General features: G+C 40.3%; 1 protein-coding gene and 1 long non-coding RNA gene across 3 annotated transcripts; one reads left to right on the top strand and one right to left on the bottom strand.

The window, feature by feature from the left end:
• Positions 1-24526: 24526 nt before the first annotated feature.
• LOC139037740 (uncharacterized) lies at positions 24527-30294 on the bottom strand. Its single transcript, XR_011490625.1, has 2 exons — positions 30218-30294; positions 24527-29656 (listed from the first exon to the last, which is right to left on the bottom strand). It is a non-coding gene; the product is annotated as an uncharacterized lncRNA (long non-coding RNA).
• Positions 30295-31627: 1333 nt separating this feature from the next.
• RAB33B (RAB33B, member RAS oncogene family) lies at positions 31628-51512 on the top strand. 2 transcript variants are annotated; one of them, XM_070474841.1, is made up of 3 exons: positions 31628-31868; positions 32001-32268; positions 48761-51512. In XM_070474841.1, exons 2-3 carry the CDS (start codon positions 32020-32022, stop codon positions 49199-49201), a joined length of 690 nt encoding a protein of 229 aa, XP_070330942.1. In that variant the 5' UTR covers positions 31628-31868; positions 32001-32019; the 3' UTR covers positions 49202-51512. The 2 variants fall into 2 exon arrangements, with proteins under 2 accessions (XP_070330942.1, XP_020758646.2); XM_020902987.2 differs by having other exon boundaries at positions 31634-32268.
• Positions 51513-52947: the final 1435 nt, after the last annotated feature.

Below are 52947 nucleotides of genomic sequence, written 5' to 3'. Positions count from 1 at the left end.
GGGAAACTGCCAAGGAAACAGTATCTTTGAGAAAGAAGTCGAGGAAATAGAGTCTTCAAAAAAGGCTGTAAGGATACAGGTGAGTTTACTTATTGCAGAATAGGTTGCCAAGGCCCACGCCAAGGGAGGGTTTTGTGGGAATGGTGGAGATGAGGGGTCAAGAAGGCATGCAATCAGGTACACAGCAGTCAGGAGATAAGAAATGATAGGAAGCTGATGGATGGTGAGGAGGCTACCTTTTGAGCAGTGACCAGGAATGAAAAGTTGGGATGGAACTATAGTTTCTCAGCTTTTTATCCAGTTGTTTTGGACAAAACTGGTTAACTGAGGGCTCCAGGGAGTGTTTAGCCTTGTCTTTGTAGGAGTGTGGTGTGGTGGTGATTGCTGCTGCTTTGCAGGGGTTGCTCTGCAGAAAGTTAAGTATGGAAGTATTTGGCCTAGTCTCTGCTGGACTTCCTTGTGTTTTAAAACAAGCCACCATGGATTTGCCACACTCTGGCTGGCGTGCAGCACCCTATCTTCTAGAGGACAGGACCCCTGGACTTTTTCTATAGGACTGCACCCTCTTTAGTATAAGGATCAGTATCTGTGCTTTACATAATATGCAAATCCCTATTTTCCTGCTTTTGAAAAAGATTTCGTTCACCAGTCTTTTGGAGAGAGTATGATACAGTGGTGCCAACATCCGTTGGATCATAGAAAAACCAAGAGCTCCAGAAAAACATCTATTTCTGCTTCATTGTCTATGCCAAAGCCTTTGACTTTGTGGATCACAACAAACCTGTGGAAAATTCTTAAAGAAATAGAAATACCAGACCATCATCTTACCTGTCTCCTGAGAAACCTGTAGGCAGGTCAAGAAACAACAGTTAGAACCAGACATGGAGAAACTGACTGGTTCCAAATTGGGAAAGGAGTGCATCAAGGCTGTATATTGTTACCTTGTTTATTTAACTTATATGCAGAGTGCATCATGCAAAATGCCAGGCTGGGTGAAGTACAAACTGGAATCAAGATTGCTGGGAGAAATATCAATAACCTCAGATATGAAGATGACACCACCATTATGGCAGAAAGTGAAGAGGAACTGAAGAGCCTCTTGATGAAAGTGAAAGGGGAGAGTGAAAAAGCTGGCTTAAAATTTACCATTCAAAAAACTAAGATCATGGCATCCAGTCCCATTACTTCATGGAAAATAATTGGGGAAAACACTGGAAACAGTGACAGACTATTTTCTTGGGCTCTAAAATCACTACAGATAGTGACTGCAGCCACGAATTTGAAAGATGCTTGCTTCTTGGAAGAAAGGGTATGACCAACCTAGACAGCATATTAAAAAGCAGAGACATTACTTTGCCAACAAAGCTCTGTCTAGTCAAAGCTGTGGTCCAGTAGTCATGTATGGATGTGAGAGTTGAACCATAAAGTAAGCTGAGAGCCAAAGAATTGATGCTTTTGAACTGTGGTGTTGGAGAAGACTCGTGAGAGTCCCTTGGACTACAAGGAAATCAAACCAGTCAGTCCTAAAGGAAATCAGTCCTGAATATTCACTGGAAGGACTGATGCTGAAGCTGAAACTCCAATACTTTGGCCACCTGATGCAAAGAACTGACTCATTGGAAAAGACCCTGATGCTTGGCAAGATTGAAGGCAGGAGAAGGGGACAACAGAGGATGAAATGATTAGATGGCATCACTGACTCAATGTACATAAGTTTGGGTAAACTCTGGGAGTTGGTGATGGGCAGGGAAGCCTGGCATGCTGCAGTCCATGGGGTCACAAAGAGTTGGACACGACTGAATGACTGAACTGAATGGATGATACAGTGGAAAAAGCATGGACTCATACACACTTGGGTCTGAATCCTGAAAGCTTCTTAGCCAGTTTACTTAACACTTCTGAGTTATATATACATCTTGGAGATAATGGAACCTTGTATGTCAAGTGCCTTAAACACAAAAAGTACTTAATAAAATTTTTCCCAGGAGAGCCTTGAGCATGAGGTGGTCAGAGGAGACACAGTCACCTACCTACCTTATCCATAGTGGGGCAGCATAAGCCACATCGTGGTAGTCACATTCACACCCTTAGGAAGGAAATCTAATTGGTTGGGGCCTTCTGTATGTTTCTTAAGTAGCTATATGAAAGAGAAATTGAACACTGTCAAGAATGTTTCAGCAGTATACTCAGTATTCAACAGCTAGATGGCAATGTTGTCTTTGTGTCTTAAGTGAAGAAGTTGATGAAATTTTCTGTCAGTGAATGGCCTGGTTTTACATTATTGCATGAGGTAATAACTGGACTGTTTATTCCATTATTTACTTATATTCTGAATTTAAATATTCCCTAGCATTAATTCCCTAATAAAGTTGAGCATTTTCAGTCTATAGAAATAAATGTTGTAGACCATTGTACCTTATGCAAGGTATTTAATTATTTAATAGTTAATACTTAATCATTTAAGTGCCTTTGTCCTTTTTCTCATGATTATCTTATCTGGTCTGGAAATTAAAACACACACATACATAGATCTTATTAAAACATTACACTAACCATTTACTCAGATTTGATGTAGAATGGTATAAAAGATGAAGTTGATGGTCCTCAAAGGGAGGTGTATTTTTAAAAACAGTTTTATTGAAGTATAGTTTACATATTGTAAACTACTCATATTTAAAATGTACCACTGACACATGTGCACACCCATGAATCATCACCACAATGAACATACCCATTACCCCAGAAAGTTTCCTCAGGCCTGTCTGTAACCCTTCCCTCCCATCCGTCCCAGCTCCTAGCCTCAGCTTTCTGTGTCTGTAGGTCAGTCTGCATTTTCTAGAGTTTTATGTAAAAGATCATTATACAGTATTTACTTTTTAAAATCGGATTTCCTCCATTCATCATAATTATTTTGAGAATCATCTGTGTTTTTGCATGTATCAGTGGCTAATTCCTTTTTAGTGTTGAGTGATAATCCCCTAGAGGTGCTCTAGAAAAAACAATTTTGAGCTGTTAGATGAAGAAGTTACCATGAAGCACTGGGACTTCTGTTTTTCAGACATTTAAATGAAACTTTCTGATCAAAATGGTCTAATACTAATCTATATATTTTTGATTAATCTATTTTAATTGGAGGATAATTACTTTATATATTGTGATTTTTGCCTTCCATCGACATGAATCAACCATGGGTGCACATGAGCAACGATATGCCAATAAAATGATATTAATCTATATTAATATTGTGCCTCGTGTGCTCTTTCATTGTTGCTCATGAAAGTCTCAGGTTTAGCTTTACTCATCATGTGGTCAAGAGGACCACACTGGAGGCTTGTTAAAAATACTAACTTTGAAAGTTGAAAGAACAGGCCACTTCCATTGTTGTGCAGTGTCTTACCCAAGTGGAAATCAGCACATCATGATTAAAAAACTAGAAATCTGTTTTCTGTTAATGTATGAACAGATAAGTCAGCAAGTGGATTATTCACAGTTCTGCAAACATTCCCTGTGCTTTCCCACGTCGTCTTTTCATACTTCTCACTGAAATGTTCTTTCCTCAGTTACCAACTGAGCAAATTCTGCCTATCTTTTGCTCAGCCAAGTAGAATTTCTTCCCTATTCTTTCTTAGCACATATCATCTTTCTTTTATTCATCTTTATATATAGTGTTAAACTTTTTTGACTGTTTATCTTATTTTTATACTATTGTAAGCTCTTTAAGGGCAGAAATCACATTTATTCATCTTTAAATCCCCCAAAGTGTATACTAAATGCCTGGTTGGTACTCAGTATATTGCAATAGACAGGAAAGTCATAATTAGTTCCATTATTAACCTTCTTGAGGATTGTGCTAGGATTCCAAAGGGAGCATCCATTGGACACTTAAATACATTTGGAGCCATGTGAGCTTTTTACTAAGTCCCTCGCTGACATTAAAAACAGAGTATCATTGCCATCATACTGTATTCCACCATGTCCCAGGCTTGTGGTCTTAGCATTAGAATGGGTACTTTTGATACAACAGGGACATTTAAGATGAAATATATATATTATATATATAAGCGGAAAATTGACAGTTGCATACAACATCTGTCATTGGCAACAAACATAGTCTCGCTTCCTCTTACCTTTGCAATCTGATTTCCCACAACTCCCTTCCAGCCGAACTAACTCACACCAACCTTTAAAGCTAGAGCTTTTGCCCATTCCATTCTTCTGGCATGGAATTCACCATGCAATTCCTATTCCTTTCCAAGTATAGCATATGTCTCACTTTCTCTGTGATGTGTCCCTGACCATGTTAACCCACAGTGATGCTCCCCTCCTAGAAATTCAGCTTTGCTGTCCTTTCTGCTCACATCAGAATATCTAATGTTTGCGTCAGCTGAAACTGTTATTTAGTTCTTGATTATTTGATGTTTTTATTTATAAAGATTTTTTATTCCAATTGGATTGGGACCTGGGACCATGTATTTTACTTTCTTATGTCCCTCACTACACCAGCCATAAAGCCTTGCATATAGGAAATGCTCACTGAGTATTTACCAAGTGAATGAGTTTTATCTCACCTGCAAATGTAATAATTGTGAAGACATTATATATGCCCCTAATTTGACTAGCAAAAGAACAGTTTTCATCATCAAAATCTGTAAGAGACATAGACCAAAAAAAAAGAATGATTTCCACATGACCTGTATTGGTAATGAGTTTGCATATGACCAGCTAGTGGATTGCTTAATTAATGGTGTCTAATGGTAGACAGCAGGGTTGGGCCTAATAGGCAGCTAAGCACAGGTTCAGGAACTCAGTTTTAAAACTTTATCCACTGGTGAGGAAGGTCTGAGAGATCAGTTTACACAAACTGCTGAATAATTTGACTGCCAGGTTAAATATTAATTTGCCACGAGAAAGGTCACTATACAGGATGACCAATCCACTTCAAACAAGTTGTAGGTTAAAAGATGGCTCAGAATCAGAGGAAGAAGCCAAAAGCTGCTTGAAAGAGATTACTGGTCATTTTCCCCCTTGGATTTTGGGCTATAGGAACCTTACTGCTGGAACTTAACAGCTTTGATGTCTTAACAGTTCATGTGAGGTTAGAAATTAGATGAATTATAAAAGAAAAAGCTAATGCTTTTTAGCATTTGCCAAAAAACAAATATGTCATGCGTTGAAATTAAATCACCTGGTGGCTCAGGAGGTGAAGAATCTGCCTGCAGTGTGGGAACTTGGGATTGATCTTTGGGTCGGGAAGATCCCCTGGAGGAGGGCATGGCAACCCACTCCAGTATTCTTGCCTGGAGAATCCCCATGGACAGAAGAGCCTGGTGGGCTACTGTCCTTGGGGCCTCAAAGAGTCAGACACGACTGAGTGACTAAGCAAAGCACAGCACAGCAATGTAAGTACTAGTCTAAGCCCGGTATTTGGATGATAAGACTCCTGTTGGTAGTAGCTGTATGCCATGGGCTGCGGAGCATGCAACCTATTGGAAATCCAGTGCTTGCTAAGGACTAGTACCAGCAGGTGGTGTGTCTGTATTCTCCAAGGTACCCATTTCACTTTTCTTTTTTTTTTTAATGTAGTAGTTGTGAGAGATTCAGAGGCCGTAGCTGAGGTCCAGTGAAATTTTTCAAGCAAGTCATGGTTATAGGATCTTTCCAAAACATCTTTACAATTGTTTTCAAATCCTTGTAGACAATCCTAATTGTTCTGTTATGTAATAACCAATGCTTAGAAATGATCGAATTTGATAACTAAGTAAAACCTCAAGGGCCAAATGGATTACATAACAGGGTTCAGAAGAATTAATCCAGCATGATTACAGAACAACTCAAGTTCTATTTTGAGGAACTGTAAGAACAGGGGAGATTCAGCAAAGCCCTTAGGGACAAGCAGACTTACCAGACAGCTCTGAGAGTCCTTCTGAAGTTGTATTACACGTTCACAGTGGCATCAGTTAATATATCTCTAGGAGTTCTGAGGTGGCCATCTTTTATTTTGTGTGTCCCCTACCCTTCCCTTGTGGAAAGCGGTCCCTTCCCTGACTCTCTCGTCTAGTTCTAATGGAGGCTACCGACTCGAGTATCTTGTCTAGTTACACGTGATTGGCCTGTGAGTGGACGCCTGACCTAAGCCGGCTCAGAGCCCTCCCTTGGGATTTGCTGAACTAGCATAAGAAGGAAAAGTTAGTAACTTTCTAGGGATGGGGAGCATCAGATATGATGCTTGAGTCTATTTCTCGTCAGGAGAAGCCGACAAGCCAGCATGACTCCCAGCAGCAGGAGTCTCGTCCCAGCCACTCCACCCAGAGCCCTGGCTGCATTCTTGCCTTCCTCTGGTTTGGTTACATGAGCTACTCTGGCAGCTCCATTAGAGTCCCCTTGCCTCTAAACTATTGTGAATTGATAGTTCTGGCCAGAAGAGTTCTAGCTCAGACACGTTCTCTTAAGCCTGGGTACAAGGATGAAAAATAAATGATTGTATTGTTCCCAGGCTGGATTTGAGCCAGGTAAACAAGGGTCTTAGACTGAGGATATTTGTGAAAAGTTGGCTCGTGAAAAGCTGGGCCATGCACCTGAGCTGATAAAAGAAAAGCAGCAAAACAGGACTTTTAGCAAGAAGATTAATAAACTGAAGGAGTGTAAGATACTGACCTTTAGGATTTAAGAAGTAGAGCAGTTCCTGGTGAAAAAGCTAAGTATAGTCACAGAATAGACCAAGTGTAGTATGTTAAAGGTCAGATTGAGAGGATTCAAGGAAACAGAAGATAGGGCTGTCCAAATGGACAAACATTATCCCAGATGATGGTGGGACTCACATAGAAAAAAAGGCCATTAACTGTGGGAAAGAATAACTAGTTACTGAGTAGATGACATAAGCAGCAGGAATAGACAGGTAGATGTTTGAACAGTATAATTCTGAAATTGTATTTCCAAAGTTCTCCATGTTTAAGACAGATTAACGACCTCCACCCATGCTGGAAAGGAATAGTTTCCTAAAAGGAAACCAAGTTTCTGTTTAAGGCCAGGCTGTGGAAGGAGTACTTCTTTACAAGGATGAAAACATGGTGAGATTGCTTTGAATAGACGGGACGGGATGTTCCAGAGGACACAGGGCGAAGGACAAGAGCAGGAAAAGGAAAGGTTTGGGAGAATGGAGTGGAATGGGAGAGGACAGCTGCCTGGAGAGCCTTTTGTCTGACAGGTACTCAGTGTGATAGGGAAGTGAGGATTAACTGGCCTCACTTGAGTGTAGGAAATTCCTTTGAAAAGAGTGTTTCAGAACTGGTCTAAGCAAAACATAGGAGGCACAAATTTCTGAAGAAGGGGACATTTGGCAACCAGGTCTAGGGGTGCATTTTTTCCTACCCTATGTCAGTAGCAACATAAGCTATTCACAGTCTGTATTAAAGCCTCTTTGATTTACTCAAATATGTTGATTGAATGTCTCTTACGTGCCAGGCACTGTGCTAGATTCTGGGTTTGGGGTTACAATGGCAAGAGATTGAACAGCCTCTTTGCACAGGAAACATAATAGTCTGAGCTATAGGCCTGTTGAATGGTCTGAATGTTTGTGTTCCTCCAAAATGCATATGTTGAAATCCTGGCCCAAATCTGTACCAAGGTGATGGTATGAGGAAGTGGGACATTTGGGAGATGACCGGGTCATGAATGGTATTGGTGCCCTTGTAAAAGAGGCTTCAGAGAGAGTTTACTTACCCCTCCTATCATATGAGGATGCAGTGAGAAGTCTGTACCCTGCAAGGGGATACCCACCTGACCATGCTGGCACCCAGATACCAGACTTTCAGCCTGCAGAACTGCTAGCCACAAATTTTTATCATTTATAAGTTACTCAGTCTGTGATGTTTTGTTAGAGCAGCCTAAACAGGCTAAGACACCAGTAAATAGACAATTTTAATACTTTATATTACAATAGGGCAAGTAGAGGGTATAATAGGAATATGGACAATGGAGGTGGGACAAGTAACCCAGATTTAGGAAGATCAAGGACTGCTTCATGGAGGAAGTGCTGAATAAGCTGAGACCTTACATAGAGGTGTGAATTATGAGGAGAGGGGACAAAAAGCAAGAGAAGAGAAAGGGAGAGTATTGTGGGCAGAGAACAGCATGCTCAGAGTCCCAGAGGCAGAGTAAGGAAGACAGAGACATTGAAAGAAGCCCGCTTCTTATCTTGTAGGGCTGTTGTGAGGTTTAGCTCTTAGAACAGTGTCTGTCACAGAGTATTCCATAAATATAAGAAATTATTACTGGGCCTGGAGCATAGAATTAAGGGTGAGGATGAAAAGAGGTGAGAAATAAGGCTACACAAGTAAGCAGTAAACTATACATCCTGTACGAGGCATTTAGACTTAATCCAGAAGTCACTGGCAAACCCACTCAACAGATTGTCAATAGTGGAGTAAAATTCCTGCAATTTAGAAAGATGGGCTGAGACTAGCAGCCTGGAAACAAGGCAGAAGATTGTTGTATTCAGTCTGAACTAGATGTGGATAATGATAATGGGGAAATGTGGGTGGATTTCAAGATACTTGGAAGGTGGATATGTCAGTTTCCTGGGACTACCATAACAAATTACTACAAACTTGGGGAATAAAACAACAGAAATTCATTATTTGACAGCGAGAAGTCTGAAAGCAAGGTGTCAGCCGCAGGGTTGGTAATCCTTGCTGTTCCCTGGCTTGTAGCCTCACAACTCTGGTACCTCTCCATCTTCACTGGCCGTCTCCCCGTGCCTGCATCTCACATCTCCCTCTTCATTCTCCTCTCCTTTCTCACATAAGTAGCCCGGTCATTGGATTTAGGGCCCATCCAAAGTCCGGGATGCTCTCATCTTGAGACAGTTTTGATCGTATCCGCAAAGAGCCTGTTTCCAAATAAAGTCACATTCAAAGCACTGGGAGTTTAGAACATGGATATATGTTTTGGGGAGAGGGGGACACAATTTGACCCAACAGAGTAGAATTAGTAGAACCCTACTGATTGGCTGGATGGGGGTGAGGGGCTTGGAGGGGAAGGGGAAACCAGGGGTAACATCCATGAACAACTGGGTGGCGGATGGTGCCATTTACTAAGTAACAGTGGAGGAGAAACAGGTTTGGAGGAAGGTGATATCTTTATTTTGAGGTGCTTGTGGAGATCCAAGTGGGGTCAGGTAGCAGTTGGTCATGTAAATTGTGAGTCCAGTGGATGGAGATGAGGGCTGGGCATACAGTTTCGGGTGATAACTGAAACTGTGGACATGGGTAAGATTGCTAAGGGAGAATCTGTAGAATAAGAAGAACCCTGATCAGAATTCAGACACACCAAGAGTTTTGGGGAAGGACAAGAAGAGTAGCAGTCAGGGAAGCAGTAGAAAACATTAAGAGAGGAAAGTCTCGGAAAAGGTCAGAGAAGGAAATGATGACAGCAGGAGTGAGCCGTTTCTAAGGAGTTTAAGAGAAACCACAATGAAAGAGAGGTGAGACAGTGCGAAGAGCGTAAAGAAATACTGCAAAAAGTTTGGCTGTTAGGAGCAGGTGAGGTTGGCAGGTGATAGGAGATGCAGACAGAGGATTTTTTTCCCTTTTAATTTTTACTTAAGATGGGGTAGACTCGTGCCTGCTAGCAAGAAAGTCTGTAGGCAGGAGAGTTGAATGTAAAGGCCAAGTCAAAGTCATGGAGGAGGCAGGACATAGATGAGACATTAACCTCAGGTAAGAAGGGAAACGGGGAGTTCTTTGCCTGTCCACTTAGGACACTTCCACTGTAGGGGGCCTGGCTTTGAGCCCTGCTTTGGGAACCAAGATCCACATGCCCTGAGGCATGGTCAAAAAACAACAGGGAAGCAAACAAAGGAAAACCTCTCTTCTGCTTAGTGGAGGAAGAGGGGAAAGGATGCCTATAGAAGGAGGTAAGTTTGCTGATCTGATGGCAGGAGGCTACAAGTTTTTTCGTTTATTCATTCAACAAATATTTTTGAATTCCTGGCACATGCCAGGCACTGTTTAGATGCTAGCGATACAAAGAGAACAAAACAAGATCTCCATCTCCATAGAACTTAAGTTTCAGGCAAGTGGATAGAGAAATACATATGTATGTATTTTTCAAAGCCACAGTAGTTGATCAATGCTATGAGAAAACATAAAGAAGCTTGGGGAGAGAGACTTGAAAGGGTATCTGTTTAAATAGGGTGTCTAGGATCAGCCTCTTTGAGGTGGGAAATGAAAAGGCAAGGCATTAAAGATCTAGAAGGATTATTCCAAGCAGAGGAAACAACAGATACACAGGCCCTGAGGCAGGAGTATGTGCATCAGCATCAAAGAGTAATAGTAAGGAGGCTCCCTGAAACTAATATTGTAAGTCAGTTATACTTCAATTAAAAAAAAAAGTAAGGAGGTCAGTACAGCTGCAGTAGAAGAAGGCAGGAGAGAGGTATGAGAACAGTAGGCAAGGTTCTGGTCACAGAAGTCTTACAGTAGGCTTTGGTGGGGATTTTAGACCTTTAGTCTGAACGTGATGAGGACTCTTGGAAGGTTTTGAATAGAGAAGTGACCTGATATAATCTATGTACAAATAATCGGGCTGCATATGCAGAATAGATGGTAGAGAACAAGAATGAAAGTTGGGAGTTCAGTTAGGAAGTTACTACACTAGTCAGATGAGAGATGATGATGGCTTGCACCTGCATGGTGGTTGTGAAGGGGTAAAAAGTTAGTCCAATTGGGAATCTATTCTGAAAGTGATGTCCACAGGTCTTACTGAGAGACTGAAGATGGGATGTGAAATAAAAGAATAAGAGCCTCAAACACCTCAGATAGAACATTGGCTAACATAAGAATTGATTCCTTCAAAGAAGCCCTAGCCCAGGTATATGAAGAAGGTTGGATGAGATAAGTACATTACTCAGGGAAAAGGGAAGGAAATGTATTGGAAATATTTGCTAGACGCCTGTACTGTGTGATTTTTATGTGTCAACTTGTTGAATCCTGTCCACCACCTATGGTAATGTTGTTATTCTTAATTTTAGAGATAAAAATTGTAATTTAGATTAGATTTAATAGTTTACTCAAGTCACGTTATTTGTGAATTTTAATTTAACAACTAAGCTGTTGTCACTAACTTAGAAAATAACACTTATATAGCACTAGTACTAAGTTTAATCAAATTAAAATATTTATTTTGAAGCAAACTGGTACTTAAGAAAAGTCAGCTTTAATTAGATGATAATTCAAAGGTATGTATCATTTTGGGAGCAGTTCTGAAAGACTTTCTAGGTTTTCAAGGCTCTCAGAAGCTAATGGCACTAGTTATTTCACATTTCTAATCTCACTTTCTGAAGATTCATCCCTAGTACAATTTTTGCACTTATTAGGACATATGCCTTTTTTTTTTTTTTTATGCACAAGATAGATCCAGAGCTAGAGACTATTTCCTTTAAGAACCTGGGCAAGAGCTAGGAGAGCGGAAGAAGTTCATGAACAAGTGCATATTGTGATGGTAACTCTTCAGCTCTGGAGAATGAAAACTTAAGAGGGGGAACATTACCGTGGAGAAAGCTGGAGCAGGGGAACCCAGGGAAACCTATCTATAGTCCCAAGATTCCTTAGCATCTGGACTCCGGAACAATGTAAAGTAAGTCTGTTTCTATCTGGACAAGATTCTTACAAGCAGCTGGGGGCAGGGCTACTCTGTTCCTTTATATTGCTCTCCTTAATGTTTATACTCCTTTTAACCTGGAGGAATTTAACCCTGGACATATTTAAGAATTCCCACCAAAATCACTGAAGGAAGAGGCAGTGGGATATAATGGATAGGGCAGGGACAATTCAAAGACTAAGATGCCGCCTTAGTGGAGGCTCCGGAGAGGAATGTGGACCTCAGAATGCCTGCTCTGCCCCCAATGGGCAACCTCAAGTAGGTCATTTTCTCTGAGCCTTAGGATCCTCATTTGTTAAATAGGGATAAATGAGAGTAAAAAGAGGAACTACCTCATAGGTTCCTATAAGACTAAAATGAGTCAGTCTATAAAGTACTTAGCCAAAGGGCTGCACAAGAGTTTGTTACTATTAGTAAGTTTCACTATCAGTGTGACTCTAGACTGACAGCTTAAACATTTTTGCCTTTTATTTCCTCAGATGTAAAAGGATCGATAGAACTAAGTGATACTGCAGATTTCTTTACAACTTTATAATTATGATGTTTGTTATGTATGTTGTTTCTTAAGGTGATAGGAAAGAAGTAAGAAATCTTCCTATGGCAGCCACCAGGTGGCAGTACTGAGTTTTACAGACTTGCTGCTTTGGGGGAAACGTCCTAATTTTTCAGTATTAAAAAAAAAAGTTTAATCACTCATAATCTCTATTCCCAAGGAAATACCTTAAAAATTTTTGACTTATAACCTTCCATCCAGGTTATTTCTTCACATATACTTGTAAATTATTATGTTTCAATTTTTTATGAGAAATGGTGTTACATATGTTGTTTTGTAATCAGTTGTTTTTTTAAACACAAAATTATACGGTGAACATTTTCCGTAGCAATTGATGTAGTTCTACACATCATCATTCTTAAAAGTTCCATGGTATTCCACAGGTATTTGTTTAAACCATGATTTGTTTGAATTATCCTCTACTTAGCAAACACTGACTGGAAAAATTTCCAGAAGTGAAATGCCTGGTTTGTGCACCCCCTTTTTTCTCTATTTTTTGTTTTTGCATCTGATAGAGCAAGGTCACTTATTAGTGCCTTCCTTCAGAATCTATCTTCAGCCTTCCTTCAGACTATCTAAAGCCTTTATTCTTCGTGATGAAATTTTAAATCTTTTAATCAGATTCTGCGCCTCTGTCTCCCCTAAAAATTTCACTGGGATTTTGATTGATACTGTGTTAAATTTACAGATTAATCTGGGGGGGGTGGAGTCTGCATCATCAAATATTTTGTCTCTCCATCCAGCAGTATGGTATACTTCTCTAGTCATGCAATTCTGTCAGAAAAATTTCAGTGTTATTTAGTTTTCATTTAATTTGCTTCAGGATATTTTTGTTGTTGCTGCTGTTAATAAATACTATCTGTAAAAATATTTTTCTAATGGCTTTTGTTGGTATGTAGAAACTATTAATTTCAGGATTATTGGTTCTGTAGTTGGCCATGTTACTGAACTCACTTAACGGGTCTAATACTCTTATTTATCCTTTCACTCACTTTGTAAATATTCATGAGTGCTTACAGTGTGCAATGCAGTATTCTGAGTCTTGGAAATAAGCAGTTAAAAAAAAAATATCTGTTCTCAAGATCTTTACATTCTACTGAGAGGAAATACCAAACAAATATGACAGGAGGTGCTAAGTGCTAAGAAGGTCGGAAAGTGTAGTGAAAGGAGGGAAACTGACCACAAAAAACACGATTTTGGATAATGTGTTTAAATAAGCCCCCTCTGATCAGTTGAAGTTTGAGGAGAGACCTAAAATGATGTTGTTTTTCTTGGGTTTTCCCAGTAGATATTTATATCATCATATGTACCCCGCCCCACAGCAGGGTCTCCATGATCCTGGAGGATTGTCTGTCCTGTGACAATGACACCAAAGATTCAGTCTATAAAGGAGGCTTCCAGTGACCGGGTTCCGCACTGTCAGTGTTCATAAAGGAGGCTTCCAGTGACCGTGTTCCGCACTGTCAGTGTCCAAAGACTTAAATAATGGCTCCAGGAGTCTTTCCAGCCGCAACCCCAAGTGGATTTTAGCGGTTCACAGAGTTCAGTGTGCTCCTGGCAAGTCTGCTTTTCCCTTCCCCTCCCAAATCACAGGATCTACCTGCTTCACCTGTATAAACTGCCGAAGGGGACAGTCCCCAGAGACCATTATTACAGGCTAGAAGCTGTTTGAAAGAATAATCCAACCGGCTGTAATTTCCTTTCTAAAAAAATGAGAAATAATTCCATCATCTCACGCCCGTTTGCCTCTCTTAACAGGTCAAGTCCGTCACGCAGCGCTTTGAGCTCGTAGCTTTACCCTCTGGCGGCTGCGCTGGGCTCCGCCGCTGTGTGGGCTTCTCTCTGCTGGCGCCGACCAGCGGCTGCTCTCCAGGTGAGGGCTTCTCGCTGCGGGGGCTTCTGTGGGGCACGGGCTCTGGGGTCTGCTGGCTTCAGTAGTGGAGGCTCCCAGGCTCTAGAAAATAGGTTGTGGCACACAGGCTTTACTTGCTCCAAAGCATGCGAGATCTTCCTGGAAGAGGGATCAAACCCACATCTCCTGCCTTGGGAGGCGGATTTTCATCACTGATCCACCAGGGAAGGCCTGATGTATAGATCCTTAACCCCATAACTCTTAGTTTTAATCTAGCCCAACTTCTCACTTCTCTTAATCTGTTTTGATTCTTTCATTGTGCTTGTTATCTGTCAAATCCCCTATTATCCTTAACAACTTTTCTAAACATTCCCTTTATCTTCTTACTCTAACCCCAAACCTAGTCATCTCCTGTAATATTGTTTCAATTCTCTCAAGTTGTAGCTGTTTTGTTTTGCTTTAAATCCTTCAGGTCCCACTTGCTCCCAATTCCAAACATTTCCCCTTCCCTCGAAAATCCTAGTTCCTTTGAATGCATGCCATTACACTACAGCCTGAATCTACCCAGGTTGTGTCCGTGTGCTCAGTCACTTTAGTCGTGTCCGACTCTTTGCGACCCCATGGACTGTAGCCTGCCAGGCTCCTCCATCTATGGGATTCTCCAGGGAAGAATACTGGAGTGGGTTGCCATTCCCTTCTCGAGGGGATCTTCCTGCCCAGGGGTTGATCCCATTTCTCTTAGGTCTCCTGCATTGGCAGGTGGGTTCTTCACCACTAGCGATACCTGGGAAGCCTGCTAAAACAAAAAAGTAAACATTCTCAATAGAATTTAAGCAACACACAGAGTTTCCAAACAGAAGAATCAAAATGTCTAGGATACAATCTAAAATTACTAAGCATACAAGGAACAGGAAAATCTCAATTCACACGGGGAAAAAAGATGTCAGTGCTGAGAGAACACAGATAGTGGACTTACCTGACAGAGGCTCTGAAGCACTCATTTGTTGGAAGACAGCTCTCCAATGATCTCTTGTATTTCTGCGTGTCTTTCAGGCAAGGGCATTAAGAGCTTTTTCCTGATTTTTTCAGGGATGTTTGTGTAGCCAACATCTTTAGAAGACAGAGATAATGTCTTCCTCTGGGCCCAAGGGGAGATTGGTTTGCTGTCTAGAATAAAAAGATGAGTTTCTCTCCATTACTCAGTTGGATAGGTTTGCTAGTCCTTTATTACAAACTGGAGTTTCCCCATAAAGTTCCTCTCCTATCAGGAAACTCACTGCATAACACAGGTATCACCTGATCCTCCTGGCATTACTTGGTAGGAACTGGGATCCAGGAAACTGTCAGAAATCCTGATATTCTACTTCCCACTACTGCAGTGAGTGATAAATTGTCCTTTGTCTGTGGTTCACGAGACTCACACCTTCACCACTATGCATTAAACTGCAACAGCCTAACTTGTTAACTTCTAAGTAAAGTAAAATGCCAGACCTTTCAAAATTCCGAATTCTGTTATAAAAATCCTCTTAACAAGCAATAAAAAAAGCACTTTTGAAACCAGTGGAAAAATATAAAGTATCAGCAAGAAACAGAAAATATAAAGAAACAAATGTTTAGTTTAAAATTGATAAGTGTAATAGCCAAAATTAATTACAAAATTCACCACAAGTTCTCAGTAGCAGAGGAGATGACAGAGAAACGTGTCAGTGAAATTGAAAACATCAATACAAATTATCCAACCTGAACAATAGAGGGGGGGAGAATTGGATAAATAATGAATAGAATCTCAGGGACCTGTGGGATAATAGCAAAAGGTGTTGAAAAATGTTTTGAATATATAATGAATGAAAAGTCTCAAGTTTGGCAAAAGATATAAACCTATAGATTCAAGGAGCTCAACAAAGCCAAAACATAATGAACATAAATCTGTGTCCAGACACATCTTCATCAGAATGCTGAAAAAGACAAAGAAAAATCTTGAAAGCAGTCAGAGAAATGCAATGTATTACTACAGAGTAACATCAGTTTGAATTACTATAGATTTCTCATCAGGGACCATGCAGTCCAGAAGGAAGTAACACATTTTTAAAGTGCTGCAGTAGAAGAATGGTCAACACATAATAGTATATGCAGTAAAAATATGTTTCAGGTGAAATAAAGGCCTTCTCAGATGAAGAAAAACTAAAAGAACTCATTGCCAGTTGGTCTGTTCTAAATAATTGCTAAAAGAAGATCTTCAGACAGAAGAGAAATGACACTAGGAGAAAACCTGGAACATCAGGAATGAAGAAAGAGCATGAGAAATGGTAAATATTTGTATAAATATGGGAGATTATTCTTGAGTTTATAAAATTTAGTTGATGTTAAAAGCAAAAATTACACCTTTGTCTGAAGGGTTTTTTTTGACATGCGTGCTAAGTCGCTTCAATTGTGTCCGACTCTGCTACCCTATGGACCATAGACCACCGGGCTCCTCTGTCCGTGGTATTCTTTAGGCAAGAATACTGGAGTGGGTTGCCATGCCCTCCTCCAGGGGATCTTCCTGACCCTGGGATTGAACCTGTGTCTCTTACGTCTCCTGCATGGCAGGTGGATTCTTTACTACAGTGCTACCTGGGACGTATGCAGATGTAATTGATGACAGAACATAAAGGGGAGAAGATAAATGGGCCTATGTGGTGGTAAGGGTTCTGTATTTCACTTGGGAAAAAAAAAAAAACATTGATTCTATACAAATTTTAAAAGTTTTACTATTTGCCTTCCTCGAGCTTTGTTTTTGCTTCAGGGGCTTTGCAGTTGTTTTTCCCTGTGTCTGAAAAACCATTTCCTTATATATACCATCAGCCCTCCCTATCTGAGGGCTCTGCATTGGTGGAGTCAACCAACCTCAGATCAAAAATTTTTAGAAAGTTCCAAAGAGCAAAATTTGAATTTGCCACATGCTAACAAATACTTACATAGCATTAACATTCTGTTAGATATTATGTGTAATCTGGAGATGATTTAAAGTGTATGGGAGGATGTATGTATTAGGTTAAATACAAGTACAACTCCATTTTATATATGGGCACTGAGCATTTATGGATTTTGGTATCCTTAGGGGATCCTGGAAACAGTTCCCTGAAATTGAGTGTTTTTTATGTGGTATATAGCTAGATTTTTTTAAAATTTCAAAATAAATAATAAAAATTTCAGTCTCTATCTTTGGTAATTTTAATTTTTGTTGTTGTTGAGTCACTAAGTTGTGTCCGACTCTTTGCAACCCCGTGGACTGTAGCATGCCAGGCTTCTCTGTCCTTCACTATCTCCCAGACTTTGCTCAGATTCACTTCCATTGAGTCAGTGATACTGTGTAAACCATCTCATCCTCTGTTGCCCCCTTCTCCTTTTGCCTTCAGTCTTTCCCAGTATCAGAGTCTTTTCCAGTGAGTCAGCTCTTCGAGTCAGGTGGCCAAAGTACTGGAGCTTCAGCTATCGCAACAGTTCTTCCAGTGAATATTCAGGGTTGATTTCCTTTAGGATGGACTGGTTGGATCTCCTTGCAGTCCAAGGGACTCTCAAGAGTCTTCTCCAACACCACAGTTCCAAAGCATCAATTCTTTGGTGCTCAGCCTTCTTTATGGTCCAACTCTCACATCCATATATGACTACTGGAAAAACCACAGCTTTGACTATATGGATTTTTGTGGCAAAGTGATATCTCTGCTTTTGAATACATTGTCTAGATTTGTCATAGCTTTCCTTCCAAGGAGCAAGTGTCTTTTTTTTTTTTTTTTTTTCCCAAGGAGCAAGTGTCTTTTAAGTTCATGGTTGCAGTTACTCACTGTCCACAGTGATTTTTGGAGCCAAGAAATGAAATCTGTCACTACTTCCAATTTTTCTTCTTCTATTTGCCATGAAGTGATGGGACCAGATGCCATATTCTTAGTTTTTTGAATGTTGAGTTTCAAGCCAGCTTTTTCACTCTCCTCTTTCACCTTCATCAAGAAGCTCTTTAGTTCCTCTTCACTTTCTGCCATAAGAGTATTATCATCTGCGTATCTGAAGTTGTTGATATTTTCCCAGCAATCTTGACTGCAGCTTGTAATTCATTCAGCATGGCATTTTGCATGATGTATTCTCAGGGTGACAATATACAGCCTTGTCATACTCCTTTCCCAATCCTGAATGTCTGGTTCTGTTGCTTCTTGACCCATAATACAGCTTTCTCAGAAGATGGGTAAAGTGGCCTGGTATTTCCATCTCTTTAAGAATTTTCTGCAGCTTATTGGAATCCACATAGTCAAAGGCTTTACTGTAGTCAATGAAGCAGAAATAGATGTTTTTCTGAAACTCCCTTGCTTTTCCATGATCCAATGAATGTTGGCAATTTGATCTCTGGTTGCTCTGCCTTTTCTAAACTCAGCTTGTACGTCTGGAAGTTTTTGGTTCACATACTCCTGAAACCAGCAGAGCATAACCTTGCTAGCATGTGAAATGAGTGCAGTTGTACAGTAGTTTGAACATTCTCTGGTATTGCCTTTCTTTGGGATTGGAATGAAAGCAATTTTATATATTTATTTTGATTCTTGATGTATTTGAATTTATTTCTACATCCTTTTTGTTTATGTTTACCTTACTTTTTCTGAGCTGCTTTTTTGCCTTTTGTTGGAATTTTTTTTTTTTAGTTTTGTTCGGAGTTTTAAAATTCCATTTTTCTCTCTTTATTTGGAATGCGTACACTCTATATTTGTTCTTTTTAGATGTTTTCTTGTACCTCTAACTTAACAAAATGTAAACAGTATATTAACCCTTCTAAACAAAACAATGATCTTAGAATCATTTTAACTCCACTGACTACTCTTCTGACACCTACACGCTATTATTATTCAAGATGCTAGTTCTGTCCATTTTTTAAACCTCACAGATCACACATTTTTTAGACAGCGTTTAGCCTGCTGTGCTGCAGTCCAGGGGTCGCAGAGTGGACACGACTGAGCAACTGAACTGAACTAGGCTGACAAGTTTGTTTACCTTGGATTCACTATCACTTCTGTCTTGCATCTCAGACTATTCTAGGATAATTCCCTTGTAAAAAAATTTTTTAAAGTTCTCACTTTATGCCAGGCTTTGTTCTAATTGCTATTTTCTACTAACTCATTCAATTCTTAAAGCAAGTCCATGAGGTATGTACTGTTACTGGCAACATTTTACAAATGAGAAAACTGAAGCACAGAGGTGTTAACTCACTTGCCTAATGTCCCACAACTAGCAAATGGCTGAACAGGGCCTCACACCAGTCAGTGTCCAAAGTAAATATTCTTAACCTGTTTGAAACACTGCTTCCCTTGTATCATTTAGGATTCCTTTAATGCAGGTCTCTGAGGTAAACTCTCAGTTCTCATTTATCTTAAATATTTCTTTTTTACTCTTGTTCTTGAATGACAGTTTGGGTGAGTATACAATTCTAGCTGACCTATTTTCTTTCAGCACTTGAGAGCTATTATTCCGTTAATTTTTGCCTTCCATTAATACTGAGAAATCCATTGTCATTTTAATTGTTCTTCTGCTAGTGGTCTGTCCTTTGGCTGCTTTTAAGGTCTTAAGAGTTCTTCATTCGTTAACTGTGTCATTATGCATTTCTTTTTATTTATCCTGCTTCGGTTATGTTGTGATTCTTAAAGCAGCAGGTACCTGTTTTCATCCTTTCTGCAAAAGATAAATATGTATATATTTATTAAATACATATTATATTTCATATTGCATGATATTTTATATAAATATTTAATTAAGTTAATAAATATTAAATATTTACTAACTATTAAATTTTTAATCTCATTAGGACACTAGTAACCAGTGAAGATAGAGGGCAGGGGTTGACTGACAGGAGGCCTGAGGGAACTCTCTGGGTTGATGAATATGTTGTTTTTTGATATGATTTTGCATTATAGCTGTATACATGTGTGTGTGTGACTCGCCCAGTTGTGTCCGACTCTTTGTGACCCCATGGACTGTAGCCCTCCAGGCTCTTCTATCCATGGAATTCTCCAGGCAAGAATATTGGAGTGGGTTGCCATTTCCTCCTCCAAGTTATAACTGTATATGCACTTATAAAAACTCAGTGAGTGATGCATTTAAGATGTGTGCATTTTACTATATGTAAAATTTACCTAGGGGGAAAAAAAGAACTATAGAATAATATTGAACACTAGTTAACGGAAACACTGAAGTTTTTAGGCATGAGGTCTGCAACTTACTCTAAAATGCACCAGGGAAAAAACCAACCAAGCAAAAATGCACTGATGGATGGGGAAAAGAGTGAATGTGTGCGTGCATGCTCAGTCATGTCTGACTTTTTGCGACCGCATGGATTGTAGTCCACCAGACTCTTCTGTCCTTGGAATTTTCCAGGCAAGAATATTGGAGTGGGTTGCCATTTCCTACTCCAGGAGATCTTCCTGACCCAGGGGTCAAACTGGTGTCTCTTGCATCTCTTGCATTGGCAGGCAGATTCTTTAAATGATATAGCAAATGTAACAAAATATTAATTAGAATTTAGGTTGTATATATGAGTGTTCACTCCACAATTCTTTTAACTTTTCTGTATGTTTGAAAAGTTTTGTAAAATGTTAGGGGAGACTACAGCCTCTTCTTTATTCTACTCTATTTTTCTGACACTACTGTTATATGACTAACCCTTTCATCCTAGCCTCCATTTCTTAATTATCTCTTTCATATTTTTAGTTATTTTTATATTTTAATATTTTAGTGAAGTGTCATATTCTGGTTATTTTTAGTTGGGCAAGAATCCCTTAGAAGAGATGGAGCAGCCATCATAGTCAACAAAAAAGTCCAAAATGCAGTACTTAGATGCAATCTCAGAAATGACAGAATGATCTCTGTTCATTTCCAAGGCAAACCATTCAATATTACTGTAATCCAAGTTTATGCCCCGACTAGTAATGCTGAAGAAGCTGAAGTTAAATGGTTCTATCAAAACCTAAAGACCTTCTAGAACTAACACCCGCAAAATTTGTCCTTTTCATTATAGGGGACTGGAATGCAAAAGTAGGAAGTCAAGAAATACCTGGAGTAACAGGAAAATTTGGCCTTGGAGTACAGAATGAAGCAGGTCAAAGGCTAGTAGAGTATTGCCAAGAGAATGCACTGGTCATAGGAAACACCCTCTTTTTTTTTTTTTTTTTTTTGGAAACACCCTCTTTCAACAACACAAGAGAAGACTCTACACATGGATATCACCAGATGGTCAATACCGAAATCAGATTATGTCCTTTAAAAAAAAAAATAGTTGGAGGATAATTGCTTTACAATCTTGCGTTGGTTTCCGCAGTACAGCAACGTGAAGGTCCCTCACTTTTTTAAACACTTGGAACATAGATATTCTATACTTTATCAGTTCTACTACTATGGCCTTTGGAGTTATATGTCTATTAAATATTATCTCTGCATATACTCACTCGTAAAAGGTTGGCTTCTTGGTGCTTGTAGTTCTTTGATTGTAAGCTATTCTGTTTTTTTTTTTTTTTTTTTTTGCCATGCCACTTGGCTTTAGGATCTTGGTTCCTCAACCAGGGTTAGAATCTGGGGACTCGGTAGTAAGAGTGGAGTCTTAAACCACTGGACTGCCAGAAAGTCCCCTTCACCTCATTTCTTGACCTTAATTTTGGGAGTTCTCTTAACCTAAACTGGGGATGTTTTCTTTCAGTAAGTTTTGCTTCTTTTTCTGCTCATAGCCAGGGAGCAATACAGACTTGAAATGAATTCAGTTCCCTTAGAGAATCTTGTTTCAGTAGGGACTCTCATGCTTGGCTTTCCACCTGGCAACTGGGCCAGGGCAGTGTATCAGGATCGCAGCTGATATCAGCATAGGTCCTCATATCTACTTGCTGATTAGCCTGGGCTAAGCATGGGTGGTGGTAGAAGAGATTCCTTAGGACTTTCTTAACCTCTTGAGAATAATAGAGCATGTCTTAGGCAGATTATACCCATTCTACAGGAGGAGAATCCCTCTAAGAACCTCACCAGCCATGCTTCTAGAAGAAAATATTTGACATTCTTTGTTAGTAAAGGATGTATTCAAGTCCTAATTTATCAAAGATTTTTAAATTAAAAATGGGTTTAAAATTTAATATCAAATGCCTTTTCAGCATCTGTAGAGAAGATAGATAAGCTTTTTCTTCTTTAACTAGTAGTATTAAGAACTGTTTTATCTCCTAGATTCATTGCCTGTTCTAAAACTGGAACTATGCTCTTTAAATATTTTTCCTTTGCCAGTTGGCACAGTGTTAAGCTATGGCAGTAGAGAGTGCTGGAAAGGATTTTCCTTGTTAATTCTTGCTTGCTTTGTGGGTGGGCACTTGGACCACACATAGCTTCTCTTGCACCCTCCTCTTGCAGTGCCTGCAGCTTTTCCTTGCCTGGCTCCTGCAGTCTCGGGGGCTTCCTAGTGCCTGACTCCTGCAGGACAAGTGTGTCCCCCAGCACCAGGCTCCTGCAGTATGGGCAATTTCTCCAGCACTCATTAGCTCCCCCAGACCCCCCACCTTCAGACTATTTTGGAGCAGAGTGGCTCCCACAAGACTCCTACCCATGAACAACTTTCTCTGGTACCCCAGAGGGTACATTTTCCATAAATTCCGGGAGGTGGATTTCCAGTATGCCTTCCTGGTACAGAACCAAAGCAAATTGCTTGTCAGCTGACAAGCCGTGGCCTTGTTGTCCTCTATGGGTTTCCTGGTGGCTCAGTGGTAAAGAGTCTGCTTCTAGTGCAGGAGATCCGGGTTTGATCCCTGGTCAGAAAGATCCCCTGGAGAAGGACATGGCAGCCCACTCCAGGATCTTTGCCTGGGAAATCCCACAGACAGAGGAGACTGGTGGGCTACAGTCCATGCAGTCGCAAAAGAGTTTTTAGCAACTAAACAACTTAGTAACTAAACACCACCACAACAACTTGTCCTCTTGCAAGGTCTGGATCTCAGCCTGGAGTTGGGGCGTGGCCCAGGTGCACCATGGGGAATCTACCTTAGCCCTAAGGGTAGTAATTAATTCTTTTATCTGATATTCTATAATATTTAGGGCTCTCTTTACTTTCTACTAGCGAACCCGGTTATCCCAGTCTCATCATAGTTATAATTCTCTATATTAAACTTTGCATGGTCAAATTACTGTGGTTTCTGTTTCCTGATTGGACCTTGACTGATACTTTCAGTCATTTCTAAATTTACTGAAAACTTTAAAAAATATCTCCCAGTTTATGGTGTATCTTGGTGGAATGTTCTATATGCGTTTTAAAATAAATATGTACTCTGCCATTGTTTGATGTAGAATTCTATAAATATTAATTAGGTCAAAGTGGTTGATAAATTGAGTCTTCCATATCATTGCTGATTTTTTAAATCAACTTATCAAAAACTGTGAGGTGAATGTTGAAATGTGTTATAATTGTGGATTTGTCTGTTTCTCTTTTCTGTTGTCAGTTTTTAATTCATGTAATTTGAAGCTTTGTTACTATACCTTCTTGATGAATTGACTTTTATTATTATGAAACATCTGTCTTTATCCCCGGTCTTGAGGATAGGCCAAATTCTTTTTCCTAAAGTCTACTTTGTCTGACAATAATATAGGTATTCCAGCTTTATTCTATTTGCACATCTTTTATCATTTTACTTTGAACTTACCTGTGTCTTTATGTTGATGATGCCTTTTTTGTAAGAAGTACATCATATTTTGTAAACAGTACATAATTAGACCTTGCTTTTTTTATTTGGAGAGGTTTGTCTTTTTAATTGCATGGTTTAGAACACTTACAATGAATTCAATTATTGATATAGTTGATGTTTGTTTTCTATTTGTCCAATCTATATTTTAAATTTTCTTCTCTTTTCTTAGCTTCCTTTTTGAGTAATATGTAGAATATTCCATTTAATTACTCTATTGACTGCCTTAGCTGTGCTTCTTTCATCATTTCTGTTGTTGTTCTAAATTTTACAATATGCATCTTTAACTCATCATAGTCTACTTTTATTAGTCATACTATAATACATATTATTATTATATATGTATACTTGTTTTTCCCTCTCATTCTTTGTGATATTATCAGCATATAATTTTTTTTATATGTTATACTCCCCATAGTATACCGCTATTATTTTTGCTTTAAACAGTCAACTCTGAAAGAAATTTTAAAATTAGAAAGGAGTCTTTTAAAATTTATCCAGATATTTACCATTTCTGGTGCTTTTCATCCCTTTGTGTAGTTCTGCATTTCCACCTGATATCATTTGCCTTTGATCTCAAGAACTTCCTTTAATATTTTACATAGCATAAGGTCTGTTGTGACACATTCTCTTGGCTTTTATTTGAAAATGTCCTTATTTTACCTTAAGTTTTGAAAGAAAAGTTTGCTCCACAAAAAAATTCTAGATTGACTTTTTTTTTTCTTTCAGCACTTTAGAGATACTGTCTTGTTTTTTCTGTTTCTGATATATAGTGACAATTCTTTGTTCTTATGTATTTATTGTTTTCTTTTTTTCTGGCTGCTTTTATGAGATTCTCTTCTCACTGGTTTTCAGCAATTGATCATAAAGTGCTTTGATGTTTTTTTTTGTTTATCCTACTTTGGGTTCTTGGAGCTTCTTAGATCTATGATAGTATAGTTTTCATCAAATTTGGAAATATTTGCAGCATTATTTTTTTCAAATACTGCCGTCTCTCAGGGGTACTCCAATTACCTGTATATTGAAGTGAAAGTGAAAGTAGCTCAGTCGTGTCCAACTCTTTGTGATCCCATGGACTGTACAGTGCATGGAATTCTTCAGGCCAGAATACTGGAATGGGTAGCCTTTCCCTTCTGCAGGGGATCTTCCCAACCCAAGAATTGAACCCAGGTCTCACACGTTGCGGGCATATTCTTACCAGCTGAGCCACAAGGGAAGCCCAGGAGTACTGGAGTGGGTAGCCTATCCCTTCTCCAGAGGATCTTCCCAACCCAGGAATCAAACTGGGGTGTCCTGCATTGCAGGTGGATTCTTTACCAATTGAGCTATCAGGGAAGCCGTGTATATTAGAGCAAGTCCTATTGTTCCCCATGAAACGGAAACTCTTGCCTTTTTAATTATGTGTTTTTTTTTTTAAATTGTGCTATTGTTTCAATAGCTTCTATTGCTGGCTTCAAGTTCACCAATCTTCTACAGTATCTAATTTGCTGTTAAGGTTCTACTGTGATTTAAAATCTTTTTCATATATTGTATTTTTCATCTCCAGAAGTTGAATTTCATTTTTCCACATTTCTTCCATTTTTATCAGAATGTTCACATTTAATTGTAAACTGTTGATTATACTCATATAGCTTTTTAAATGTCTTATTGCTAACTCTATGATCTCTGTCATCTCTGGTTCTGTCAACTGATTTTTCTCTTGGTTATGGGTCAGATTTTTCTGAAGTTTCACATCTAGTGATTTTTTTGTATACTGGTCATTGTAAACATTATATTGCTGATTGTCTTGTGTGTATGTATGTAAGTACTGAGTCTTGTTTTGGCAGGAAGTTATTTGTAGATCAGTTTGATCCTTTCAAGGCTTGTTTTTAAATGTTACTAGGTTACGTCTAGAGTAGCTTTTAATCTAGGGCTAATGTAGCCCTACTACTAAAGTATAAGCTTTCAGGTGTCTCTACTTAATTCCTCAGTGTTTAGTGAGGTATTTACTCCAGCTGGTAACTCTGAAGTCATCCAGTCCTTTATGAGCTCTGGGAATTTTTCCATTTATAGCTCCCTGGTAATTGTTCTTTTCTTGGTAGTTGATCTTCGCTTGGCCTTGCAGAGTATTACTCTACACATACTTATTTAGCTTGTGTAGTCACAAGCAGTCAGCCAAAGACTCAAGATTTCTGTAAATCTTCTTGGAGTAAAGAAGATTCTTTTTCTCCATTATTCTGTCAAGCAAATTCCACAAACTGCATCTTTTCAATATCTTTAGTTACATGTATAGGGCCTGTGTGTTATGTGGTAGGTGCTCAACAAAATATTTTTATGCATATATGCACTTGTATTCTTTCTTTTTTTTATTCTTTCATATTGAAAGTTTCCTTTATCAGAGTATATCTCCTTTTTCATTTATTTTTCTTGACTGCACTGGGTCTTCATTGTGGTGCACAGGCTTCTCTAGTTGTGGCATTCGGGCTTAGTTGACCTGCAGCATGTGAGAGATTAGTTTCCCAACCAGGGATTGAAACTGAGTCTTCTGCATTGGAAGGTCAATTCTTAACCACCGGACTACCAGGGAAGTCCCTCCTTTTTCATTTCTAACATTCTCTCTCCTGTGTTAAAATCTTTGCTACTTTTATTTTGCAATATTTACTTTATTGAACATATCAAATAACCAGCTCTTTCCTTTTGTTATCTGTTCTGTATTTCTGGATTCTAATTCACTGCTGTCTACTATTATTATTTTGCCTGCTGTGCCTTAAAACTTTGTGTTTTTCTCATTTAAGATAAGAGGCAGTGTAATGTAGTGGATAAAGGACTGGGTTTGGTTATTGACTTTATCACTTATTAGCTGAGTGAACTTCAGGAAAACACTTAACTCTCCGAGCCTCAGATTCTTTATTGATAAAAAAGGGAGAATGTTACTTGCTTCTACGAGTTAATTTTTATAGAACACAACAGTGTCTGACACATTAAGGACTATATAAGTGATAGGTAAACCATATTTTTACTATGATTTTACTAATATTTACTAATATGACTTACTAATATTTTTCTATATTGGTTAGTATTAAAACATTGATCTGCGATTTTCCTTTATGTACTACTTCAGCTGAATCCTTATGTTGTTTTATTCTTCTCATTGTCATTACTTTATAAACAGTTTGTAAATCAGCGATTGTGATTTTTCTCCTTGAACCAGAATTAGATTTTCCTCTTAGCTTCCAAGTATAGTAGATAAATTTTCTTTTTTCCTTCTACTTAAAGAAAAAAGAAAGAATAGCTTGTTTTTACTGCTTTGGTATCAAACAGTATAACTTAAAATTGAGATTTTTCTGTGTAATTATTTAGAAATAAATGTTTATAAATGTGGACATTAAAAAACTACATCTTCAAGACAGAAAATTTAATTTTAAATCTCCTAGTTACTTAGATCATCTTCAGAATTATCAGTTGCCTTTGTTATATCAAATACAGGGAACGCTATATAATCAAACATTCTAAAGGTGAGGAGGGAGAAAGGGAATGAAATCAAGGAAACAGCAAAGGCCACCATGACTGCATCTTGCATGTCTCCAATACTTTTAAGTCTTGCTTACTCATAATTTGAGTTTATCAAGAAGAATGGCACTGCCACAGGCGCACTCACCTTTAACTTAGCTCCTTGTCTGCTGCCACACTTGAACACATCTAGAATTTCTAGTCTTCTCCCCTGCCCCAACCACAGTGGAGCTATATAGTTAAATTTCATAAACCCTCAATGATCCTATTTATGAATATATAACTTGAAGAATTCTGAAACTCAGTACATTTACCTATAAAATGTTGATGGTAATTTGCTACTTAGATGCTAAAACTAAAATCCTTGTTATTTATAGTGTAGTATCTCTCATAAACCTGGAGAAGGAAATGGCAATCCACTCCAGTATTCTTGCCTGGAAAATCCCATGGACTGAGGATCCTCGTAGGCTACAGTCCGTGGGGTCATGAAGAATCAGACACGACTGAGTGACTTTACTCATTCACTCATCTCTCATCAAATATTTGGGGATACCTATTAACCAGTGATTTGGTAATCTGGTGGAGTCCAACAAGACCGAAGCTATACTTCTCTGGCGAACTGAAATTCTGTCTTTAAGGGACAGATGATTCCTGCTGTCAAATGGGATGGACAGGAAACCAGAATTAGCAGAAAAGCCCTTATATAGGCCAGTGATTCTCAGTGAAAAGTGGGAAAGGGACATAATTCCCCTCAGGGGCATTTGGCAATGTCTAGAGTTGATTTGGATTGTTACAAGCAGGGGTGTGGTACTACTGGCAGGAAGTGGGTAGAAGCCAGGTATGCTACTAAACATCTTATAATGCCCAGGACAGCTGCCCACAACAAGGAGTTATCTGGCTTACAGACAAATACTGCATGATATCACTTACATGTGGAATCCAACAAATAATACAACTGACTGTATATCCAAAACAGAAACAGACTCACAGATATGGAAAACAAACCTGTGGTTACCAAAAGATAGAGGGAAGAGAGGAGGCACAAGTGAGGGACAAATTACTATGTTTATAAGGAGGGATACCTGGAGTACCAGCAGGTGCCTGACAGCCACCCTGCTCGCTATGAGTTCCTGTGGGGTCCCCGGGCCTATGTGGAGACCAGCAAGTGGCAAGTCATGGCATTTCTGCTCAGGGTCACCGAAAGGGCTTTGAGGGCCTTCCCATTCCTGTCTGCAGAGGATGCGGGGGAGGAGGAATAGGGGGCCTAAGCCAGAGCAGCAGCCAGATTGATCCTTCCCTCTGTGATTGAAGAGGGGGTAGTCAGCCTTCTCAGAAGAGAGGGCCCAGGCCAGTTGGGGGAACCAGTGTGTAGCATCTTTCGGTTCCTGTTCTCTGTGATGACATGGGGATTCGTCTCTGTTTTCTTTAGAAATTTTTCAAAGCTTGGTTTCATAGAAGGCTGAAGAAACTTCATTAGCTTTGTTAATGATATTGTCCGAGTGTATTTGTGGTTACCCAGTTCAAAAACAAGAGTTTTGCTGTTTCGTAAAAGATTGGGAAGTTTTCCATTTTTTTTGTGGTCTTGAACAGAATACAATGGAATCGAAATTAGAACTGTTTTGAAAACATGAACTTACACAGCACTAGTATTGAATGGAAAAGAATTAGATAATAAAAGGAATCATTGTGAAAAAAAATAAAATAAACAGTAAGGATATACTGTATAGCACAGTGAAATATAGCCATTATCTTGTAATAACCTATAATAGAGTTTAATCTGCAAAAGTACTAAATCACTATGCTATATTCTTGAAACTAACTTAATACTATAAATCAACCATACTTCAAAAAATTTACAAAAAAACAATTATCTGGCACAAATGTCAGTAATGCCAATAGAGGCAAGCAGGTAAACTCTCTCTTGTCCTCTGTACTCAGGTCTGAACTTAAAAAAGAGTGAAGTTTTCTAGCAGCTACTCCTTGGTTAAGACCAGTTAAAAAATGGCCTCTGCCACAGGGTGGATGCATCTCTTAATAAATAAAAGTTGACCATAAGTAGTTGTATTTTGTACATAAGATTACCCTTATTTTGTTTTTCATATCCAGCTTTTTTCTATTAGAAAAATACTTTTAAATAAGCCTCCTTGCCCTAAACTATGTATAATATTCCAGTTGTACCACTAAAGGATCCAAATTCGGTCTCTTCTCAGCTGTGTAGTAAAATATGAAGGAAAGGAAGGGTCACATGCTTATACTTTCAGGCCAAGTGGTAGTGGTAGCAAGCAGTGAAAAACTCCAAGAACAAATGAATTCTCAGAAAACAGGGCTGCATAATCCATCCACTCTTCCCAACAGTAGCATCTTCTTCAAGAGTCAAACCTGGAGGTTCTGGGATTATTCAATAAAAAAAACAGTGACATACACTTTACTCACATAAGCAATCTCTCAAATTGCAGGCTGGAAATACAAAACTCTTTGTAACAATGTCAAGGGCCTACAGTGATTTTCCCATCTAAGTGGTGCTGAACTGTGTATAACTGGTAAAGGGTGCAAACTGACAATGCTTACACAAGAAATTTCTCCCTAAACTCATTTATTCATCATTTGCTGAGTAACAACGAGCTCTCCATCCATAGTCAAGAGCTGACAATCTAGTTGGAAGGCACAACACGTAACCATGAAACAAACAGCGAAAACAGTATTGTTGAGACCAAAGAGCAATACCCCAAGTGTACTAGATTTAGAATAAATCAAGAAGATTCTGAGCTGAAGTAATCAGGAGTAGCTTCTCAGAGATGAGACTTTTGAACTAGGATATGAAATGTGAACAGGATCTAAAGAAACAGATAAGAAAAAGACCAAGCCAAAAAAATCAGAATACAAAAAATACAGAGCAAGGGTCTTGTGGTGCAAACACACTGATGCTTTTTCACCATCCTTTAAAATTACCTGGTTATCCAGCTTTGAATTCTTCAACTGTTTTTTGTTATTAAATCTTCAGATGCTATCCTTTAAATGGGATAAGTAGAGTAGATTAGAGGCATATTTCCAAGGTTCTCTAATAGTCTCTAGGATTTATCTTTATGGAACTAAAGTCACAGGTAAACAATTAGGATTTTCCAGGCCATGTTCTGGTTTCTCTAACAGGAAACGGATAAGTGTAATTTACTCACCTGGTACACACGTTCAACCAGGTGTGTAACCTTCTTCCCCCTGGCTAACATAACCTGGTATATCAGTAACTGTATAAAGTTTTTCTACCGCAACAGAAATTATTGTCTATTAAAGGCTTTTGCAAATTGCTGCAGCTCGCATGCTCAGCTTTTACTACTAGTTTGCTCTGACCACATTTCCATTTTATGGACTGAAATAAGCAGTTTATCTCCTTTCCTAGGGCTTCTGGTTCTCTGTCGTTCCCCTCATTCTATTAAGGCATGCCATGTCCTCCTCGCCAGAGTCCCTGAATTTCCAAACTATGCGATCGAACAGAAAACCGCCCAAACTCCAGTCTTGTTATCAGAAAACAAAACTCCTCACAAAAAGCAATATTTTTGCACATTTTGGAACTTTTCTATGACTTAGTGTATGGTAGGTTTCCTCGGAAAACTCTCAGTGATCCAGAGAATCCTCTTTAAGGCTGGGTGATCTCGTCTATTAACATTTTCCTGAGATATATGGCTGAAGACAACTGTGTGTGCTCCGTAATATTCAACGGCTACATCATCGTCACCCAGGCAGAAGACATAACTTGGGCACAGTGGGTTATACTCTCATGAGAGAGGCCATCTAGTACCAGCTCCTGGGTTCAAGGCCACCAACCGGCCCTCCTGTGATCTTCTCTTGGGTCGCCGGACTTGGGCACTTGAGTCCCGCGGATATCGGAACGCTGCTTCGGCGCCTAACGAAATTCTCCGCGCGAAGGCGGCGGGCGGCCTCGAACTCCCGCCTGCTCTCTGACAACCCTGCTCCTGCCCAGACTCAAGTTCCGCGCGGCCTGGAGCTCGTCTCTAAGGGTTTCCCGCGCCCAGCGGGCTTCTGGCGGCGCCTCGCGCCCCTCAGCCCTGGTCGCTGTCTCATCTCCCCCGACCCCGAGCGTCCGAAAGAAGCAGGGAACGCGGCCGACTCCGCGGCCCCCAGCTGCAAAGCCGAGAGGACCCGCCTCCACTTCCAAGTCCGGGGAGCCCAAACGAGAAGCCGAGGGTAGCGCCGAACCTTCCGGAGACCTCACACGTCCTTGTCCGGCCCACGGCTGCGTCGAAGCGGGTCTCCCGCCCTCTCGCGAGAGAGGGCCTGGCGGTACCTCCTTCCTTTCAGCTTTCTCTCCCCGCCCCCAGAGTGCTCGCGCGGCTTCCTCCCGGGGGCGGGAGCCTTGGACGTGGCGGGGCCGGGCCAGCCAGGGTACCGGGCCCGGGGCTGTCTGCTCGGCTTCTCAGCAGCCGGCCTTCCGCGCCACCGACAAGCCCCCGACAGGCCCAGTGCCTTCGCGGGTAGACGGGCTCCGGCCTAACTGACGCTGCGGTGGAGGCGTAGGCCGCGCGGAAGGGTCAGCGAGCCTGGACCGGTGGGCACCACACCTGCGCGGGCGGAGGCCGGCGGGAAGGTGCGCACGCGCGCTGCCTGCGGGAGGGCGGTGGCTCCGGGGACGCTGAGCAGCGCAAGCCGCGGGCTGGGCGCGCTGGGTGGCGGTGGCGTAATCTCGCAGCCTCTCAGCCTCTCCTTCCCTCCGCCTCAGTTTGGGGCGGGTCCGGAGAATGGCTTCGGACATAGAGTCGTCGTTCGAGGCGAGCTTCTCATCCAGCGGTGCAGTGTCAGGGGGCTCAGGGTTTCTGCCACCGGCTCGCTCCCGCATCTTCAAGATAATCGTGATTGGCGACTCCAATGTGGGCAAGACGTGCCTGACCTACCGCTTCTGCGCCGGCCGCTTCCCCGACCGCACCGAGGCTACGATCGGGGTGGATTTCCGAGAACGAGCGGTGGAGATTGATGGGGAGCGTATCAAGGTGAGCGGATGGGAGACTGTCGGGAGGAAGGTTATCCCGGGAAGACATGTGGGCTAGCCCCTTCGTGGGTTAATTGCTGGCCCGGTGCAGGGCGTGCGCTTCATCTTTTCTCACGCTGATGTGAAGATGGGAGTTGGGGATTGGAAGGATTTGTATATAGCAAACTTCTAAGGCAGTGTTTCTCAAACTTTATTGTGCGTGAGATTTACCTGGGTTGGTTTGTTTGTTTGTTTTTCCCCCAAGTAAAGGTTCTGGTTTGGTCAGGTCTCCGGTGATGCACTTGCGGCTAGTCAGTGGAGCCCACATTGAGTAGCCTGCAAGTAGATCCGACTTATGGGCTGGGTCTCACGTGTTGGGAGTTCGTGAAGGCCAGAGGAAAAACAGTGAAATTTCTCAAGCATGGGAATTTAGTAAATATTATTTGTTAAACATTCATTTGAGTACTGCCCTAGGTATTGTGGAAGTAAAACCCCCGTTGCCTTTGAGGAAGTACCTAGGTATTCTCTTGCATGCAGTTTTGTTATGGTAGTTTCCGGATGACGTTGAGTTGTTTAGAAAATTATGTTTTCCTGCAGAAACATTCTGTAGTTTGTACTTGGTTCCTCATTGGGTTGCCAGACCACATTCTTGGTCTTTCAAGTCTTAAGTCTCATTGGTGGCTTCTGAGACTGGGTAACACAGAAAAAGTGGAGAAGGTAGTAAACTCAAGGCCACGCCTGGGATTCTCAGGGATTGGAATGGAGGCATTGGAGAATAAGGCTTCAGTGACAGGGCTGAGGCCTTCTGGTAGTGTAAACCTTAGACACACTTCTTCACTGTGACTGATGCTCAGCCACCTGCTCACACAGTCCCTTAAAACAGGTGGTCTCGGGGAACTACTCTGCCTTCCTTATACTGGGTTTATTATTTATTTCTTTTTTGCTTTAAATTAGGATGTTCATCTTTACCTCAGTCCACTGTGAGGGGAAAAAAAATAGGCTTACTTCATTCCCACACCCACATCCTTCACACATGAACAATTTAGCTTTTGGTTCCCCAATCTAGGGGCTTCCCTGGTGGTGCTAGTGGTAAAGAACCCACCTTCCAATGCAGGAGACATAATGAGAGATGGGATCGATCCCTGGGTCAGGAAGATCCCCTAGAGAAGGACATGGCAACCCACTCCAGCATTCATGCCTAGAGAATCCCATGGACAGAGCAGGCTGGTGGGCCATAGTCCATGGGGTCGCAAAAGAGTCGGACACGACTGAAGTGGTGTAGCATAGCATAACGTAATCTCTGGCCCATCTCCCCATCCCCAAAGGGATTTTACTGCCAATGATAGTAAAGGAGAAATAGAGTTGAAAAGGCATCAGTCCTCTGTAGGCTCTCTTGCCTTTTAATCTTAGCTTTAATTTTTCATTGTCCCGTTCAAGCTGGGAATGGTTGTCTTTCAGATGCGCTGTATTAGGGAGTTAAGAAAGATCTGCATACATTGCAAAGAAAAAGGTAGAATAAGAGGCTAAATATTTTCCATCAGAATTAAGTTAGGCCCAGGAACCTCTGGGGGAGGAAAATAATAGGACTTCTGAGGTTAGAGAGGGAGTTTGTTTGGCAGAGGAGTTCTGAGAGAAAGTGCATAGGTTTAGAAGCCCAGCTGGCCTGGCTCAAATCTGAACCTGTGAAAGGGCTTTTTGTCCTTCGTAGGGAGATCAGCATTGCCCAGTTTTCAGTGTAAAGTCTCACATCCCAGGAACCCTTTCGGTCTTAGGCGAATTGGCGTGGTTGGCTAGTCTAGTGGTTAGGCAGTTTCCTTAATCTTTCAGTCTATTTTTCTCATCTGAAAAATTGGGATACTAGTACCCCATCAGGCTCATGTGAGGGTTAGATGAGAACATAAAGAAGGCACTTGGCTCAGAGTCAGTGATCTTGAGAAGGTTCTTTTCCCCTAGCGGTTTAACATTATGATTTCTCTTTGTTATCGTCAGTTCTGTGACTGCGCAACCAGAGAGTGAAACAGAGGTAGAGTAGGGCATAGGCAGGCAGCTGAAGGGGAGGTACTCCCCCCAAATGGAAGAAGGATAGTGACAAAATAGAGGTACTGGAGGCAGGAGAGGAGTTGGGGTTCAGGGACCCTTTACCTGCCTCCAGGTTGCCATTTATACTTTAGTCACAGATGAATGCGTGCAAATTTAAGAGATACTCAGAGCATATTAAACATATGAACAATGTCCAGTGTGTAACATCGAAGGCTTAGCTCCTGAGACTGGTGCTGGTGGTGATAAGTGAAGCAGAACCTCAGATGAGTTGAATCTGGGAGCACAGAGTTGATCCTGCTGGTTGAAAGGAGCAAGGAGAAAACATTTTTCTCTGTGGTTGTCCTTCCTGAGCCTTAGCCTGACCTCATATGTTGATAGGGCCCCTGAGTTGGTATCCTGGTTGGTAGAGACACTGGATTTCTTTTTCTTCTCTCTAAGGCCTTATCCGTTGACTTGTACTTTCAACTGTAAGACTTGAGGTTTTTATTGTGGTCAAAAAGATTACAGATATTTCTGTAATAGAAAAAGATATGAGTATTTTGGTGGGGGAAAAGTTTAAGGTGTTCTTTTGGTGTCTTAAAAAAAATGAGGTGATATAGAAGAGCTTTATTCCATATATTGCTGCTGCTTTTTTATTAACCTATATTATGTCTTAAGTGCTACTGAGATGTTCATATTCTCTCTTTGGAGCATTGTAAGCTTAACCTGAAATGACATTTCTTCTAATTTTTCGTCTTGAGGTGAAAGCTGGAAAGCTCTGTGTTACTTTATTATTTATTAGTAAGTAGGCATTATTTTTACTTGTTTGGTAAAAGTGAGAGGTTGTGTTAAATGTTTTGTGGACTGTAAATTTTTCAGAAAGCATACCTTATAGCAGTGCTGTTTCAGAATCATTTAAAATGTTTTATAAAATGTGATAAAGTCTGTGTTTGCTAATCTGTTCTTAAGTACTATATATGTATAATGGAAAGTGTAAAATCTTTTTTGGAGAATTTTGAAATTTGGATAAAATTATATAAATTCCTTAAATAAAAATACATTTGGTATTTAAATCAAGGTATTTAATCCTTATGCTCCTTCCATCTCTGTGTATCCTCATCATGGCAGCTATTTTCCTCTCATATCAGCATGTGACAATGTCAGACACCGACAGAATCATTAAAACCTAGTGTTGGATTTGATCTCTGTCTCTCACTAGGGATCCTCAGTTTCTATTTGAATATTGGGATAGCTTACCTGTCATTTGTAGTGAATGAGATTTTACATGTTAAATGCAAGATGTTAATATTAACTAAAGAAAAATAATGAGGGCCTCTCCCTCCATAGGTAAATCAAACATTTAATGGGTAAACATTTAATGGAAAGAAGATATTTTGTTGGGCAAAAATAATTATGTTATAGTGCAGGAATCAGCAAACCATGCTTGAGAGCTAAATATGGCCTGCTGCCTGTTTTCTTAATTTCTGTTTTTTTTTTTAAGTGAGGTATGATTGATATACAATACTATGTTAGTTTCAGGTGTCCTACATTGTCATTTGCTATTTGCATACATTATGAAATGATCGCCACTGTAAGTCCAGAAGCCGTCTGTGCCCTGCTGCTTGTTTCTATGTGGCCTGCAAGCTAAGCATGAGTTTTACATTTTCAGGTGACTGGGGAAAAAAGAACCAAAAGAATAGGATTTCATGACAAGTGAAAGTTACATGAAATTTAAATTTCAGTGTCCATAAATAATAAAGTTGTATTGAAACACACCCAGGCTCGTTTGTTTATATGTTGTGCTTGCTTTTGCACCACAGTGGCTGAGTTGAGTAGTTGTGACAGACCATTAGGACTGTGAAGCCTAAGATACTTAGTATTCTCACCCTCTACAGGAAAGTTTGCTGACCCGGATACACTGCATAGATGATCTGCTGTCCTACATAGGGGTAAAATTTATATACCTAAGAAGATGATTGAGGGCAGGAGGAGAAGGGGGCGACAGAGGATGAGATGATTGGATAGCATCATTGACTCATTGGACATGAGCAAACTCTGGGAGATAGCGTAGGACAGGGAAGCCTGGTGTGCTGCATCCATGGGGTCACAGAGAGCTGGACACGACTGAGCAACTGAACAACCACCACAACAGAAAGATGACTCGCAAAACCAGGCAGTCGGTGACTGCCAGGTTATTTTTGGATGTTAGTGGAGGGCTCATTCTCACTGGAGGGATATTTTGATGAGTAACATTAGTGGGATGCTCCAACAGGACTAAAGGTTCCATGCAAAAGTGGCAAGTGAGAAGAATTGCATAGGTGTTGATAGCAACATTTCTGAAGAGTTTCTGAACAGCTAGAATCTAGATTTCATTTTGTATGTGTGCTAAAAAGTCCAAGTGTTTTAGGAAGATAAATGTGGCCGCGATTGAGGATGAATCCTGAGTGAGCCTGGATCTGCCCCTTGATGGACTGGTTTTCTGTCTGCATTCTCTCCTTTAATAGACTCTTGACTTTGGGTATGACATCTATGAAGATAACTTTCAAAGCTTTGTTTGGCCCAGCCCTCACTCCTCATCTGTCACTTTGTGTTCCCTCTTGTTTTGTAGACATGGCTATTTGGGTAAGCCCTCCTTCCCCTCAAAATTCTGAGGTGGGTTCATCTTTCCTCTCAAATCTGCCTCTTCTGTTTCTCCTCTGTGTGACCTACATGGTCCTGATGTTGTCCTCCTCATCCTGGAGGCCTCACTATTCTCTCTCCTTTGCTTCCCAAATCCAGTTAGTTTTCTACATGGATGACTTCTCTCATGCATTCTTCCTTCAAAATCCTAGTTCGTCTTTTTCACCCCTATACAATGGAATACTCCTCACCCATAAAAAGGAACAAAATTGTGCCATTTGCAGAGATGTGGATGGATCTGAAGACTGTCATACAGTATGAAGTAAGTCAGAAAGAGAAAAACAAATAACATATATTAACACATATATGTGGAATCTAGAAAAATGGTACTGATGAGCCTATTTGCAAAGCAGATGGGGACTTCAGTTCAGCCGCTCAGTCATGTCTGACTCTTGGTGACCCCATGAATTGCAGCACGCCAGGCCTCGCTGTCCATCACCAACTCCCAGAGTTTACTCAAACTCATGTCCATTGAGTCGGTGATGCCATCCAGCCATCTCATCCTCTGTCAGCCCCTTCTCCTCCTGCCCCCAATCCCTCCCAGAATCAGGGTCTTTTCCAATGAGTTAACTCTTCGCATGAGGTGGCCAAAGTATTGGAGTTTCAGCTTCAGCATCAGTTCATCTTTTTTATGCTCCGCTCTATTGTAGCACCTCAACTCATCTCCCAACCCCAGCCCTCAATTAATTTGTTTTATACATTGTTGCCAAAATGCCAGATTAATGTTACCCTTTAGGGAGAGTAATCTCCCCTGCCTCAGATGCCCAGAGTAGTTCTCCATTGTGCTGTAAAAAGTTCCAACTTTTAAAATAAACATAAGACCTTCCTTCGCTTGCTCCAGACTGCTTTTCTAACTTAACTTTCCCCCCCATTAATTCCCTTTGAGTACCTGTAGTCCAGCCAGTCATTTGCTTATCCCTATGTTTTCCTGTTGCATTTCCCACTCTGCCTGGAATAACCTCCCTTCCCATGTTTCACCACCTGTAATTCTTCCTGATAAACCTCAGTGTGTTTCTGTCAGGAATCTCCCTGCTTCATTCTCCTTCCTGTTTCTTCTTTCTCTCAACTTCCTTTAGCACCTTACCTGAGTCTTTAAATCTTTGCTGTTTGTACAGTGTGTGTGTCTGCCTCCTTTATTAGGTCTTATTCAGTTTTATTCAGGCCAGAGTCCATGTCTGATAATTCCATAGACATCCTTAGCTCCATGTCTGATAATTCCATAGACGTCCATAGCTCCGTTTCTAAACTATATAGGACTCGGATGAGTGTTGCATATATTGGAAACAGATCAGTTGGTAGCTTGCTCTGGAAATCCAGAATTGGGGTAATGAGGGAAACTAATAGAAAGAAACAGATGACACAAGAGATATTTTGATGATAAAGCCAAAAGGCTTCAGTAACTGGCTTTTTGTGAAGAAGAGGAGGAGGACGCAGATGGCTGAGGTTGTGGGTCTGATTGATTGAAGGCAGGTAGTGTCTTTAGTGGAGATAAGGAATATGGACTTCCCTGGTGTCTCAGACGATAAAGCGTCTGCCTGCAATACGGGAGACCTGGGTTCAATCCCTGGGTCAGGAAGATCTCCTGGAGAAGGAAATGGCAACCCACTCCAGTATTCTTGCCTGGGAAATCCCCTGGACAGAGGAGCCTCTTGGATTACAGTCATGGGGTCACAAAGAGTCAGACACAACTGAGCGACTTCACTTTCACTTTCATGGAAGATTGATTTTTGAGAGGCTCTGTAAAAAAAAATTTTGTGTTAATCACTTCTTTGTTGAGATGGTGTAGTATTCAAGTGGAAATGTTGGATTGGCAGCTAGAAGTGTGGAACTGGAGGAAATAATCATGACTATGAAGATGAAGTTGGGGAGCATAGGTAGATGAAGACAAAACGCCCAGTGTAGTTAACATGCTTAGATAGTGAACTAGAACTTGGCTTCATAATGTAATGAAGAGGATATACCATGAATGCTGAACCCAAATAGAAATCAGATATCTTATTTATCCTTCTCCATTGTTTTGTCTTGATCTTTATTAAAAGTAATCCAATGTTTATAAGTCAAAGAGTATTTTATAAGACATCTTACACCTTACCTGACTAGAATTAAATTGAGAATTCATCTTACAAGTGGTGATGGTGCAATATTGTAAAGTAATTAGCCTCCAATTAAAATTTTAAAAAATTTAAAAAAAGAAGTGATGGTGGTTAGCAAGATACCAAATTGGTCCTCTTGATTTGATTTGCACTGGAATTCAGTGAAAGGGAGTATTGACAGTTGGGGTACCCTAAAAATGAATCTTAATCTAAATCTTAATCTTAATCTTAGCTCAGAAAACTGGGATATTTGGGTCTGCGGTGGTTTGGTCTTGGGTCCTGTATGGTATGAGCAGTTTCCATTTTCACAGACCCAAGCCATTCCACTATCTGAAGAATCCCTGGAACCAGGCCAGAGCTCCCGTTCTTCCAGCCTGATCAGAAGCCTGTGATTCTTATAGCTCTTCTTTGAAAAGTAGCAACATTGGTGTTTGTACTCAGATGTGAGATATGATGGAATTATTAATTTTCCAGGGATCTTTCATCAATAGTTAAAATCTTTTGTTTTAGAGTCTGTGTCAGCTTTCTGTACTCAAATTAGCTTAAGCAAAATGAGATTTTTTTTTTTCACATAGCTGAAAACTCAGAAGAAAGTACTTCTTTTTCTGTCAGTTCTAATATCAGTACTAAAATGAAGACTCAGTAATTCTGCTTGGGGATTGTGACATATGCCCACCCCCAAACTGTGGTGGTGACATGGGTGTGGGGATGGGTCACATGCCTGGCTGGGTGTTCATGTGAATTGAAGGCAGGGGAGGGGTGGTTCCCCAAGGAAAATGAGATGCTATTAACAGCACCCGGTGAAGAGCCAACTCACTGGAAAAGACCCTGATGGGGGTAAATATTGAGTGCAGGAGAAGACGGCGAAGGAGGATGAGATGGTTGGATGGCATCACTGACTTAATAGACATGAGTCTGAGCAAACTCTGGGAGATGGTGAAGTACAGGGAAGCCTGGTGTGCTATAGTCCATGGGGTCGCAGAGAGTCGGACATAACTTAAAGACTGAAAAATGAACAGTAAACAGAGTTGGGGTTATATGCTGGACTGGGATGGAGAAGGCAACAGCACCCACTCCAGTACTCTCACCTGGAAAATCCCATGGACAGAGGAGCCTGGTGGGCTGCGGTCCATGGGGTCGCGAAGAGTCAGACACGACTGAGCAACTTCACTTTCACTTTTCACTTTCATGCATTGGAGAAGGAAATGGCAACCCACTCCAGTGTTCTTGCCTGGAGAATCCCAGGGACGGCGGAGCCAGGTGGGCTGCCGTCTACGGGGTTGCACAGAGTCGGACTTAGCAGCAGCAGCTAGACTGGGAAAACCAACACTCATCCATAATAGAATCACTTGGCCCAGGTTTAAATCCTGGCTGTAAGACCATAGTAGCACAGCTCTTTCAACCATCTTGGAGCCTGTGGAGGCCTGCTGGGAACAGGACTTCTAGCATAACTCTTAATAATTTGTCTGGAAGACTGTGGTCCAAGGCCAGTTTTGCCAGCTATGAGCAGGGTCTCTGGACCCAGAGGGAGCATATAGCCCTTTGTAAAATTGAAGACATTTGTGTTCAAGATGAAACTGAATTCTGTCTAGGCAAGAGATGTACTTATGTGTACAAAGCAAAAACAGCACAGTAACTTCTGATGGAAAACTTAACAAAAGCAGAGTTAATGTGGGAAAAGGTAACTGGCACTTGTGGAAACAGTGGCATGGTTTGTATCAAATTCTGAAGCAACCTTCTTGTTAAGGTCATTGGAAGCAGAATCCCTATGATGCTGTACCCATCAAGGATTTAAATTTATCAAACAGTAAGTAAATAAAAGTGTGGATTTGTTTAAAAAAAAAAAAAGGCTTCGTAGCATAACTGAATCACTGTGGCGTACCCCTGAAATGAACACAATATTGTAAACCAATTAAATTGTGAACTGTACTTCAATTAAAAACAATCTTAAAAAAGGCTTCATAGTCTCTCTGTGTTCTCAGGTGAGTTACATAACCTTAGTAAACCTCAAATTCCTCATCTACAAGATTGGGTAATTGTTACATTCATTTCAGTTCAGTTCAGTCGCTAAGTCGTGTCCGACTCTTTGCGACCCCATGAATCACAGCACGCCAGGCCTCCCTGTCCATCACCAACTCCCGGAGTTTACTCAAACTCATGCCCATCGAGTCAGTGATGCCATCCAGCCATCTCATCCTCTGTCATCCCCTTCTCCTCCTGCCCCCAATCCCTCCCAGCATCAGGGTCTTTTCCAATGAGTCAACTCTTCACATGAGGTGGCCAAAGTACTGGAGTTTCAGCTTCAGCATCAGGCCCTCCAATGAACACCCAGGACTGATCTCCTTTAGGATGGATTGGTTGGATCTCCTTGCAGTCCAAGGGACTCTCAAGAGTCTTCTCCATCACCACAGTTCAAAAGCATCAATTTTTCGGCGCTCAGCCTTCTTCACAGTCCAACTCTCACATGACCACTGGAAGAACCATAGCCTTGACTAGATGGACCTTTGTTGGCAAAGTAATGTCTCTGCCTTTTAATATGCTATCTAGGTTGGTCATAACTTTCCTTCCAAAGAGTAAGCGTCTTTTAATTTCATGGCTGCCATCACCATCTGCAGTGATTTTGGAGCCCAAAAAAATAAAGTCTGACACTGCTTCCACTGTTTCCCCATCTATGTCCCATCACTTCACTTCATGGGACATAGATGGGGAAACAGTGGACATTAGGGCCACGTATATTAAATAAGATGGTGCTTGTAAAGGACTTAGCATAGTGCCTGGAACATGCTTGGGCTGTGCAAAACCTCAAGTAAATATGAGTAGTTTTAGTTCAGTTCATGTCTGCTCAGTCATGTCTGACTCTTTGCATCCCCATGGATTCCAGCACGCCAGGCTTCCCTGTCCATCACCAACTGACGGAGCTTGCTCAGACTCACGTCTGTCGAGTCGGTGATGCCATCCAACCCTCTCATCCTCTGTCATTCCCTTCTTTTCCTGCCTTTAATCTTTGCTAGCATCAGGGTCTTTTCCATTGAGTCAGTACTTCGCATCAGGTGGCTAAAGTATTAGAGTTTCAACTTCAGCATCAGTCCTTCCAATGAATATTCAGGACTGATTTCCTTTAGGATGGACTGGTTTGATCTCCTTATAGTCCAAGGGACTCTCAAGAGTCTTCCCCAACACCACAGTTCAAAGGCATCAGTTCTTTGAGTGAACACTAATACCTTCAGGAGAGATGGTAATAATGGAAAATGCATAAATAAGCAGAGAAGCATAGGAACAGAGGATAGCTAAGATTGCTGTTTCCTAATTGTGTGTATTCTTTACTCTTAAGACCACAGCTAATGAAAAGAAGATGAGCTCATTATGTTATGTAAATTAGCCCTGATTTTAAGGTTAAAACAGGCTTTTGAAAAGGTGAATGACTGGATCAAGGTCCCACACTGGTGGCTGAGCTGGAATTTATAGCCCAGCTCTTGCTTCCTTTCTCTCCTTGCTGACTTCGTATCTCTTGCATTATGCTGTAATTAAATTCTTCCTTTAAAGTATTTCTAGTCACACAAAATGTGTCACTTCTCCTTGTTAGGGAAGCTAAAATTTATTTTTGAAATTTGCCGTATGGATCTATACGTCAGATGTACAAATTACTATTACAGTATGCTAAAAGGAAAGAGTTCTGTTACAGTGTTACTAATACTAGTCATGATGTTGATTTACATCATCAAGCTATTAATAGAAGCTTTTGTGTAATCATTAGATGATCTTGTATATAGGCTGCTTAGAAGCAAAAATAATAAAAATGTGTTCTTTGAAAGAACAGTGCTGGCTGGAAAGACCCAGAGGGATCAGGTGGAGAGGGAGGTGGGAGGGGGGACTGGGATGGGGAATACATGTAAATCCATGGCTAATTCATTTCAATGTATAACAAAAACTACTGTAATGATGTAAAGTAATTAGCCTCCAACTAATTAAAAAAAAAAAAAAAAAAAGAAAGAACAGTGCTGGGCTTAGTCACTCAGTTGTGTCCTACTCTTTGCGACCCCATGGACTGTAGTCCGCCAGGCTCCTCTGTCCATGGGGATTCTCCAGGCAAGAATACTGGAGTGGGTTACCATGCCCTCCTCCGGGGATATTCCTGCATTGCAGGCAGATTCTTTATTATCTCAGCCACCAGGGAAATCCAAGGATACTGGACTGGGTAGCCTATCCCTTCTCCAGGGGATCTTTCTGACCCAGGAATCAAACCGGGGTCTCTTGCATTGTAGGCGGATTCTTTACCAGCTGAAAGTGAAAAGTGAAAGTGAAAGTCGCTCAGTTGTGTCCGACTCTCTTTGGGACCCCATGGACTATATAGTGCATGGAATTCTCCAGGCGAGAATACTGGAGTGGGTAGCCTTTCCCTTCTCCAGGTAATCTTCCCAACCTAGGTATTGAACCCAGATCTTCTGCATTGTGGGCAGATTCTTTACCAGCTGAACCCCAAGGGAAGCCCAAGAATACTGGAGTGGGTAGCCTATCCCTTCTCCAGCGGATCTTCCCAAACCACGAATCAAACCGGGGTCTCCTACATTGCAGGCGGATTCTTTACCAACTGAGCTGTTACCAGATGAGCTACAATAAAAATGTAGTCTTTGAAAGAACAGGGGAAGAGGAAATTTGATAGCTGATCAAAGAAAGAAAGATCATTTGGGCTAATACTTTATCTTCTTTAGTCAAGCAAAAAAGTATTAAATCAATTTGCCAGATCATTTCTCATTTTGGTAATAAAACTACCAAAAGGAGCTTTCACGAATAGTAAGAAACTTCTCAGGATTTAGCAAACAGGTTGCCATTTGTATTGGTACTTGATACTTGGACTTAAAGTCAGGATTCATGAAATGTTTTAAAAGTATATTTTATGTTGTCTTTTTAATGTCTCAAATGGGAGAATACCCTGTAAAAGCACCTGTGAGCCATTCTCTTTCCTAAGATATTAAGTATCAAATTGGGAAAAATTGCTCTGAAAACACTTCCTAACTTAACATCTGCCAGACAAAAGAGTGTCCCTTCTGTAGTTTCCAAAGTGTCATTTTCTCTTCTTTTCTAAGCATTGTGAACCACTGCACTCAGAGCTAAACCTAAAGACTTTTCTAGGTTATCATAAGGCTTGTTCCCCACTGGGGAGCTATATCTGTCTCTCTCAGTCATGGTTCTCTCAAGCCTTCGTGGCTGACAGTTTTTAGCAGCTGGCCTGTCCTCTCTGCCCTCACCTCAGTGCAGACCTGAAAGGCAGCAGGCGGCATAACAATGTGTCCTAGGCCTTCACTTGTTCTAGTAATTCAGTGAGTGAAATTTTGAAGCTTCCTTTTAAATTCAGTTGACCCTCTGTATCTAAGGGAGAATATTTGGGGGAAAAAAAATTCCCCAAAGCAGAACTTGAATTTGCCCACTGCTGGCAACTGTTTACATAGCATTTACATTGCATTAGGTATTATAAGTAATTTAGAGATGACTTAAAGTGTACAGATGTAAGTTAAATGCAAATATTATGCCATTTTATATAAAGGACTTCAGCATCCGTGGATTTTGGTGTTAGATTTTGGTGGGGGTTCCTGGAACCAGTCCCCCATGGATACTATGAGACAGCAGTATTTCTTTGTAAGTGACTCACTAACATACTATATACTTTAAGGCTCTCTGGTCAAGTGTGAGGAGTTATCCCATACTTCTTCTTTCCTGGAAGTCTTGATATGATCAGAGTGTTTTGGGTAAGATTGATGGGAGGAGGCTTATTGTTGCATCAATCCCAGCTTAAACAAACAAGTATTCTTAAGGATGAATGTCCTCATCATCACCACTTGCATTTATTGAGGACTTTCACAGTTCTGTGAGACAGGTCTAAATTCTGCATGATTTTTTTTAAACTTCAGTTTGTTAAAACAAATGTAATTTTTTACAGAAAACAGAAAAGTAGAAATAAAGGGGGGAATTTGGCTTAAATGCAACCATTTTAAAAATTACTTTTAATTGGAGGATAGTTGTTTTCCACTCTTGTGTTGTTTTCCACCTTAGGTCGGTAAGAGTCAGCCGTAGGTAATATATACACGTCCCCTCCCTCCCACCTCCCTCCCACCTCCCGCCCTCTAGGCTGTCACAGTGTGCTAGGCTCAGCTCCCTGCGCTATCCAGCAGATTCCCACTAGCTGTCTGTTCCACACACGGTAATGTATGTATTCCAGTGTATTTCAGTCCTGCTCTCTCAATTTGTCCCACCCCGTCCTTCCCTTTCTGTGTCCATGAGTCCGTTCTCTACGAAAGACAGCCACTGTTCATGTTTTGGTCTGTTACCTTCTTGTGTACTTTTTATTGTTTTAACTTAAATATGTACTCTGCATTATAAATCATTCTTCATCAATGAAATGAATTATGGATATCTGAGCTGGGAAAATGTTATTAAAAGAGGAAGTGAGTTCCAGTTCTTTGGACGGCTTTTATATAGATCATCCAAGTCATTCCCAAAATATCTTTCTGAATGTTAAAGATACAGTTTGAAGTGGGATTTTTTTTCATTCTAAAAAAAACATATATTTAAGATTTATGCTTTGAAAATAGACAATTTAGTGGTTTTTAGTGTGTTCACAGCCTGTGTTATGTCATCACTTACGAATTCCAGAACATCTCACCAGTCCAGAAAGAAACCGCTTACCCATTATCAGTCACTCCTCATTCTTCCCGTTCCTTCAGATCCTGGCAACCACGAATCTATTTACTATCTCTGGAGACTTGCCTTATAGTGGAAATTTCATATACATGGAATCTTATGATGCGTGGTCTTTTGTGTCTGGCTTCTTTTACTAAGCATAATGTTCATCCATGTTGTATCATGTGTCAACATTTCATTCCTTTTTATGGCTGAATAATGTTCCATTATATGGATATATATTTTATTTACCCATTCTTAAGTTGGTGGGTATTTGGATTGTTTCCACCTTTTGAAAGTTCAACATGTTAGTGCTCAGTTGTGTCTGACTCTTAGCAACCCCATGGACTGTAACCCGCCAGGCTTCTCTGTCCATGGAATTCTCCAGGCAAGAATACTGGAGCGGGTTGCCACTCCCTTCTCCAGGGGATCTTTCCAACCCAGGGATTGAGCCAGGGTCTCCTGCATTGCAGGCGGATTCTTTACCAATATAGTGTAAATGTAACTTTTACATGCAGTAGGAAACCAGAAAATTCATGTGACTTGCTTTATTGTGATATTTGCTTTATTGCAGTGGTCTGGAACTGAATCCGCAGTATCTCCAGGATATGCCTTATATTATATTTCTACCTTGAACAAAGTTAGACTTAGGAAGAAAGGGAGACTATTTCAAAAATGGATACACTTGAACTAAGAAGAGCTACCATTAAAAAAAAAAATAGATGAAAAAAATCAGAACTGAAAAATTAAGATAGCCTGAGAGTGGTGATCAATATTTCCATCTCTAACCATATTTTTAAAGTGTATTCATTAATTCATTATGTCTTAATTGAGCACTTACTGCCATGTTTCAGCACTTCGTCTTTTATATATGACTTACTTTGGGGGCCGTCTACAGTATACCCTCAGTTTTTCTCTCCTTTGGTATTGCTTTCAGTTCAATCACTCAGTCATGTCCGACTCTGCCATTCCATGGGCTGCAGAATTCTGGGCTTCCCTATCCATCACCAACTCCTGGAGCTTTCTCAAACTCATGTCCATTGAGTCGGTGATCCCATCCAACCATCTCATCCTCTGTCGTCCCCTTCTCTTCCTGCCTTCAGTCTTTCCCAGCATCAGGGTCTTTCCTAATGAGTCAGTTCTTCGCATCAGGTAGCCAAAGTATTGGAGTTTCAGCTTCATCATCAGTCCTTCCAATGAATATTCAGGACTGATTTCTTCTAGGATTGACTGGTGTGATCTCCTTGCAGTCCGAGGGACTCGCAAGAATCTTCTCCAACACCACAGTTCAAAAGCATCAATTCTTTGATGCTCAGTTTTCTTTATAGTCCAACTCTCACATCCATACATGACTACTGGAAACACCATAGCTTGACTAGATGGAGCTTTGTTGGCAAAGTAATATCTCTGCTTTTTAATATGCTGTCTAGGTTGATCATACCTTTTCTTCTAAGGGGCAAGCGTCTTTTAATTTCATGACTGCAGTCCCTATCTGCAGTGATTTTGGAGCCCAAGAAAATAAAGTCTGCCCGTGTTTCCATTGTTTTCCCATCTATTTGCCATGAAGTGATGGGACCAGATGCCATGATCTTAGTTTTTTGAATGTTGAGTTTTAAGCCAGCTTTTTCACTCTCCTCTTTCACTTTCATCAAGAGGCTCTTTGGTTCCTCTTTGCTTTCTGCCCCGAGGGTGGTGTCATCTGCATGTCTGAAGTTATTGATATTCTCTAGAGAAGTCATCTCTGAGAAGGCAATGGCAACCCACTCCAGTACTCTTGCCTGGAAAATCCCATGGACGGAGGAGCCTGGTGGGCTGCAGTCCATGGGGTCGCGAAGAGTCAGACACGACTGAGCGACTTCACTTTCACTTTTCACTTTCATGCATTGGAGAAGGAAATGGCACCCCACTCCAGTGTTCTTGCCTGGAGAATCCCGGGGATGGGAGCCTGGCGGGCTGCCGTCTATGGGGTCGCACAGAGTCAGACACGACTGAAGTGACTTAGCAGCAGTAGCAGCAGCAGAGAAGTCATCTGTTTAGGCTTCCATACTCTGAGTATCTATAAATAATACAAGTCTTTCAGTTAGAAATTATCTAAGGGACTTCTCTGGTGGCACAGTGCATAAGAATCCTCCAGCCAGTGCTGGAGACACAGGTTCAATCCCTGGTCTTGGAACATCTAGATGGGGTAGAGCAGCTCAGCCCGTGTGCCACAATTACTGAAGCCTGCTTACCTAGAGCCGATGCTCTGCAACAAGAAGCCCCCACTTGCTGAAACTAGAGAAAGCCCGTGTGTGATGATAACCCAGCACGGTCAAAAATTAAAAAAAAAAGCTGTCTGAGCATCTCTGTCCCTAGTCTTTTCCATTGTGATTACTACACTCATCATTTACTTTTTTTTAGGAACTAGGCAGAGGCACAATAAATTCCGTGTTTTAAGAGAATCATATGACTTGTATTTAGCTTTAGATATCATTCCCCGCCACCCCGTATTTCCATTGGGAGGTATTGGAATATTTTTATTGGCAGAGATGTTTAGGATAGATAAGTGATTTCCTAGTCATTTAAATTTTTTAAAGGGGCCTGGATTTTGTCAGATGTATATATATGTTGATGTAGAGGCTAGACCCCATGACTTTTCACATCTATCCTAATTCTACTATTTTAAATTACATGAGTGAAAGGCAGGGAAGGGCGTATTGTAACCAGATTTGCAGAAATTAGACACTTAACATGTTTTAAAAATCTGATATCTGTTTCTTTTAGCATTTTAAGATCAATTTTTGAGGTATAATTTTTTCCAAACAAACTTGACTTACTGAATTAAAGTGCTAAATTGAAGTACTTGTTCTGACACTTGTGTTAATCATGAAGTAACTGGACTAGCATCATGACATTTAAATCACATCAGTAACACCAAAAAGGCACTTTAGAAGGGAGCAAAGAAGTATAAGTGAAGAAGTACAGAGGACCATGCAAAGGTAGTGAAAGTTTTTTATGTGTATGACTGGATGGAATTTTCAGTTTTTCTCTCCTTTTTTCCACTTTCAGATCCAGTTATGGGACACAGCGGGGCAAGAACGATTCAGAAAAAGCATGGTCCAGCACTACTATAGAAACGTGCATGCTGTTGTCTTCGTGTATGATATGACCAACATGGCGAGTTTTCACAGCCTGCCGTCTTGGATAGAAGAATGCAAACAGCATTTGCTAGCTACCGATATACCACGGATTCTTGTTGGAAATAAATGTGACTTGAGAAGTGCCATTCAGGTACCCACAGACTTGGCACAAAAATTTGCTGACACACACAGTATGCCTTTGTTTGAAACCTCTGCTAAAAACCCCAATGATAATGACCATGTGGAAGCTATATTTATGACCTTGGCTCATAAGCTTAAGAGCCACAAACCGCTAATGCTTAGTCAACCCCCTGATAACGGAATTACCCTGAAGCCTGAACCAAAGCCTGCAATGACATGCTGGTGCTAAATCACGGTCTTTATTACAGTATCTAATATTGACTAAAGAAATACTTCTGAAGTATGACAGTGATAAGTCATAGAATTTAATCTCAGATACAATGGATCATCCTGACACGTTACTGTTTATCATTGTCATGCTTATTTTTGTATTTTGTGTCTACTTAATCAAGTTTGTCACTGTGACACCACAAGGAAAAAGTTTTCAGGTGAGGTTGAAATGAAGCAATATTAGGATGAATCAGAACATCTTTGCATTGAGAGCGCAAGGAGGAGGCTTCATATGAGAGCATAATGGGATTTTAAGAGTCAGTGATTGTTTAATCCTGTGTTCCTGGAATTGAAAAAATATATTAAGGGTTTAGGGCACTTACTGGTATGTCCTTTGAATAGGAAGTATTCTCAGTAGGATAAAACTGGTATTTGCCTCTCCCTAGAGTTCTTTCTTTGTATTGTTAGTATATTAATTGCATTATTATTGGTACATTTTAAGAGCTAAGACTTCAGATCTGGTAGAAGAAGACCTAGAATGTTTTCTGGTTCTCAGCCCAGAAAGAATGACTTTCCCAAGGTTCTAGATGTTTGATCTTTGTAAACAGTGTCAATCAGGTCTGTAAAAATATCATTGTCATTTTTAAAAAGAGTAATTCTATAAAATATGCAGAAGTAAATCAGATTTTAATGCAAATGAAATGACATAATAAGGTGCTTTATACTTTGTTATATTTAAATAGTAAAAAACTAATTGAAAGATTTGAGAAGTTATAGTTTACGGGAAATAAGTAAACATGGTTCCTGACTGCCACAAGAGACCTTCCAGCTCTGGGCTTTTAGTCGTTTCAGACTGTGTTCTGACATAGGATCTCATGCTCCCCCCATCCCCAATCAACTTAATGCCTAAACGCATTCATCATCTCTCTTCCATTTGAATTGTAACTCTGAGGGCACACCTATAATTGCTGTGAGTCTGCATTTATTTCTGTAATAGAATTGTGTCATAGTATGCTGCTGTTTAGATCTTTAAATCTTATGGTCACAACAAACTACTCCTCCTCAGTATGAAAAATAAATTAGGTATTACAGAATATCTAGTCAATTCCTCAGTGATGGAAAGAATATTTCAGAAAGTATTTTACCCTAAATACTTTTGTTTTGAATGTAAGAGTTTGCACATAGGAAATAATAAGCTTGCATATGACGCTATTACATGAATGGAATGTAAGCCATGAACTCTAACTGAAGTGTGCACATTCACTAATTCTGAAAGATTGCTGAATTTACCATTCTAGAGGACATTAAGCCGAAAGGTGATTATACATAAAATATTTTCAGAATGTGGGAAACCAATGAAATATGTGATCTAATCTAGTTTAGAATTTTTTACTTAATCATGGTGGTCCTGGTTGAGTAATTTAGTTATAAAAACAAGATAATTCTATTAAATAAACTAACTGAAAATAATAATTAAGGGAAATAATTATTCTATTTTAAACACTAGACCTTAAGGAAAAAGAAATTGTATTTGTTTTTAATGAGATGAATCCATTTTTCTTATCATGCTAGAATTAAAAGTGGTTTGACTTTATCTAAATTGATATTAATTTGTAACTATTTTTATAGCAAAACAATGACAGCTGTTATCATTGTTGTGGGTGTTAACAGTTTTTTAAAGAAGGGAATCTGTTTATTGCTTATCAAAACATTTTCTAAAGTGGGGGAAGAAAGTTTACAGACTTTCCAAGCACATTTATGTTTTTTCAATGCTGTTATTAATATTTTTTTTTAAGTAATTTAACTTTATTTCTTTTTGTAAGGAGTGAGTAGTAAGTATCCTTTCAAGTTCTCTGAAAGGACTTATTTTTTCCACTTTAATATTTATTAATTTAAAAATATTTGTATCCCATTCGTGGTGATTTGTTTTCATTTTTAAAAGGAACATACTTATCAGTTGAATGGGGATGAAACTTTTAGATATTTTCCAAAATATTTATAAAACACCAACTATTGACAAATCACTTCCAAAATGGTGGCTATTATTAATTTTTTAATGCACAAGTCACAAGTTTTATAACTCCTGTGTGAGTTTGTTTTAATGGTGTCCTTTAGTTGAAAACTTTAGATATGTTTTGGAAAAGTCATAGTTTGGGAGAACACCAAAGGAAGCTAATCCAGGCTATAATAAAGTTAGTTCATAATGACAGTATGTTGCTAATGCATTTCTTCTTGAAATCTAAACGAGAGTTAAATAATTTTGTTGTGGAGTAGTGTCACTGTAATTTTGCCCTCATGAAGTTCAATAAACCAGCTTTGACATAAGGAAATTGTAGCTTATTTTCTTTCTTTGGTTGAGTAGAAAATAAAGCCAAAAAAAAAAAAAAAGTCTTTTTTCCCCTTGGCTTCTAGGTAATGTGTAATATATTAAACAAACAAAAACACTCACTTGGAAATTTATTTGGGAATACATTCGAGGTTAAACAAGTTTTCAGGCAAAAACCCTAAGTTTTAAAATGAGCTGATAGGGTAGATTTTTTTTGTGAGGCTAAGTAGTCCACCTTGTTTAAGAACAAACACTTCAGTGCAATTGGCAGATACCACAAGAGTGATTGACATTTCTAGATTTAGAGGTCAAAGGATTTAGAAGAATGAATAAGTATAAAATGTGTGAGAAGGAAGATGTGGCAAGTGTGAAATTAGTCTCTATATTCAGATAACTGATTTAGGAGATTGTGGACCGGGGCTTGGGGCCTCTGAAGTTCATACTGCTTTCCCTGGTCAGTTTATCTCGTTTATGTTCCTCTTCTGTTCAAACACAAAATTACATTATTCATGAAAGACTGCTTTTTTAATTGAATAATAAGACAATAGGTTGGTCTTTTGGGGGCAAACTTACTAGAGCCTGTGTATGTGCATGTTCAGTCACTCAGTCGTGCCATACTCTTTGCGACCCCCTGGAATGTAGCCTGCCAGGCACCTCTGTCCATGGGATTTTCCAGGCAAGAATACTAGAGAGGGTTGCCATTTCCTCTAACGGGATCAGTCTTCCTGACCCAGGGATCAAATGTGAGTCTCCTGCCTCTCCTGCATTTCCAAGTGGATTCTTTACCACTGTGCCACCTGGGAAGCCTGCATGGCAAACGCTGATTCACTTTGTTTGCTGAAATAACCTGACTTATCAAACATTTGTCAAGTACCTGCTATGCACTTTCCAGTTGTGTTAGGCGGTGAGCTGCATAGATGAACAAGATTGTCCTTGAAGAACTTAGGAAATAATACATAAACCAGTAGGAATTCTACAATGTCATGTGGTAGATACAAAGGACAATGAGCACAGAAATGGCATGACCTCGTGGCTCTGATGCAGAGGAGTGAGTGTGTGGTGAAATGAAGGGGTAGTCAGAACACTGGGAAATGAAACCGGCAAGGCAGGGTGTGGTTGAACCTCCAAGTTGCCATGTGTAGTGGAATTCAGACTGACTTGCGTGCAGGTATCAGAAGCTCAGTTCACATCAGCCTACAAGGGGGCGTTTATTGCCAGAGTCTGACTTGTCTGACTTTGGGTCCAGCTTCATCCTTGTCCTGGAGTCTAAAGAAGAGCTGGGATGGAGCAGTTTCCCACCTGTGGGTTCAACTCGCTGCATACCTTCATTCTCTCTCTCCACACCTTCATTCTGTCTCTCCTTTATTACTGGGTTTCTCCACTTTTCTGGTTCACTTGGCAGAAAACATGGCCACTGACCGCCTCTGAGCTTTTGCATG

Source organism: Odocoileus virginianus, chromosome 12 (genome assembly GCF_023699985.2).
Source record: "Odocoileus virginianus isolate 20LAN1187 ecotype Illinois chromosome 12, Ovbor_1.2, whole genome shotgun sequence".
Classification (NCBI taxonomy): Eukaryota; Metazoa; Chordata; class Mammalia; order Artiodactyla; family Cervidae; genus Odocoileus; species Odocoileus virginianus.
This window is presented reverse-complemented; position numbering and strand designations above follow the sequence as displayed.

Bases quoted from the DNA above. Each gene is read 5' to 3' on its own strand.
- RAB33B (XM_070474841.1), top strand. From the start codon at position 32,020: ATGGCTTCGGACATAGAGTCGTCGTTCGAGGCGAGCTTCTCATCCAGC. The intron at 32,269-48,760 runs GTGAGCGGATGG...TTCCACTTTCAG, and splicing joins TTGATGGGGAGCGTATCAAG to ATCCAGTTATGGGACACAGC.